The sequence below is a fragment of the Anolis sagrei genome, chromosome 2, assembly GCF_037176765.1.
Source record: "Anolis sagrei isolate rAnoSag1 chromosome 2, rAnoSag1.mat, whole genome shotgun sequence".
Lineage (NCBI taxonomy): Eukaryota > Metazoa > Chordata > Lepidosauria > Squamata > Dactyloidae > Anolis > Anolis sagrei.
The window spans coordinates 175,279,634-175,348,377 of NC_090022.1; the positions used below are offsets into that span (position 1 = coordinate 175,279,634).

At 42.6% G+C, this 68,744-nt stretch overlaps 3 protein-coding genes across 3 annotated transcripts; 2 read left to right on the top strand and 1 right to left on the bottom strand.

Moving 5' to 3' along the window:
• Window positions 1–3,492: 3,492 nt before the first annotated feature.
• Window positions 3,493–10,419, top strand: LOC132765473 (uncharacterized). The gene is made up of 7 exons (XM_060759754.2): window positions 3,493–3,623; window positions 3,918–3,989; window positions 6,211–6,307; window positions 6,384–6,510; window positions 8,501–8,579; window positions 10,110–10,272; window positions 10,406–10,419. The coding sequence occupies exons 1-7, from the start codon at window positions 3,504–3,506 to the stop codon at window positions 10,417–10,419; spliced, it is 672 nt and encodes a 223-aa protein (XP_060615737.2). The 5' UTR covers window positions 3,493–3,503.
• Window positions 10,420–11,924: 1,505 nt separating this feature from the next.
• On the top strand, window positions 11,925–17,912 carry FOXP3 (forkhead box P3). Its single transcript, XM_067465563.1, has 3 exons — window positions 11,925–12,107; window positions 13,578–13,679; window positions 17,484–17,912. The coding sequence occupies exons 1-3, from the start codon at window positions 12,045–12,047 to the stop codon at window positions 17,754–17,756; spliced, it is 438 nt and encodes a 145-aa protein (XP_067321664.1). The 5' UTR covers window positions 11,925–12,044; the 3' UTR covers window positions 17,757–17,912.
• Window positions 17,913–19,187: 1,275 nt separating this feature from the next.
• On the bottom strand, window positions 19,188–53,459 carry CCDC22 (coiled-coil domain containing 22). Its single transcript, XM_060763225.2, has 18 exons — window positions 53,297–53,459; window positions 48,057–48,137; window positions 41,547–41,724; window positions 40,434–40,566; window positions 40,234–40,340; window positions 39,967–40,051; window positions 35,352–35,521; window positions 32,984–33,193; window positions 32,746–32,802; window positions 30,791–30,910; window positions 28,574–28,693; window positions 27,497–27,613; window positions 27,311–27,412; window positions 24,680–24,787; window positions 22,709–22,804; window positions 22,534–22,593; window positions 20,672–20,746; window positions 19,188–19,659 (listed from the first exon to the last, which is right to left on the bottom strand). Exons 2-18 carry the CDS (start codon window positions 48,104–48,106, stop codon window positions 19,546–19,548), a joined length of 1,902 nt encoding a protein of 633 aa, XP_060619208.2. The 5' UTR covers window positions 48,107–48,137; window positions 53,297–53,459; the 3' UTR covers window positions 19,188–19,545.
• Window positions 53,460–68,744: the final 15,285 nt, after the last annotated feature.

Consider the following 68,744-nt stretch of genomic DNA (forward strand, 5'->3'; position numbering starts at 1 on the left):
CAATAACTGCCTGGAAATATGCCCTGTGTTATTAAGTAAAAGTGTCCTCTTTAGGAGAAGGGGGTGAGGTTGTTTTCTGCTGGTCTGGAGATTAGGATATATAGCAACCAATTCAAGTTGCATGAAAAGAGATTTCACCTAAATAGCAGGAAGAACTTCCTGACCGTAAGAGCTGCTCCGCGGTGGAACTCTCTTGCTGTCCTGGAGTGTGGTGGAAGCAGGGCCAACCCTAGGTAATTTTCAAGTGTAAGCAGGGGCGCCTCAAGAGTGCCCCTTGGGGAGTCACGCTATATGCAAATGCGCATCTTGCCTATTGCTTCAGCCACCCCTGAGTGGAGGCTCCTTCTCTAGAGGCTTTTAAACAGAGGCTGGATGATCATTTGGTGAGGATGCTTTGGCTGTGCTTTTTGTGCATGGCAGGTGGTTACACTGGATAGCCCTTGTGGTCTCTTCCAACTCTATGATTCTATGATTAACTTGATCCGGATGCTATACAATAGTCATTGTGCAGTGTATGGCAAATGTTGGACGAAGAATCATAGAATCATAGAATCAAAGAGCTGGAAGAGACCTCATGGGCCATCCAGTCCAACCCCCTCCCAAGAAGCAGGAATATTGCATTCAAATCACCCCTGACAGATGGCTATCTAGCCTCTGTTTAAAAGCTTCCAAAAAGGAGCCTCCACCACACTCCGGGGCAGGGAGTTCCACTGCTGAACGGCTCTCACAGTCAGGAAGTTCTTCCTCATGTTCAGATGGAATCTCCTTTCCTGAAGTTTGAAACCATTGTTCCATTGTGTCCTAGTCTCCAGGGCAGCAGAAAACAAGCTTGCTCCCTCCTCCCTGTGACTTCCTCTCACATATTTATGCATGGCTATCATATCTCCTCTCAGCCTTCTCTTCTTCAGGCTAAACATGCCCAGCTCCTTAAGCCGCTCCTCATAGGGCTTGTTCTCCAGACCCTTGATCATTTTAGTCGCCCTCCTCTGGACACATTCCAGATTGTCACTATCTCTCTTCAATTGTGGTGCCCACAATTGGACACAATATTTCAGGTGTAGTCTAACCAAAGCAGAATAAAGGGGTAGCATGACTTACCTGGATCTAGACACTAGGCTCCTATTGATGCAGGCCAAAATCCCATTGGCTTTTTTTGCCGCCACATCACATTGTTGGCTCATGTTCTCTTTTCTCTTTCCATATAATCCCGAAATAAGTGCCAGTCAGTCTTTTTGCTTGGTTTTCTGTTATGTCTCTTTAGAAGTTGGGCTAATTCAGGTTGGAAGTATAATACTTTTTCCCTCTTTTTTTCTTTCCCTTTTCTTCCTTTTCTTGGTCAATTCTTTCTTATTAATACTTAAAAAAATTATTAGTACAATTTTTAAAAAATTATCTTTCTAATGGTGTTTATTTGGAAATGTTAATAAAAACAATAGAATGCCAAGTTTTCAAATCTTGTGGGTTTTTGTTGTTGTTGTTTGCATTTTAAATACATTGCAACTGTACCCTTGGTTTGCTCCTGATACGATAAATAAATACCTTTGCCTGTCTGTTGTGTGATACGACTCATAATCCTGGTCAATCGGGATAATGTGTTTGACTACTGCATTGAGAACACTAATGTGGAAAAACAGCAAAACAATTAGAATAAAATTAAAAGAGTACTAAGGGCATAAGGGACAGGTGTTGAATGTTTGCACATGAAAAGAAAGCCAACTCTAAACCTCGTCTGTGCGACCGAAAGGTGGCAGTAGATCCTTTAACAACACTGTTCTCACCAGTCAGCCATGACGTCACCTGGGAAATTGCAAGCTTGTCTGGCCATAAGACATAAGAAAAAGACATTCTGGATGCTAGACCAGGATGATACTGTTCTCTTTCTATAGACAAGGAAAACTTTAGGATTTTAAAGGAAGGAGAGATCTTTGTTGACATATTTTGTGGCTTTGACATTGTCCTAGTTTGAGAATTACACCAGATTTTGGATTTTTAATGGATTTTTGGCATCCTTCCTCACCCTCATTTGAGCTGTCACGCAAATGTGGATCAGACTCGAACTACAATTCCTAGCATGCCTTGCATAGTTTCCTGTGCCACCCGCTGTCATTTCCCTTGGGAGGATTGCCTACAACTCCCAGACAGCCTTTCCAGATTGAGCTTCGATGTCTCCTTTAACCCTCTATATACCAATTCATTATTTGGATGTACAGCACTGTCACTGGCAAAGTTACAACATTACAGCTCCTTTTCCCAGAAACTCAATGCAGTAACCTAATATAATTTTAATGATGATCGTGCCATTACCGCTCAAGCAGGGAGCTTTGAGATGGTTGAACAGAAGCTCTCCAAAGCTCTAGGTGCTCTTACCGCCTATTACAGGGAAAACCAGCTGATCCCCAATCCATCTAAAAGACAGACATGTGCCTTTCACCTTAAGAACAGACAAGCATCCCGAGCTCTGAGGATTACCTGGGAAGGAATCCCACTGGATCATTGCAGCACACCCAAATACCTAGGAGTCACCCTGGACCGTTCTCTGACCTACAAGAAGTACTGCATGAATATCAAGCAAAAAGTGGGTGCTAGAAACAATATCATACGAAAGCTGACTGGGACAACCTGGAGATCACAACCAGACACAGTGAAGACATCTGCCCTTGCGCTATGCTACTCTGCTGCTGAGTATGCATGCCCAGTGTGGAACACATCTCACCATGCTAAAACACCACGCAGACAAGCAGACAAATGCCAGCGTGCTGAAAGAAGCAAAGACCACCAACATTGAAGCGATGATCCTTTGCCATCAACTTCGCTGGACCTGCCACGTTGTCCAGATGCCCAACGACCATCTCCCAAAGCAGTTGCTCTACTCTGAACTCAAGAAAGAAAATGGAATGTTGGAGGGCAGGAAAAGAGATTTAAAGACGGGCTCAAAGCCAACCTTAAAAACTGCGGCATAGACACTGAGAACTGGGAAGCCCTGGCCCTTGAGCACTCCAGCTGGAAGTCAGCTGTGACCAGCAGTGCTGTAGAATTCGAAGAGATATGAATGGAGGGCGAAAGAGAGAAACGTGCCAAGAGGAAGGTGTGTCAAGCCAACGCTGACCGGGACCGCCTTCCACCTGAAAACTGATGCCCTCACTGCGAGAGAAGATGCAGATCAGGAATAGGGCTCCACAGTCACCAACAGACCCACCGACAGTACACTGGTTTTGGAAGACTATCCTACTCGGACAACGAGGGATCGCCTAAGTAAGTAAGTAAGTTATTGTGAACATGAGAGTCAGACAGATGTGTAAAACTTATGCACACTTAGTGGGTAAATGGGGCATGATTAGGATTGGAATTTTGGGGAATTTCAGAGTGGGGGTAGGGAGCCGGGATACCTTTCAAGGTCATCTGGTTGTGACTCTGTTTTGGGTGGGGTAGAATAACAGACCTGAGAAGTATAAAATTTTAATTTAGTTTGATAACATTTTATTCCAGACATCCCCACTTTCTCGATGCCTGGTTCCAAGCCACCCTCTTCTCCAGTTTCCAAGAACATACTGCATTCCTCCCCGAGAAGAGGTACCCAGAACCGCCCATCCGTCCTGATATGTGCTGGGCCGTGCAAGGAGCAAGTAAGTCCCAAGGCATGACATTTGATGGGGGGGGGGGGGGGGCACCCTTGACAAATGTCAAATGCCTGTTAGGGTCAGGCAATGAGACCAAACAGCCTTCTAAACCCCCAAATCCTGTTCTCTGCCCTCCTTCTCTGCTTCTCTTTTGGCCTTGATTCCAGATCAGATTTTCTATCCCCTTGTATCAATACCTACCCAATATTTAGGAGGACCAGGATACCCAAAGGCCTATAAAATGATGGATCCAGCTATGTTGTTTCAAAATAATTGCTTTGCTCTTTTCCTGTTTTCCAGATGACTCTGAGCCAACCAAGGACCATCAGTTCTTCTCAAAACAAACAGAACCAAGTAATGCCAACTCAACAGGTATTCCCAGGAACCAAAATACGCCAAGAATTTAAGGAAGTGTATAAATAATTATGTATAAATAATCAAAGCACAGAGTTGGAAGAGAACCTAAGGGCCATCCAGTCCAAACCCCTGACATGCAGAAACAAGTTTATATATTACTACCAAAATTTGGAATTCCAAGGTTTTAGTTAGGAATCTATAATTTATTTTAAATTTTCTAAGCCACTTCTTTAGTAGCCATCATCTCTCAGTTCTTAAAATAATTAAAATAATATAAAGGAAAAGCTATGGCATGGATCATAAAATACAGGTTGAGTATTTCTCCTGCAGATGTTTGAAATGCTCCAAAATTTCAATTTGTCTTCATGTGGGGCTGAGAAACTGACACCTTTATTTTCTGATAGTTTAGTGTATGCAAACTTTATTCATGCACAATGCTTTAAAACAGGGGTCCTCAAACTTTTTAAACAGAAGGCCTAGTCACAGTCCGTCAAACTGTTGGAGGGCCGGATTATAATTTGAAAAATAATGAATGAATTCCTATGCACACTGCACATATCTTATTTGTAGTGCAAAAACCACTTTAAAAATACAGTAATTAAAATGAAGAACAATTTTAACACACTGCACATATCTTATTTGTGGTGCAAAAAACACTTTAAAACAATTTTAACAAATATAATCTTATTAGTATTTCAGTGGGAAGTGTGGACTTGCTTTTGGCTGATGAGGTAGGATTGTTGTTGTTGTGTGCTTTCAAGTCATTTCAGACTTAGGTTGACCCTGAATAAGGGCCAGGTAAATGACCTTTGAGGGTCGTATCCAGCCCCTGGGCCTTAGTTCAAGGACCCCTGCAATACACACTGAGTAATTCTTATCCAAAGTGCTTGGACCAAATATGTGTGGGATTTTGGATTTTATTAAAATTCTGAGATATCTGCATATATTTAATGAGAGATCTTGGAGATGGGACTCAAATCTAAATCACTCTCTTTGTCTAATTCTATTACCATGTTATCATTTGTTTTTATTATGTTTTTTTATTTTATTTTACTATGTTTTCACTAAGCATTTTATTTGATGTCATTGTCTTGTTTATATGTATTTTGCTCCATTGTAATTCGTTTGGGCTTGGCCTCATGTTAGCCACCCCGAGTCCCTTCAGGGAGATGGTGGTGGGGTATAAATAAAGTTTTATTATTTATTATTATGTGTTTATTATTTATTTATTTATTTGCGACATTTATATGCCGCCCTTCTCACCTCGAAGGGGACTCAAAGCGGCTTACAAGGTATATATACCATACAATATATTATTAGCATAGTACAATATCAATTTTAAGTATTGCTATATTGTACTATATCAATTATACTGTAATATTATTAGTAATATTACATTATATTATAATATATAATTATAATACCATATTATTATTATTACTATTACATTGCATTACATTATAATATTATAAATATTATATGTATATACAATATATATTATATTATATTATATTATATTATTAGAATAGCACAGGAGACAAGGCGGAACTGTCCCCTGCCCCCCCCCCCTTCACTTTGGCCCAGAGAGGCAGTTAGTGCTGGGGGGGAGGGGTCCCCAAGTGATGGCATATGCAGGAGACATATGTTTCATGCATACCTTAAGAAAATGGCCTGAAGATAATTTTTAAAGCAGGGGTCCTCAAATTAAGGCCCAGGGGCCGGATACGGCCCTCCAAGGTCATTTACCTGGCCCTCGCTCAGGGTCAACCTAAGTCTGAAACCACTTGAAAGCACACATCATCAACAACAACAACAACAATCCTATCTCATCAGCCAAAAGCAGGTCTACACTTTCCACTGAAATACTAATGAGATTATATTTGTTAAAATGGATTTAAAGTGTTTTTTGCACCACAAATAAGATATGTGCAGTGTGCATAGGAATTCATTCATGTTTTTTAAAAATTATAATCTGGCCCTCGAACAGTTTGAGGGACTGTGACCTGGCCCTCTGTTCAAAAAGTTTGAGGACCCCTGCTGTATAGGATACATGGGTCCCATTTACTCATATAATATAAGCTGAAAAAGGTATAATTGTATACTTTGGCTCTAAATAGAACTTTTGCATTGTGCGTCTCCTCGAGTAAATAATATAACAACCTTCCTGTAAACAATTTGTTTAGCCTGAATTAAAGAGTCAGCAGATGAAAATCACTTTCCCCTTTATTCCTCTTAGATCATCTTCACAGGCGGATGTCAACAAATACCTCTTCGTTCCGAGCCATTACCACAGGAGGTCCCACCAGCAAACTCAGGCTTTACACCATCCTCCTGTAAGTAAAAACAGGGGAGAAAAGGTGACATTGGTCAGCATGGCTGCTTACCCATCATGACCTGGCTTTTTTGCAGGGATCAATACTGAAAAATGGGAACGGACTCACCAAGACAGTCTCCCTGCAGCCTACTCCAAAGAGAGGTCACCTGGGAAGCAGTTAGTTGTGGACACCACCCCTTACCTCCATAGTAATGTGGAAAGGTGAGCAGACAGACCTCCTTCTCTATTTCCCTGCTTAAATTGGGCTCTCTTGTAACAAAGGCTCCAGCTGCCTTTCAAAAGTACCCAAACTTTTCAGTAAGGGACTGCATAACCTACTGCTCTTTGTTTCATTACTGTAGCTGTTCTCAGGAGTTTTCATAAGATTTTCTAGAAGTTCTCTAGCATTTATTTTTGAGTTGTTTACAAACAAAGTTATTTTATTGATATTTGAATCTGGATCCCAGGCTAATTCTACCATTAGGCAGAGAAAGGCAGCAGATGCCAGGGGCCATAGGAGGAAAATAAATAAATTTGATGGATATTTTGATCCCTAAAGTTTGGAGCCCCCGGTGGCACAGTGGATTAAACCGCTGAGTTGCTGAACTTGCTGACCGAAAAGTCACCGGTTCAAATTTGGGGAGTGGGGCGAGCTCCCGCTATTAGCCTCAGCTTCTGCTAACCTAGCAGTTCGAAAACATGCAAATGTGAGTAGATCAATAGGTACTGCTCCGGCGGGAAGATAACGGCGCTCCATGCAGTCATGCCAGCCACATGACCTTGGAAGTGTCTATGGACAACGCTGTCTCTTCGGCTTAGAAATGGAGATGAGCACCAACCCCCAGAGTTGGACACGACTAGACTTAATGTCAGGGGAAACCTTTACCTTTAAAGTTTGGATCTAGATCTAGAAGAATGAAAGACTGAGGACAGAATAGAATGAAACAATTGAAAATATTTAACCTGCAAGGGAGAGGGAAAACAAATAAAGCTAGGTTAAATAATTATGACTGTCTCATTGTACTTTGTGTATGTGTATGTACCGGGATTGTGGCACAGCTGGCTGAGTGTCAGCTGCATTAAGATCGCTCTGACCAAAAGGTCATGAGTTTGAAGCCAGCCCGGGTTGGAGTGGGTTTCCAACCAATTGTGTAGCCTGTTGTTGACCTTTGCAACCTGAAAGACAGTTGCATCTGTCAAGTAGGAAAATTAGGTACCACCTTAAAGTGTGGGGAGGCTAAATTAACTAATTTATGAGGCCATTAAAAAAAAGACTCCAGCAAGCACTCCAGCAAAAACCATGTGGGGAATGCAGAAGTACTTCATCAGTGTCGCAGATGGACGATGAAAGCGACAGCTCCCCTGGCGGCCAGAAAAAGTTAAATAGCCTCTGTCTATGTCTGTATATGTTGTATGTCAAAATTGGCATTGAATGTTTGCCATATATGTTTACACTGTAATCCACCCTGAGTCTCCTGCGGGGTGAGAAGGGCGGAATATAAAAGCTGTAAATAAATAAATAAAATATGTACTCAGAGGGGTTTTTCCCAGTTCTTTCCTCTGAAATATACATAGTTACAGCAGTTGGTATTAGTTGGTAGTCTCTCATCCAGGTTCTGACCAGGATTGAACCTGCATAGTTTCCAAGATCAGACAGGATTTTGTCCGATCTTGGCAACTAAGCAGAACTTTATAGAATCATAAAATTGGAAGGCACCACTAAGGCCATCCAACTAACCCCCACCACACTGGAATATATAACCAAAGCACACCCAACAGAAGTGGAAATAAAACTTCTTTGAAGGAAGACAGTCAATTTCAGTTTCATGTGAACATCAAAAAAGCTTTGTTAAGTCAGACTGAAGTCATATTTAGTCCAACATTTTGTCATCAAAATGACCAACTAGGTGCCTCTGTGAACTTTACTCACAGGACATGAGTACAGCTGTATTTTACCTCTCTCCTTCTCCCTATCTGACTGATATAAAGAAGCATGCTGCTTCTGAAAATGCATGTGATAACAGTATATAACCATCTCGACCAGTAGACGTTGTTGGTGTCATTGTTCCAAGCTGGTTGATACAATTACATTATGTGCCTAATGGGAAGATTCAAGTTCTTTGTGTCTTACACAAGGTGGCAACTGCTGAGGGACCATGTTTGCAAACAGGTACTTGGGATTTTCCCAACCAACCCCTGGCTTTTCTTGCAGATCTACTGGCAGGGAGCGCAGAAGTGGCCATGTTGAATGGCAGATGCAAGAGGAGCTGGTGCGCAAGTTAGAGGATCAGGTAAGGACAACTTCACCTGGGGAAGAAGAAAGGAATACCAAGGAAAAAGCCGTGCAAGGTATTCTGATATCAGGTCCAAATGGTCTCATGGCAGTAACTAAAATGGCAAAGGCCATTTACCAGAAGGGGAGGGATTGAGGAATGGGAAGAGGGAAGGAAGGAGAAGGCCTGTCCCAACGGAGGGGTGGGGGCTTGGCGAGGCAAGCCCCGGCAGCAGCTGGAGCCACCACAGCGACTCCATGAGGCCCACGTGGCTACCAGGCAACTCTTCCCCAAGACTAGAGGATTGCAAGACAAGCCTGACTGCAGGAGCAGCCGCACCCCCCCCCCCATTGGGTGAAGGGAGGATACGAACCATGAGAAGGCCAGTAACTCTCCCACTTGGGCTCCACATCTCCCCTTTCATCACCCCCCAAAAAACCCTTAAAAACCCTTACACACTGTCCTGGAGGAAGGAGAGGAAAGAAAGGGAAAGGAGAGAAGAAAGGAAGAAAAGGATTGGTGAAGAGAAGATTATGAATGGAAGGAAAGGTAGAAGGAAGGAAAGAGGAAGAAAGGGAAAGGAGGTGGGGATGGGAGAGGAAAGGAAGGGAAGAGGCAGGGAAGGAAGGAAGAAAGAAAGAAAGAAAGAAAGAAAGAAAGAAAGAAAGAAAGAGGGAAACTGGTGAAGGGAAGAGAAGAATATAGAATTGGAGAGTCCTAGAGTTGGGAGACACCTGGTGGGTCATCCAGGCCAACCCCATTCTGTGAAGAAGCAGGAAAATCACATTCAAAGCACCCCCAACAGATGGCCACCCAGCCTCTGTTTCAAAGAGAGCTTTTTGAGTGTTTTGGCCAGCATGAATATAACTGAAGAGCCTTGCAGCTTCAATGGTTGCTTCTCATTACTTTATTTTCCATACCACCTTGCACCTTAACAGCCTGGCTTCTTCTAGCCAGCAGGAAACCTTTGGTGGGAGGAGTTCCCTAGGCAAGATTGCTTCATGTCTGCAAATCCTCTGTTTTCTGATGGCCACAGCTACGCGTGGCTGGGTACAGCTAGTATCAGTATAAAAAGAGATGTTGTGATAACTTTGAGACTGAGAGAAGAGACTGTAGCATCAGCTTTCATAGACTTGAGTCTACTAACTATCTGAGGTGAAAGCTTATGTTCCAACTTCTTTCTCTTAGTCTCAAATGTGTTTTGCAACGTGGTGGTACATTTAGATCAAGCATCAAGAACTTCAGAGTCTCAGGCCCAAGCCTGAGCAGAAAATCACATTCTCTTTCACAATAACAGCCTCATTTGGCAATTTCTTCCCAGCCTTTGAAGGTTTCTCTATCCTTAAAATGTTTCTTCTAAAGCTTAGTTTCTGGTGATAAGAACTCTAACATAAGTTGGCATTTTTGGCAACACATCAGTGGAAAGCACTGAAAGCAACCCTTGACAATTCCCCTGAAATTAAATTTCCCCATTGAGAAGAAAGTGGTTCCATAACCTAGATTTTAGAACCTGTATTGTATTCTTCTGTCTTCATCTCCATGATCTAGCTGACACAAGAGAAGCAGAGACTGAGTGTTATGCGAGCCGAACTAGCATCCAGTTCCCACTCGCAGCATCTGTGTGCACCAGGACTAATTCTTCCGCATCAAAGCAAGGACCCAAGGAATGAGATTTACTTTTCTAATCACCATGAAAACCACAATAGTGCAGGTAAGTGATTCACTAAATAAAGATAAAAAAATATATAATGGAATGCTTGTGAGAATACAACAAATACATAGAGGAATTTTCAAAAAGGATAATATTTTTCTGCTTGCAGAGAATTGTTTGTTCTCCCTTCCAGGAACAAGCAATTGAATGCAACACATCCCACTCACTGATAGACATTAGTGATTGGAATTCTGTTTGCTCTGGAAATCGATTGGTGAATGCAAGATGCAAGGTTACCCAGTCCGGGGCAGAAGCCAATAAATACGGGCATGTGAAGTTCATAAGAGAGTTGCCTGCTTTTGAGAGAAAAGGGGAAATACAGGAAAAATTCAGTCCATACAGACAGGAAACCTCCAGGTCCATATGTCAGGCCCTACATACAGTGCGACTTTGGCATCTGCTGGGTTTGGTTTCATCCCTCACTCCCAGTTATCAATATCCTTGGGTACTCAAGGATATTGAGTACAGGGACCTAACAAAATGGTGTCCCTTATATAAAATGACAAAATCAAAGTCTGCTCTTTGGATTTTTTTTCCAAACAAGAAATGGGTTGTTGAATCTGTGGGTGCAGATCTCATGGATAAAGATGATATATTGTCATGTATTCTTAACTGATAATACGGGATAAATATCCCATCATGGTAAATTGCAGTGACACGTGTTTTGATGTCCTTATGTGCCTTCAACTTAGGAAGACGCCCTCATAGGGTTTTCTTGACAAGGTTATGGGAGACGTTTGCCATTGTCTCTTTCTTTGATAGAGAATGTGATTTGTCCAAGGTCAACTACTGAGTTCCTATAGCTAGGCACTGATTTAGACTCTTACATCCCAGACCCCTAGTCCAAAATTCAGACTACTTCATGGCATTCACTTTGTTCTGTATGAGTGTGTCGTTGTGTGTAGTTTCTGACTTACGGAAATCCTATGACAGGGTTTTCTTGATAAGGTTTGTTTCTCAACAACAACAACAAAAACAACAACAATTTTTATTGATTAGCCAGTTGGCCTTATCAAAAACAGACAGTGCAAACACAACATACAACATATAACATACGTCTGGTCCTATTAAAATAGAATACAAATAAATAGGAATTTGTCAACTTAAAACCAATGTAGCTAAGCCGTAGATATATGCATCAACTATCCTCGTCTCCCCTACACTGCACCCCAATCTGATCTATGTACTCTGATCTCCTTTTAGCAGATAAGGTTTGTTTCTCAGAGGATGAGAGAATGTAACTTGCCATTGTGGGTTTCCATACTGAGTGTGGATTTCAACCCTGGTTTCCAGAGACATAGTCCAATGTTCAAACCACTATATCACACTGGCTCATAGTGGTGTATGATACCTTTCCTCATTATTAGAGGTATGCTAGATATTCTTAAAGACTTGGACAATATTAAGCCTAAATGTGAGGAAAAGGTGGGATATAAATTTAACAAATAAATAAGTTAACTTCAGAGGTACCATAAGATCTACCTAGATTCTAAATGGCTCTGTCTTCACTAATAAAGAAAATCTTCTTGAATATACAAAGTTAGTTCTATTTTGCTACTAAATTCATTTGCAAATAAGGAGCCCCCGGTGGCGCAGTGGGTTAAACCCTTGTGCCGGCAGGATTGAAGTCTGACAAATCGCAGGTTCGAATCTGGGAAGAGCGCGGATGAGCTCCCCGGCAAGACAAGGGACAGCCGAGCTCAAATGAAGAAAAACTGCACTTACTAACACATCCATTCTCTTTTTTCCTCATCCCAGAAAGGAACTCCAGCATGGTATATTACAGATGCACTACTGCTCGCCCACCTTTCACATATGCTGCCCTCATTGGTTGGGTAAGTTCTTGCAAAAAAGGGAATAGCAAACTCCAAGTCAATAGCACACACAACTATATTTGCATCATCCTACTGTATTATTGATACTGTAAAGCACCGCCTCCTTCTGAGAAAAATGTATAATATCACAAAGGACTACCACCTCACCAGCCTCATAGGAAACCTGCTACAAAACAGGAGCTTTTTTGTTGAGTTCCAGGGCCAGAGAAGCAGATGGCGGAAACAGAAGAACGGCCTGCCTCAGGGGAGCGTGCTTGCTCCACGAATGTTCAGCATTTACACAAAAGACCAGCCACTGCCAGAAGGGACAGATAATTTCATCTAAGCTGATGATCGTGCCATTACCGCTCAAGCAGGGAGCTTTTGGGTGGTTGCACAGAAGCTCTCCGAAGCTCTAGTGCTCTTATTGCCTATTACAGGGGAAACCAGCTGATCCCTAATCCATCTAAAGCACAGACATATCCTTTTCATCTTAAAAACAGACAAGCATCCCGAGCTCTGAGGATTACCTGGGAAGGAATCCCACTGGAGCATTGCAGCACACCCAAATACCTGGGAGTCACTCTGGACCGTGCTCTTACCTACAAGAAGCACTGCCTGAACATCAAACAAAAAGTGGGTGCTAGAAACAATATCATACGAAAGCTGACTGGCACAACCTGGGGATCACAACCAGATACAGTGAAGACATCTGCCCTTGCGCTGTGCTACCCTGCTGCTGAGTATGCATGCCCAGTGTGGAACACATCTCACCACACTAAAACAGTGGATGAGACATAATGAGACATGCCGCATTATCACGGGGTGTCTGCGCCCTACACCACTGGAGAAATTACACTGCTTAGCCGGTATTGCACCACCTGACATCCGCCGGGAAGTAGCAGCCAATAGTGAAAGGACCAAGGCAGAGACATCTCCAGCTCATCCCGTTTGGGTATCAGCCAGCACGTCAACGACTTAAATCTAGAAATAGTTTCCTAAGATCTACAGAGACACTCACTGGAACACCTCAGCAAGTGAGAGTCAAAAAGTGGCAGGCTCAAACCCAGAACCTCAATCCATGGCTGATACCAAATGAGAAACTCCCCCCTGGGTACACAGAAAACTGGGCACTTGGAAGGCACTGAACAGACTGCGCTCTGGCACCACGAGATGCAGAGCCAACCTCAAGAAATGGGGCCATAAAGTGAAATCCTCGACATGCGAGTGCGGAGAGGAGCAAACCACAGACCACCTGCTGCAATGCAACCTGAGCTGAGCCACATGCACAATGGAGGACCTTCTTGAAGCAACACCGGAAGCACTCCAAGTGGCCAGTTACTGGTCAAAAGACATTTAATCAACTACCAAACTCACAAATTTTGTATTTTGTCTGTTTGTTTGCTTTGTTCTGTTAGAAATGTAATATAATTGACTGGTTGCCCTGACACGACAAATAAACAAACAAACACTATTATTTATGATATTCAGGCCATCCTAGAATCCCCCAAGAAACAGCTCAGCCTGAATGAAATTTATCGCTGGTTCAACAACAACTTTGGCTACTTCAGGCATCACATCCCAACCTGGAAGGTAAGAGAGTTTTGTATGGAGGAGGGGAATGGGGAATGATGGGAGGAGGGAAAGTCATCTTAAAGTAGGAGACAGAGATAATAATAGTAGAGACAAGGCATTGGGGAGGAGGGATAACTCTTGCTGAGTGAAAAGTCTCTGCTTGAAATTGGGAGCCTGGATCCTCCAGTTCAGCCGTTAAACAGAGCCCTATGTATTTTACATACATGGAAACAAAACTTTTTAAACACCAAAGTGGAGAAGCAAGATTGGGAGTGAGAGAGGATAGAGCGATACCATGGAAAGTGTGGGAAATAATAATAATAATAATAATAATCTTTATTTATACCCTGGAGCCCCTGGTGGCGCAGTGGGTTAAACCCCTGTGCTGGCAGGACTGAAGACCGACAGGTCGCAGGTTCGAATCCGGGGAGAGGCGGATGAGCTTCTTCTATCAGCTCCAGCTCCTCATGCGGGGACATGAGAGATGATAAAACATCAAATCATCTGGGTGTCCCCTGGGCAACGTCCTTGCAGACGGCCAATTCTCTCACAACAGAAGCGACTTGCAGTTTCTCAAGTCGCTCCTGACACGACTATATATATATATATATATATATATATATATATATACACCATGCCCCCTCTCCCCAAAGGGACCGGTGAAGAGTTATACACATGTGTAAAGGTGAATATTCATAAGTGTTTAGATTTTCTTTTGCTCAAGACACAATTTGAAATGCCAACAATTCAGTGTTAAAGATCTTTATAGTTATCAAGCAGACGGTCCTTTGCTAAATGAGCATACCTATGAGACCTACAACAACCCATACCTATGAGAGTTTTTTCTCCTGGTCTGAAGAGCTACTGTCAATCAGAGTAGATCTTACTGGACTTAGCTGACAAATACAAAGCAAGTCTTTTATATTCTGCTTCCTGGAACACAGGTAGTGGTCACTAAGCATGTTCCTATTTGTATCTACAGCAAATCTGCTATATGCTTATATGTTTAGACCTTGTCGAAAGAAGTTAAGGGCAACATTTCAGAAGATGATATAAGGGGACTGAAGGCCAGGCTTGTTCAGAACAGGAGGAAGGAAGGAGACATAGGCATGACAAGTAGACTTAAGGCTCAAGTCTGAGCCAGGCTAGATGTGTGTTTTAAGGAACTTCACTCATAAAAACACTGAAAAACACAGCAGAAGAGATGTAAAAAGCCCCAAAAAGCTAAATGATGAAAAGATAGATGACAATACAGAAAAAAAGGGAAGAAAGAGGGAGGGAAGGGGAGAAAAAAAAGAAAGAAAGAAAGAAAGAAAGAAAGAAAGAAAAGAAAGATGGAGGGAAAGAAAGAATAATAGAATCATAGAATCAAAGAGTTGGAAGAGATCTCATGGGCCATCCAGTCCAACCCCCTGCCAAGAAGCAGGAATATTGCATTCAAATCACCCCTGACAGATGGCCATCCAGCCTCTGCTTAAAAGCTTCCAAAGAAGGAGCCTCCACCAGACTCCGGGGCAGAGAGTTCCACTGCTGAACGGCTCTCACAGTCAGGAAGTTCTTCCTAATGTTCAGATGGAATCTCCTCTCTTGTAGTTTGAAGCCATTGTTCCGCGTCCTAGTCTCCAAGGAAGCAGAAAACAAGCTTGCTCCCTCCTCCCTGTGGCTTCCTCTCACATATTTATACATGGCTATCATATCTCCTCTCAGCCTTCTCTTCTTCAGGCTAAACATGCCCAGCTCCTTAAGCCGCTCCTCATAGGGCTTGTTCTCCAGACCCTTGATCATTTTAGTCGCCCTAAAAAGGAAAGGAAGAAGGAAAGGAAGAAGGAAGCATGGAAGCAAAGAGAGAAGGAAGGAAAGAGCTAGCAAAGGAAGAAAGAAAGGAGAGAAAGAGGGAGGAAAAGAAAAAGGAGGAAGGAAGGAAAGTTAGAGAAGGAAGGAAGGAGAGAAGGAAAGAAAAAGGGAAAGAAGGAAGGAAAGTGGGAGTGAAGGAAGGGGGGAAGATGTAGAGAAAGAGGGAAGGAAGGAAAGAGAGAAGGAAGAAAAGAGACAGCAGAAGAGAAAGAAAAAGGGGGGAGGAAGGAAAGAGATAGAGAAGGAAGAAGAGAAGGAAAGACAGGAAGGAAGTAAGGAAAGAGGGAGTGAAGGAAGGAGGGAAAGAAGGAGAGAAAGAGGGAAGGTTGGCCACAGCAAAGCATGGCGGGTATAGCTAGTAATATAATAATAATAAAACTTTATTTCTACCCCGCCACCATCTCCCCAAGGGACTCGGAGCGGCTTACATGAGGCCAAGCCTAATAACACATCAATAAAACAAAGCAATAAACAAAAACATTAAATACAATACAATTGATATAAATCAGATATAACCAATAACCAATAAACAATACACACAAGGATTTAAAAACCTATGTAATAATTTAAAATTTAAAAAATAAACGCTGGGCATGAACAAGGTAGGATATGTCTGGTATAGGGTTTTAAAAGAAATGAGGGAGCACAGTCAACCTAAACCAATAGTAAAGTGCATTCTGAGGACATATTGCTGGGAATTTTTCCTTATTCTGGGAAGGCACACTGGAACAGCCACGTTTTCAAGCTCCTCCTAAAGACTGCCAATGTTGGGGCATGCCTGATGTCCTTGGGATGTGAGTTCCAAAGTTGGGGGGCCACCACCGAGAAGGCCCTCTCCCTCGTCCCCACCAATTGCGCCTGTGAAGAAGGCGGGAGCGAGAGCAGTGCCTCTCCAGATAATCAAAAAGATCATGTGGGTTTGTACACAGAAATGCAGTCACGCAGGTAGGTGGGTCCCAAACCGTTCATGGCTTTGTAGGTAAGAACCTGCACCTTGAATTGGGACCGGAAAATGAACCGCAGCCAATGGAGCTCCTTAAACAGGGGGGTTATCGGCTCCCTGTAAGTCGCACCAGTTAGTAACCTGGCTGCCGCCCGTTGTACCAACTGAAATTTCCGGGCCGTTTTCAAGGGCAGCCCCATGTAGAGTGCATTACAGTAATCCAATCTGGAGGTGACTAAGGCATGGACCACCCTCATGGTGGTTTACAGAACGACTCATAGCGGTTTACAGAATGGCACAATTCGATGCCCGTAACAATATAAAAATAGCTAAAACATTTAAACATACATAAAAATTCACTACATAATAACATCAATAAAAACATCATAAAACAATAAATCCTCCGCATTTCATTACCAAATTATTATCCAGTCGCGTTGTCCAGCCATTCCGAGATCAGAGTTTCTCTGCTACACTGCATTTGGGAAAGCCTGCTCAAATAGCCAGGTTTTGACTCTTTTACGAAACGTTCAGAAGGTGGGGGGCGATCTAATGTCCCTGGGGAGGGCATTCCACAGCCGAGGGGCCACCACTGAGAAGGCCCCGTCTCTCGTCCCTGAAGATGGCAGGACCAAGAGCAGGGCCTCCACAGAAGATCTTCTACAGCCCAGAAAACTCACTCCCCAGAAGATCTTAAAATCCAATTGTAAGGAGAGATACATTTGGACCCGATAGGCAGGGCCAGAATAGTTTAGGGCAGTGGTTCTCAAGCTGGGGTCCCCAGATGTTTTTGGCCTACAACTCCCAGAAATCCCAGCCAGTTAACCAGCTGTTAGGATTTCTGGGAGTTGAAGGCCAAAAACATCTGGGACACCAGGTTGAGAAGCACTGGTTTAGGGCTTTATAGGCTAAATCCAGCACTTTGAATTGTGCTCAGTTGGAAAAAGTAACCTTTTCCAAGCTGTAATACAGGGGGAGGCAGTCTTACCAATAGTCCTCTTTCTCAGATTCTCCTTAACCCACAGAATGCCATTCGACACAACCTCAGCTTGCACAAATGCTTTGTGCGTGTGGAGAACATGAAGGGAGCCGTGTGGACAGTGGATGAGTTTGAGTATCAGAAGAGAAGGAGCCAGCGCTGTTCCACTTACCCACATCCATTTCTGGGGAGCCATGCAGCAGCGGTGCTTTTTGGACAGCCGTGGGAGAGGACAGCCCAGCTGAGAACAGAAAGGAGCAACCATTACAGGCCAGAGCACACCATCCCCTCTTCTGTTTCCGCAGGGACTGTGAGCTAAATAGCTGAAACTCTTGAAGCAGAGTTCAGAGGGTTTGTAAGGGTCTATGTGCTTAATGTATTGTCAAAGGCTTTCATGGCCGGAATCACTGGGTTGTTGTAGGTTTTTTTCGGGCTATATGGCCATGTTCTAGAGACATTCTCTCCTGACGTTTCGCCTTCATCTTTGGCAAGCATCCTCAGAGGTTGTGAGGTCTGTTGGAACTAGGAAAATGTGTTCATGTAAAATTACAACAGCAAAACAACAGAGAGTAAACAATCAGAAACATCTAATCAGCTCTCAACAAAAGTTTGCTCTAGGCACTGCCAGGCCATTATATGCTAATCAAGGTGGTCAGTTGAAACATTCACACCTAGCTCCAGCAAACAAGAGTCCTTTGTCCCACCCTGGTCATTCCACAGATATATAAACCCTTTTTGGGTTGTTGTAGGTTTTTTCGGGCTATATTGCCATGGTCTAGAGGCATTCTCTCCTGACGTTTCGCCTGCATCTATGGCAAGCATCCTCAGAGGTAGTGAGGTCTGTTGGAAGTAGGAAAAAGGGTTTATATATCTGTGGAATGACCAGGGTGAGACAAAGGACTCTTGTCTGCTGGAGCTAGTTGTGAATGTTTCAACTGACCACCTTGATTAGCATATAATGGCCTGGCAGTGCCTAGAGTAAACTTTTGTTGAGAGGTGATTAGAGGAAGAAACCATGAAAATGAACAAAATCTGGCTACCAGTATTAAAAAACTCTAAAATTACAACAGCACAACAACAGAGAGGAAACTAACAAGGACGTCTAATCACCTCTCAACAAAAGTTTGCTCTAGGCACTGTCAGGCCATCAAATGCTAATCAAGGTGGTCCGTTGAAACATTCACACCTAGCTCCAGCAGACAAGAGTCCTTTGTCCCACCCTGGTCATTCCACAGATATATAAACCCCTTTTCCTAGTTCCAACATATCTCACTACCTCTGAGGATGCTTGCCATAGAAGCAGGCGAAACGTCAGGAGAGAATGCCTCTAGAACATGGTCATATAGCCCGAAAAAACCTACAACAACCCAGTCTATGTGTTTGTTTTCAGATGGCTCGCCAATATTACAAAGAAGCTGTAGCAGTGCTGAACTCATCACAAACATAAAACCAGAGCTTGAAAGTATTACCCCTTTGGACAATACCTCTCTGAATTCCTTACGGAGTAAGGTCGCTATCCATGCTAACTGGGAAATGCTGGGAATTGTACTCCCCCAAAACCAATTTTTCTGAGCTCAGCACACAACCTGCCATGCTTGTTTCGGAAACAGAAGTACTGGAAGGATATCGAATTTGGAGAAAGGGGATTTGGGAACCAAGATAGCCTGAAACTGTTCATCTACTTCAGATTTATGTTATTCCAATGCCAATTAGCTCTAATAGTATGCAAAAATAAAAACAAAAACTCAGGAACAAGAAAAGAAAAGTGATTTTATTGTTGAATCCCAAGGAGAGGAAAAGAAACTGGGAGTTTGCTTGAAATGTTAGTGGAGGAAGCAGCACCTTGTGCCCTGGCATCTGCTTCTCCAATATACAATCTGTTTCATAAGAATAGCACAAGGGATCCACTCCCCCCCCCCCCCCAAAGTGCCACACTTTGGCTCAGTTTTAGGCAACTCGTAATGCCCAGAGTGCCCAGAGGAAGGAACACAGTACTCTTTCCCCATGCTCTTTCTTGTTAAGAGGCACAGCCGAGTGGGGATGAAGGGAGAGAGAGAGAGGCCAGGCCCCCAGAAGCACCATGTGGCTGCACATTGGGACACAGATCTTCACGTCTCGTGGGATCGGCTGAGCAGTATTGCGTTCTCCTGTTTCACGGCCTGGTAATCGCCCAGGATCCTCTCATAATTGCTCAACGTTTTCTTGCTTGTTTCACTCTCAATCTGGAAAGGACAGAAAGACAACAGAGTTGTATTGTCAAAGGCTTTCAATCACTAGGTGGTTGTAGGTTTTTTCGGACATATGACCATGTTCTAGAGGCATTCTCTCCTGACGTTTCACCTGCCTCACTACCTCTGAGGATACTTGTCATAGATGCAGGCGAAACATCAGGAGAGAATGCCTCTAGAACAGTGGTTCTCAACCTGGGGGTCGCGATCCCCAGGGGGGTCGTTGGGCCATTTTTGGGGGGTCGTGAAGCTGGCTTGGTTGGCCCTGCCCCCTCCAAAATGGCTTCCCCCCTAGGGCCTTGCAGCTCAGGAAGCCTTTTCTGCCCGCCCCCCGCCTCCTTCCGACCTTGGGCATATTGAGTATTTGTGCCAAATTTGGTCCAAATGCAGTCATTTCGGTTCACAGTGCTCTCCGTATGAAGGTGAACTATATCTTCCATAAATCACTGTCAATTCCATCCAGCCCCCTCCAGTATTTTTCTGTTGGGCATTCGGGTTCTGTGTGCCAAGTTGTGGATGTCTCAGTGGTATGTGGAAGTCAGAGCTGAATCAGTTGAAGGTACTGCAAATCCCATCATCCACTGCCCATACTCCCCAAACATTGTTTTTTTGGGATCAATCACTATGCTTTAATTATGTTCAATCTGTAATAATGAAAATGCATCATTTCAATTATGCTTCATAAGAGTAGCAACATTACCATTATGAAGTAACAATGAAAATGTGGTTGGGGGTTACCAGAACATGAGGAACTTTATTTAGGGGTCATGGCATTAGAAAGGTTGAGAACCACTGCTCTAGAACATGGCCATATAGCCCGAAAAAACCTACAAGAGGAAAATTATAGTAAAGCAGAAGAGGCAGGCATTTTTCTTTTACAGAGCAGATTCCTAGAATTTGCAAAAAGAATCTGATTTTTATTGTCATCTGCATGATTGATAGCACTACCCATAGATTTAAGAACCACAATAATTCCTTGTGGCCCATCCTTTGAGGTGAGTCTGACCTGCTCCTCGAGGTCTCGGATTTCCCGTAGGATGGTCCCTGTGTCTTCAATAGTCTGGATCAGCTGGCTGCAATTCTATGAGAGAGAGAAGAAGTAGCATCGACTGAGAGGCTTGTAAGTGGGGAAGGTGTGCATGGTAGTGGGGCTGGTTGACGTCATTATAATTGGTCCTTCACATTTGCGGGCTTATTTTATTTATACCCCACTTTTCACTCTGACTCAGACTCAAGCTGGCTTCAACAAACAACAAGTTGAAAAAATTACCATATAATCTAAAAGCAAAATCATATAATACATTTTAAAATAAATTAAAAACATACAAATGTTGATATCTATATAAATAAAAATGTAATGTTCATTTGTGGGATTAACAGAACTCAAAAACCACTGGACGAATTGACACCAAATTTGGACACAAAACACCTAACAACCCAATGTATGTCCTTCACTCAAAAAAATTGATTTTGTCATTTGGGAGTTGTAGTTCCTGGGATTTATAGTTCACCTACAATCACAGAGTATTCTGAACCCCACCAACAATAGAATTGGGCCAAACCTCCCACACAGAACCCCCATGTGGGCCACAGCTATGCATGGCAGGGGACGGCTAGTCTATATAAATAAAAATGTAATGTTTGTTTGTGGGATTAACAGAACTTAAAAACCACTGGATGAATTGACTCGAAATTTGGACATAATACACCTAACAGTCTGACGACTGTCCATCACCCATAAACACACGCGCACACACAAAACTCCAGCGGAACAGACTTAAAAAGCCTAAAAATACACCATATATACATATACACATTCACTCACATACATATGCACATATTCATACACACACGTATACATATGCATAAACACACACAAATATATATACATACACACATATATACATATACACATGCACATATACATACACACACACATGCACAATATACATGTACGCATATGAACACACAAATACACAAATATACACATATATACACACACAAAACACAGACTGGGCCACAGCAACGCGTGGCAAGGGACGGCTAGTATATATATAAAACATGCCCCATAACAAAGCCACCCCAACTTGTACTTTAAAAGGTTGTCTAAATAAAAAAGGTCTTGTCTTTACCCGCTGTTGAAAAGGACAGAAGGAAGGGGGCCAGTCTAACCTCCAGCAGAAGAGAATTTCAGAAGGTTGGAGCAGCCACCGAGAAGGCCCTCTGTCACGTCCTCACCAAACCAGGCTGCAATTGTGGCGGGATTCAGAGTGCCTTCCCCTGAAAATCTCAAGGTTCTGGAGGGCTGGTATAGGGGCATATGGTGTTTCATATCATCTGGACGTTTGCAGACTTGGTTATTCACAGATTTGATTGAAATACTCTCTCTAGGTCCATCAATGTGACGTTGTAGTCAACTTTTGTGGAAGTTGACTACAGAGTCATGCTGGAGGGCCTAGAAATTCCCAGAGAGGTATACCCTCAGGTCAGCCCGTAGCCAGGATTTTGATTTGGGAGGGGGGGGGGGGCTGAGTTTGATTTGGGGGGGGGGGGGGCGGCTGAGTCTAAGTGAAAGAGGGTCTACCCTAGCAAACCTTTTGTATCGTTACCCCAATACCCCCATGCATGCGGGATATATTGATCATGGTGATCAGATCATGATATGAATAAACATAACAGTTTAGTAATGTACCAGTAAGGCCTTCTCGTGGACCACCCTGAGAATTTCAGGGGGGTCTGAAGCCGCTCAAGCCCCCCCCCCCCCCCCCCCCCCCCGGCTACATGCCTGCCTCAGGTATAAAATTCCTCATTTTTCATTATGTCTCTAACGCCAGAGGGCTGACTGTATTGCCTTAGGAAAACTCTCACCTCATGTAAGGCTGCTAAATACTTATATGCCTTCCGCACAGCCTCATCGCGTTTGGCATCCTGCAGAAAGTAATGAGGAAAAGACACACAGGGAAAGTTAAGGACTAAAAGGCCAACTAATGTGAATCTCCAGGACCCCTTTAATCTCATTAAGTTTGGTTTTCAGACTTCACACCTTGAAGATCAGCTCATCAGTGACAGCAAAGGTCCTGTCAAGCTTCCCGGTGAGGCTGTTAATCTCCTTCTGGAGCTCCTTTGTATCAGATAGGATCTGGCAAAGCAAAGAAAACAAAGTTCTAGGAATGGATAAGCAAATTGCTTCAATGAAAGAGACCTTTGAAAAAACTTCCTAATAACAAAAGCAGCTGTAAAACATCCAATGACCAGCGTTCCAGGTTTTGGACAAGTATTTGGTGGTCAGCATGGCCAGGCACTTTGAGGGGCCCACAAGACAGTTGAGCATAATAATAATAATAATAATAATAATAATAATCTTTATTTATACCCCGCCACCATCTCCCCAAGGAACTCGGAGCAGCTTACATGAGGCCAAGCCCAACAACACATCAATAAAAACAAGAAATAAACAAATAAACAATACAATTAATATAACTCACATATAGACAAAACACATAGAGATTTAAAAACCTATGGCCGGGCCAAATGTAGTAGTTAAAACTTTAAAAATAAATGCTGGACATGAACAGAGGTAGGATGTATCTAGTAGGAGGGTTTTAAATGAGAAGTATCTTCACTTGGTGATTAATAATAATAATAATAATAATAATCTTTATTTATACCCCGCCACCATCTCCCTAGTGGGGACTCAGAGCGGCTTACATGAGGCCAAGCCCGAACAACAAATTACAATAAAAATAAAACCAAAACACAACCGAAAACGCAAACAGTAAACAGTAATATCATAATAAAATAAAACATACGAGAATTTAACATGGCTTCAATATTTACAAATAAAAGACATATACAAACAAGATAATATGAATGGCTTTAATGATAAAGAGGACTTATGGGAACAATTGATAAAAACAGATAAAAAAATATAACAAAAATATATGATAAACTTCTAGACTGGGCAACCGAAACCGAAAGTATTAAAAGCTGTATGATAAATTGGGCTAAAAATATTGGCAGACAAATAAAACTAAAAGAATGGCAACAAATCTGGACGAAAAAGCTAAAATATACCTATTCATCATATCTCAAAGAAAATTGGATGAAGATATTCCATAGGTGGTATATCTCCCTGCAGAAAATCAGCATAATGTACAAAAATTGCCAGAATAATTGCTGGAAGTGTCATTCACATACAGGAAGTTTCTACTATATGTGGTGGACCTGTACTGAAGCCACCAAATGCTGGCGAATAATCCAGGAAGAAATACAAAAGATCTTAAAAAGAAAATTCCCAATGAAGCCAGAATATTTTCTACTCGGACTAACAGATAAGGACTTTAAATTAGACAGAAACAAGGACATTCTTTTTACATATATGACCAAAGCGGCATGTATAATATATGCAAGATTCTGGAAATCAGACCTAATTCCAAAAAAAGAGCAATGGCTAGAAAAACTTGACAATGGCAATGGGCGGGCTGCATGTAATGATTAAAAGAGAGACTAATTAAAACTAATTTAAAACTTGGGCGAGATAAAAAGAGACCAACGCTGCTTGGTGCCACCCTCTTTGTGATGCCTTGGTGACCAGACATTTACATAAGCATAAAAGAATCTAAAGACTGAGGCTCTACTGTCCTCTTACAACTATTTTTGAGATAACCACCATTTGTCACTCATACCTCTTGGACAGATGAATTCTAATGGCCCCCTTCACAGTTAACATTGCATTTCATTTGGGAGGTTCAAATACAGTATGATTCCTGCATCCTCATGGCATACGCTCCCGAACTTATGATGGAAATAAGAAGCTGTGGATAATAGCAATCCTTTTGAACTGAAAGATTTCCACTGGGCATTAACACGGATTAATCGAGGAGGACATAGAAAATGTATAGAGATGTATCCTCTTTGGAAATATGCTAGATAGAGAGTGAGAGCTCAAAGAGTAATGTCCACTCCACACACAATCTTTCAAGAAAGAACTGCTCGGGTGTCTTGGGTTTCCTACCTTTGTTATCTCCTCCTTCTGCTTCCGAATGTTACTGACAATCTCCAAGATGCGCTGGGTGTAGGCAGAGCGGGAAACATCCTTGGGAAGCGATTCCATCTCCACAAGCTACAGACAGAATGAAAATCAGAATGGGACTGGCCAAAATAAAGAAACAGGTAAAAATACTAGGACTTCTTCAGAAGACACAGGATTTAATTCTAGCTCACTGTGTACAGAGAAACTCAGAAGCTTATTCCTCACCTGGGCACTAAATTTCCACCTATTATTTATTTGCTCACTTCATTTCTATCCCGCTCTTCTCACCCCTCAGAGGACTCAGAGCAGTGTACAACATACATCTAAGCAAAAATTCAATGCCTCATTATACAAATTATATAAAACATAACATAAAATCACTAGAAACAATAAGCAAATAAATAACATGTAAAACCATTAAACATATTAAACCATAATAACCCCATACACAAATAACACATTGGACCAATCCTTTAAGCACTCTACCAGGGCCTCCCCCTTCCCCTCTCATGATCCTAAGGCAGTGCCTCCCTATTTGTGGGACCCCAGATGCACCGGCCCCCAACTCCCAAAAATCGAAATAGATTGGCAGGGATTTCTGGGAGCTGCAGGCCAAAACACCTTTGGACCCACAGGCCGAGAACCAATGACCCAAGGTCTTCTTGGCTATCTTGGATGGTGCTGTATGACTGGTCCTCTGCTGGCATCCTCCTTTTATGGCCCAGCCTCAGGAGGCAACAGGTGTTTCTGCTGGGCCTTGCCTCAGCCAGGCAGTCAGGGCCCGAGTCTGCAAGGAGCCAGTCACCAGTGCTTCTCAACCTGGGGCAATGAGTTCCTGGGGGTCGGAACCCCTGGGGGGTCTTGAGGGGGATGTCAGAAGGGTTGGCAAAAACCATCAGAAAACACAGTATTTTCTGTTGTTCATGGGGGCTCTGTGTGGAAGGTCTGGCCCAACTCTATCGTTAGTAGGGTTCAGAATACTCTTTGATTGTAGGTGAACTATAAATCCCAGCAACTACAACTCTCAAATGTCAAGGTCTATTTCCCCCAAACTCCACCAGTGTTCACATTTTGGTATGTTGAGTATTCATGCCAAGTTTGGTCCAGATCCATCATTGTTTAAGTCCACAGTGCTTTCTGGATACAACTCCAAAACTACTCCAAGTTTGGTTCAATTTCATCATTGGTGGAGTTCAGAATGCTCTTTGATTGTAGGTGAACTATAAATGCTCTTTGATTGTAGGTGAACTATAAATCCCAGCAACTACAACTCCCAAATGACAAAATCAATCCCTCCCCCAACTCCACCAGTATTCAAATTTGGGCGTATTGAGTATTTGTGCCTAATTTGTTCCAATGAATGAAATCCTGCATATCAGATATTTACATTACGATTTAAAACAATAGAAAATTACAGTTATGGAGTAGCAAGGAAAGTCATTTATTGTTAGGGGTCACCACAACATGAGAAACTGTGTTAAGGAGTTGCAGCATTAGGAAGGGTGAGAAACACTGATCTAGGCCATACCATTTCAGACAGGTTACTTGAATAGTCTCTCAGGAACACATGAGATTTATTTTTAAAAGAAGGAACATTCCATGAAAGTGCATAAGATAATTTTTTTTTTCATGTCAGGAGCGACTTGAAAAACTGCAAGTTGCTTCTGGTATGAGAGAATTGGCCATCTGCAAGGACGTTGCCCAGGGGACGCCCAGATGATTTTTGATGTTTTTATCATCCTTGTGGGAGGCTTCTCTCATGTCCCTGCATGAGGAGCTAGAGCTGATAGAGGGAGCTCACCTGCCCCTCCCTGGATTTAAACCTGTGACCTGTCGGTCTTCAGTCCTGCCGGCACAGGGGTTTAACCCACTGCTCCACCGCGAGCTCCTATAAACTAGATGGAGGCCGGCTATGATATTGGACAATTTTATGTATAATTTAAAGCCAAGATGTAATTACTCATGAAAATAGGACTGAGCCTGACCAAATACCATATTTCCCATTTTCTTTAATCTAACCAAGTTTTATTCCATTATCAAGGAAAATTAGTTTGCCGTTAACATTTGAACCTGTACACTTATAGAAATTGCGCTGAAGTGGGCAAAACAAGCTAAGATTTGTCGTTAGCTTGTTTTGAACCTGGGCAGGGTTTGTTTTAAGACGTGGTTCTAATGGAAAGTAAAGTAAATTATGTCAGGATCCTTCTGGTTCTAAAGGAACAGTAGGTCTAAGTGAATATGCAATATCAAGGCTTTCCATGGGTCAGTTTGTGCACAGAACACTGAAGCTTGACTCAGCCCACTAAGCACACTAGGACAAAAGAAACCCCAAACAAACGTGGGTCAAATGCAAGGAATATTTAAATCCTATGAATCTGCAACAAGCAAAAGTATCTAGACCTTATTCTACCTAATAAAGGAGCATTTATTTAATATCTCATCCAAGCCATGTTAGCTAGGCATTAGAAAGAGTAAAAGAATATTAAAATTGAGAAAGAAATATTCTGATAGCCCTCTATAAAACCACAATAATGGGGACAGGGAATATGGTAGCCATCTTGTGCATGCTGAACTGTGCCTTGCATGCATGGGCACCCAACACAAATCACCAACCAGCTGCTTGTAGACATCATCCTTGCGTTTAGCTTCCTCAGCAGCTGACCGGATCCGTTCGTGCAGCTCCCTGATCTCAGAAAGGCGCCGGGAGGATTCCAGCTGCAAAGAGAAGCAAAGAACAGAGGGGATCAAGCCTGTCCCATCTGGAAGAGGACATCTCATCACATTTTTACTCATTGTCACCTCTTTGGAATCATGGAGAGCCTTGAGGTCCCGAAATTCCTGGATCAGAGGCACCCGGTGCTTCTCCCATTGGGCAGCCAGCTGGATAACTCGTTGGGCACTGCTCTCAACTACCACCTGAAAGGGATAGAGAGACACTCAGACCCAAACCCATGTATTCTGCCCCCACTTGCAGGGCTTTTTTTCTACATAAGTACTCCACTTTCTGTCAATGTAGTACAGAAAAGAGAAGAAGAGACTATCTATCCTGTACACCAGTAGGACATCTCCAGTCTTCTGGATCATACTGAAGTCAGAACTTGGAACTGGAAACATATTATTATTAGGTAGGTAAAGGCTTTCCCCTGACATATTTTCGAAGAGAAGCTGGGGCTAACAGCGGGAGCTCATGCCACTCCTCGGATTCGAACCGGTGACCTTTTGGTCAGCAAATTTGTAAACAAACAGGGAGTTTTCTGTCGTAAATAAGCAGGGAGTTTTTTGTCGTAAACAAATGGAGTTTTCTGTCGCTCCTCTTCATTGTAGGAGTATGACAAGTTTTGTTTTTTAAAAAAAACAACAACAGAAACCTGCGAACGCCAAGGCACCAATTTTATATCATGCAATAGTTGCAACCCCCCTTTTCCAACAAAAAGGGATAAATCATGTAACCATTATGCAATGAAATATAAAAGGTAAAGGTAGTCCCCTGACATTAAGTCCAGTCATGTCTGACTTTGGGGTGTGGTGCTCATCTCCATTTCTAAGCCAAAGAGCCAGCGCTGTCCGTAGACACCTCCAAGGTCATGTGGCCGGCATGACTGCATGGAGCGCCGTTTACCTTCCTGCCGGAGTGGTACCTATTGATCTACTTACATTTGCATGTGTTTGAACTGCTAGGTTGGCAGAAGCTAGGGCTGACAGCGGAAGCTCACGCCGCTCCCCGGAATCGAACCTGCGACCTTTCGATCAACAAGCTCAGCAGCTTAGTGCTTTAACCCACTGCGCCACCGGGGGCTCACCACTATGAATAGAAAGCAAGCCTTCCCTTTTCAAGCCCATTCCCTTTCCCAGTTCTTTCTCCCCTCTCTGTTTTACCTGCAGCTTAGCCATGTTGTTTTCTGCATCAGGGAGAAGCTCCACAGTCTGTCCCTTGACACGCAGGGTCTGCTCTCGCTCTGTCACTCCTAACTGATGCTGCCGCACTTCTCCTTCCACCTGATAAAGAAATTGATAGGGATGGATCCATGCACAGATGCACAGACATATCCCCATTGGAATGAATGAAGAGCAAGATTAAATGACATTATCACTGGTTAACTTGGCAACATGCTCTGTCAGGAAAAAGTACCCCACATAAACTGCACTGATATCAAAAAGAGGTCCCAAATATTGTGTTCTTGCTTAGTCCCGGTTAGTTTCAAAAGGGACTTTCTTGAGAACCTCTGATGGGTCATGTCCTTTGGGTTTATGTTGTCTTTCTGCCACCCTTCAAGCCTCTTAAAATGACCTCACATGGGGCACCCAGAATCCTTCTGTCAGTCTACACTTGATCTTAGCCAAAAGGCCAGTCATTCCTCTCCCTAAAGTGTCATGCTGCCTCAAGTAAGGCAGGGATAGCCAATACTCCAGAAGACAGGAGCAGAACTCAAAATGATATTAACAGATTTGAGAGATGGGCCAAAATAACAAAATGAAGTTCAACAGTGACAAATGCAAGATACTCCACTTAGGCAGAAAAAAAATGAAAGGCAAAGATACAGAATGGGGGACGATGCCTGGCTTGAGAGCAGTACATGTGAAAAAGGTCTTGAAGTCCTCGTGGGCAATAAGTTAAACACGAGTCAACAATGTGATGCGGTGGCAAAAAAAGCCAATGGGATTTTGACCTGCATCAATAGGAGCATAGTGTCTAGATCTAGGGAAGTAATGCTACCCCTCTATTCTGCTTTGGTTAGACCACACCTGGAATATTGTGTCCAATTCTGGGCACCACAATTCAAGAGAGATATTGACAAGCTGGAATGTGTCCAGAGGAGGGCGACTAAAATGATCAAGGATCTGGAGAACAAGCCCCATGAGGAGTGGCTTAAAGAGCTGGGCATGTTTAGCCTGAAGAAGAGAAGGCTGACAGAAGACATCATTACTGTTGGATAACGCTTTTAACTAGGAGACTCAAATTGATATGTTTTTATTGATATTGATTGGTTTTATATTTAAATTTATTGCTTTTAAATTGTATTGATATTGACTGTAAACCGCTCCGAGTCGCCTGTGGGCTGAGAGGGGCAGTATATAAATGTAGTAAATAAATAAATAATAAATAATCATAGCCATGTATAAATATGTGAGAGGAAGTCACAGGGAGAAGGGAGCAAACTTGTTTTCTGCTTCCCTGGAGACTAGGACGCGGAGCAATGGCTTCAAACCACAAGAAAGGAGATTCCATCTGAACATTAGGAAGAACTTCCTGACTGTGAGAGCCGTTCAGCAGTGGAACTCTCTGTCTCGGAGTGTGGTAGAGACTCCATCTTTGGAGGCTTTTAAACAGGCGCTGGATGGCCATCTGTCAGGGGTGCTTTGAATGCAATTTTCCTGCTTTTTGGCAGGGGGGTTGGACTGGATGGCCTGTGAGGTCTCTTCCAACTCTATGATTCTACTCTGATGGTGAGACAAGGTATCAGTCAAGAGCCAGCATGACATATTGGTTTGAGTGCTGGACTAGGATTCTGGGAGAGCAGGGATCGAATCTTTCCACAACCATGGAGAGATTAAGGTGATTTAGTAAAGTCACATCCTCTCTACCTCACACCGAGGCAATGACAATCCTCTTCTGAGTGAACCTTGCCATGAAAATCTGGCGATAATATATTCCTGTATGGGTTGCCATAAGTAAAAAAAAAAAATGACTTGAAGCCACACAAGAACAAAAATGGGACATAAATTACACTGTGTAACACAATTTTTGTTCCTGGGTTATAAATGTGATTTCCTAATTGGTTCAATCATATAAACATGGAAAAAATGTATTAAAAAGGTTTCTCAGGACATCCAGTAGAATATTTTGCTATAGTTTTCAATAAATATCTTATAGAGTCGTGGCAGCCATGAAAACAAATTTTCTGGAACATATCTTTCAAATAAACACGAAATAACACTTTCAAATCAGGAACAGATCCCCCCCCCCCCCCCAAATTTTGTTACATAGTGTTATACACACAGGGACAATACAGAGAAGGAGAAGGAGATTTCCCCTCTGAGATGGCATGGTTATGTCGGATAGCAAGAGTACGTCATTCCCCGTTCTATTCTCACCTGCGTCAAGGTCAGCCCCAGTGTCGACATTTGACCCTCAATCTCTGTGATCTGCCCCACGAGGTGGCCCAGTTCAGTCTCTAGGGCTTCCAGTTCTGCTGCCTGGTGTTCCCGTAACTCCTGGAAAAGGCGGAAGAGAAAGAAGAAATTGGGAGGAGGAACAGGCTTGTTTCCTTCTTCCCTAGAGACTAGGACACTGAACAATGGCTTCAAACTTCAGGAAAGGAGATTCTACATGAACATTAGGAAGACCTTCCTAACTATGAGAGCTGTTCAGAAGTGGAACTCTCTGCCCCAGAGTGTGGTGGAGGCTCCTTCTTAGGAAGCTTTTAAACAGAGGCTGGATAGCCATCTGCCAGGGATGCTTTTAATGCAATTTTCCTGCTTCTTGGCAGGGGGTTGGACTGGATGGCCCACAAGGTCTCTTCCAAGTCTATGAGTCTATGATTTTGTTGGACAAATGTGGAATTAACAATTTGGATTGAACTACCAAAATAAAAATATGGAACACAACTAATTGTACTATACAGAGTACAGACTATATTCCAAATGGTATCCTCAGTAATGATTCCAAAAGGTTTCAGGAGACAGAGAAGGAACGTGCGAGAGCCAGGCGGTAAAATATATTGGTTTAAAAATTTGGCTAGGACCCCAGAAGACCTGGTTTCTGATCCCTAAGCAATCATGTAACTTCTCTGAGAGACTTTAGGCAACTCACGTTCTCTCAACCTTAGAGGAAGGCCATGGCAAATCTCCTCTGAACAAATTCTGCCAAGAAACCCCTGTAATGGGTTCCCTTTAGGGCTGTCATAAGTCAGAACTGTCAGCCACACAATTTACATGTAAGTCAACCTTAAAACTTGAAGTCACACAACAGCAACAGCACATACGAGGGTTGAATGAAAAGTAATGCCTCCACCTTCGTTATTTGGGTTTGGATGAGAATATTTTATTAAATCAAATGCAGAAATAATCCTTGGAATGTGCTCTTTAACTACTACTATTCACTTTTCCACATAATCACCAGACAATCGGATACATTTCTGCCAAGAATGAACAAGTTTTCTGAAGCCATCATGGAAGAAATCGAATCTCTGTTTCTGCAACCCATCTTGCACAGCCAAGCAAAGCAATAATGTGACCCACACATTCTTGTGAAACGCCAATTATGTTTGAAATTTCTCTCTGAGTGATACGACGATCATCCTGAATCAATCGCCCAAGGGCTGAGAAAAGCGGTATATAAATGAAGTAAATAAATAAATATGTCAACCTTTTGCTTGTGAAACTCAGTGGTTGCTGTCACAGGACATCCAACTCTTTGTTTGTCATGCAAGTCAGATGTTCCCACCTCAACATCTATAAACTTACTCACTCAACGACGCACAGTACTCACAACAACACAATCACCATAAACAGCTCTGATGAATCTCCTTTGAGATGATACCTTCCGCTGTCAAGAATTCAATGACTGCACATTGCTTAAGTTGCATTGACTGACCGTCTGTGCAGGATTACATACTTCGCACTTTAACAACACAACCATTCAATGCTAAAGCTTCCCGCCAAAATGGAATTGTAGAGGAGAGTCTACTGAAGAAGCCAGTACCTGCCGCATACCAGTACTGCCATCTGTCGAGGAGTTATGAAGGTGGAGGCATTACTTTTCATTCAACCCTCATATGTAAGCTGTACCAAGATCTTGTTTGGCCACAGAGCAGGATAAAATAGACATAAATAAGTAAATAGTATGAATGAGCATTGGATGAATGAACACTCCAAAGGTCAGAGTGGGTGCCTGTGTTTGAACTCTCATTATTGTTAACTGAAATCCTCTAAACACAACACCCAATCTCCTATCTATATTTCTGTAGGAAATAGACCCAAGAGAAATAGTTTTCCACTCCAATATGCCACCAGCATCTTAAGTCCTGCTCCCAGTGTTGTTGTTTTACCTGTTCGGATGAACGGGAGATGGGCAACACTTGCACTTGAACTGGAGGCTCTTCTTCCTGGTGGGAAACCAAAGGGAGGGTCAACATAAGGCCCTGACATCTTTTCCCCAATCCCATTTGCCCCATAACATATTTCTACCCAGCTGGTATAGCCAGAATGACTTTGGAGCAACAGCAAATTCAATCTTTTTCAAGATGTTCACCAACCTGGTGCTTGCTCCCTCATGCTGCTTCATACCTGCTTACAGGCCAAATGCTGGGAATGGGTGAAGCGAGACCCCTTGGCCAGAGCTCCAGCATGCTCACGGCCCATGCCAAAAGTACCCAAGAGCTGGATTAGGTCACGGGAGGTTGTTCCTGGGTGGGTTGAAGCAGCACGAGAAGCCCCTTGCCGGAGCTGGTCCAGGAGACGGCGCTGCAACCGCTGCTGCTTCCACTGGTGGTATTCCTGAGTGAAAAAGAAAGGAGAAGAGAGAGCGTCACTACAGACTGGTGAGAGAAAAGGAGGCTAAGCAAAGATTCTTGAGAAGAACAGCCTGCCAAACTAAGGTGGGCGGGCGTGGAGATCCTATTCCTTCTTGTTGATGCTTAGGAACTCAGGGGAGAGCCCAAGTTTTGGGGACTTGGTGAATGTAAAGAGGGAACCAATCCAGGAATCTAGTCAGGCACCATGAATGTTCTGTGGGAGTTTGCTAAGAGACTCATAGAAAAGCTTAACTGCAGTGCAGTGAGAAGAGATTTCAGGGCCAAAGCACCGGGACTTTTTAAATGTGCATATAGGCTTTCCTCTCCTATTATGTTAGAGTACATTAGATTTGTTTAATGGTCTTATTGGCTTTAATTATGTATCCTTAATATTTCTATGTTTAATACTTTTTTAATGTTCCTATTTGTCATGTTTTAATTCATACATTGTTATGAGTTTTAATGTTAGCTGTTTTGAGTCTCCTTTGGCAGAGAAAAAGCAGAGTATAAATATGTCTGTGTGTGTGTGTGTATACTAGCTGTACCTGCCATGCGCTGCTATGCCCAACCTTCCCTCCCTCCCTCCTTCCCTCCCTCTTTCTTTCCTTTTTTATTTCTCTTCTTCTTTCTTCCGCCTCTACCTGTTTCTTTCCTCCCTTTTTTGTTGATTACATCCTTCCTTCTCTCTTTCCTTCCCACTCTCCTTCTGTCTTAAGTTCCTTCTCTCCTTCCTTCTCTCTCTCCTTTCACTTTTTATTTTCTTCTCTCCTTCCTTCCTTCTCTCCTGCCTTCTTTCCTTCCTTCATTCCTTCCTTCTTTCCCTCCTTCTCTCGTTACTTCTCGACTATCCCTTCCAACTCTATTCTATGAGTCTATTTAACCTGTATTATATAGTAATATACAATAGTAACATATTATATAGTAATATATATATAACAGTAATATATAAAATATTGTAATTATATCTTATTATATATATACTAACCATCCCCTGCCACGTGTTGCTGTGGCCCACATGGGGGTTCTGTGTGGGAGGCTTAGCCCAATTTTATCGTTGGTGGGGTTCAGAATGCTCTGTAATTGTAGGTGAACTATAAATTCCAGCAACTACAACTCCCAAATGTCAAGATTCTATTTTCCCCAAACTCCACCAGTGTTCATATTTGGGCATATTGAGTATTGACTTTGGGTGCATCTACACTGTAGATTTTATGGAGGGAGGAGGATGAGGTCGGGGAGGGGAGGAGAAAAAGGCTTGAAGAAGGGAAGAAGCCAGTGCGGGGAGAAGGAAGAGGCATGGAGAAGCGGAGGAGGAGGAGGCCACCTTCCTGCTATAGCAGGGAAAGAAAAGCCTGCAATGACCATCTACTCCAACCTCGCCAACTCGGTCGGCCAGTGCGGGGAGGAGGCAGAGGCCTGGGGAAGGAGAGGAGAAAGAAGCCACCCTCTCACCATTGCGGTGTGCCTCTGATCTCAGGACGACTACTCCAGTAGCCAGTGGGGGGGGGGGGAGGTGGAGGAGGATGAGACCTGTGGGGGAGGAGGAAGAGGCATGGAGAAGCAGAGGAGGAGGAGACCACCCTCCTGACACAGCAGGGAAAGAGAAGGGCCTCCATGCAGCAAGCCTCCACCTCCACTCACATAGTGCCCAGTCTCGCTGGTGTGTGTGTGTGTGTGTGGCCATGCATGCGCACCTGGCTCCTAATGCTTTAACAGCCAGCTGATTCCCTGTGCTGAGGAGGGGGCGTGGCCGTGGGTGTCTTTGTGGACATGTGCTGTTTCTCCCTGTAGGAATTTTGGATGTATAAGTCCTTTCTGCTTTTTTGTTGTTGATTTTTTGAGTGAAGGACATACATTGGGTTGTTAGGTGTATGTTGCCCAAATTTGGTGTCAATTCATCCAGTGGTTTTTGAGTTATGTTAATCCCACAAATGAACATTACATTTATATATATATATACACACACACACAGAATGCATATCCATGGATAGATTAATGTATTACAAACAGCCAAGGGAAACTGGAGAGCATGGTTGTGTAGTAACTGTCATGATGTACATCATCACTTCTGAATTCATTCCCACATTACTGTACAACACTAAATCAAGAGAGCCAGATTCACTTCCATCTGTGATGCTCACCTCTGGAGTCATGCGTGATCCAAGGCCCTGGCTCTTCCACTCATTCTCCCAGTCTTGGGCTGCACTGAGTTCAGCCATGTTGAGTTCAAACAGAGAGGGCACCAAGGATGTCGGTTGGGGCAGCTGGGCTGAAACTGGGGGCAGGAACTTGACAAAAAACTCTTTTCTCTCTAGAGAGAAAAGGAAGAAATCAGTCTCATTAACCTCACTTGCTGGAGTATACTTTGGGTTGACCATATATAGGCCAAATGTTAGGAGAGCAGCTTTCACCTCCAACTGTAGAGCTTAAAATTCCTTTCCTGACATCAGTGGGATTTACTCTCCATGAAAATGACATCTGAACAGACTAAAGGTCTACATGATCGAAGAAAAACATTTGAGTCTAATTTTCAACTGACCATAGAACCAGAGCATACAACCAGGCAAAGCAAACCACACAAACCAGGATTACATTCCTTTGCTTTTTACACATGCACACATACTCACAAACTTTGATTCAATAAATTTCATCAAGTGTATACTCTTAGACTACCATGTTCAATACAGCTGTGAATCTACATTGATCATCTCTACTTGAAAGAGAAATAAAAAAGGGTGAGTTTTACAGTCTTTTCTACTTGGGAGTCTGGAGCTAAGGCCATGTAATATGAACACTGTTTTTAAAATTCTAAAAATGTCATTTAATTTCAAAAAGAGAGTTTGGGAAGAGGAAAAAAGGGTTAGATTTACGGCAAGACTATTGTGTTTATATATACATACACACTGGAAAAGAGGTGTGCTATAGGGAGTAGCAGAGATACTTGCATTTTTTTCTGATACTTGATGACAAAGGAGGCCTTGACATAGAGGCATTCCTTCAAGATAACTGTAACAGAAAACTGGTGCAGGTCCTGAAATATTTCAGGCTTTCCTGGGACAAAAATCTGAGGTCTTTTGGTTTGTAGGCTTTCACAAACAAACAAAAAAACCCCAACTTTGTGAAAATCATCATAAATTAGTGAAACTATTTATATCTTGCCCATCGGCAGGGCAGGAAATATTCACAATGATTCATTTTTGTTTGTAAGATCCATATCCCTATTGGGCAAAGGCCAAGGACCCGTCTGAGTAAAGAAATCCCACTTCCTGAGTTGCTCACTCTCTGAAGAGGGACTATGAAACATGTAGTCAGGTTATTTTCTGCAGAGATTGCTCCAGTCTATTTTATGCAGTGCCTACAGCAAAATGAATTTCTAAGATCCTAAAATTAGTATGAGATAATTTGTTGAACAATTTATGAGATACTGTATATACTCGAGTATAAGCCTAGTTTTTCAGCCCCTTTTTTAGGCTGAAAAAGCTCCCCTCGGCTTATACTCAAGTCAAGGTTATTTATTATTTTATTCTGTTATTAGTATTATTTTTATTTCATGTATTTTACTTTCTTTATTATTATTACATTTACAATATTTTACCTTATTATTATTATTATTATTATTATTATTATTATTATTACATTTATTATACTTTATTACTATTGCATTTATTATTTTACTCTATTATTACATTTATTTTATTCTCTTTATTATTGTTGGAAGGATGTGTAAGTATATTTACATTGAAGAAGGTTAAAATAATGATTTAATCAGAGTTTGGCAGTCTTATCTCAAATTACACTTTTATGTAAATATTCAAAAACATTTCACCTCCTGGTGCCTCAATTAATGTAATTTTATTGGTATCTATTTTTATTTTGAAATTTACCCGTAGCGGCTGCATTTCCCACCCTCGGCTTATACTCGAGTCGATATATTTTCCCAATTTTTGTGGTAAAATTAGGTGCCTCGGTTTATATTCGGGTTGGCTTATACCCAGTATATACAGTAATTTGTTGAACAAAGTACCATCTTCCCTTACATCAGCAGTTCCCAACCTTTCTTGACCAGGGATCACACTCCAACATTAGTACCAAAGGAGTTACAAATTAGTTTATGGTCAACTTTAGATTCGGTTTGGGGTGCTGCTTCAGAAAATTGAATTGGATACACCACATCAGCTATGATACAGAACATATACCATGGTCAGCACCAGGGAAGGAGTGCCCGGTGGCATGAAAGAAGCAGAAATAAAATAAAATAAAGAGGAAGGAGGCTCTCGGACCAGATTTTCGTTCTCATGGACCACTGCTGGTCTGAGGCCCACAGGTTAAGAACCACTGCCTTACATACTTCAGTATTTGTTTGCATTGTAGTCTTCTTTATATTGATTCAGTAGAGGATGCCTCATGAATCAGGGATCTTTCTGACATTCTTTGCAACACACACACACATAATTATACATACAAACTAGCACCACATTGACTCTACTGTGGATGCAGGAAGGTCATTAGATTCAGAAAACTGGAGCTTGTATGAAATGAGAGCCTGCAGAAACTTTGAGACTGAGACAAAGACATTAAGTTTTCACAGACTTAATCTGTTTCCTCATTAGGTGCATAGAGTTAACTCATTCATAGGAATGAACCTATGAATTCATGAGTAGCCACATAAATGCAAAACTTGTGGGTATGGTGAGGATTGAGGAATAATGATTCCTGAGGGACAACCATAGTTAAGACTGAATGTGCCCCTCATTGCCACAGCTATTGTATTTCTATGGCTATTCATACAGTCAGCTCATAAAGATCCATTCTTATGCATTGGCTTACTCTATTCATAAGGAAATAGACATCAGTTCTAGTCAAGAAAAGGTGGCGAGACTATACAGAAGATCTGTATAGGAAGGATAATAATATCGAGGATAATTTTGACTGTGTGGTAAGTGAATTAGAAGCAGACATCCTGAGGAGTGAGGTTGAGTGGGCCTTAAGTAGCATTGCTAACAACAAGGCAGCAGGAGACGACGGGATCCCAGCTGAACTGTTTAAAATCTTGGAAGATGATGCTGTCAAGGTGATGCATGCCATATGCCAGCAAATATGGAAAACACAAGAATGGCCATTAGACTGGAAAAAAATCAACTTATATCTCCATACCAAAAAAGGGAAATGCGAAAGACTGTTCAAACTTCCGCACAGTGGCCCTTATTTCTCATGCCAGTAAAGTAAAGCTCAAGATCCCTCAAGGAAGACTGCAGCAATACATAGAGAGAGAGTTGCCAGATATACATACTGGGTTTAGAAAAGGCAGAGGAACAAGAGACCAAATTGCCAATATCTGCTAGATAATGGAGAAAGGCAGGGAGTTTCAGAAAAAACATCTAGTTCTGTTTTATTGACTATTCTAAAGCCTTTGGCTGTATGGATCATAATAAATTATGGCAAGTTCTTGGTGGTATGGGCATACCAAGCCACCTTGTCTCTCTCCTGAGAAATCTGTATAAGGACCAAGTAGCAAGAGTAAGAACTGACCACGGAACAACAGACTGGTTCAAGATTGGGAAAGGCGTACGGCATGACTATATACTCTCATCCGACCTATTCCACTTGTATGCAGAACACATCATGCGATATACAGAGCTTGACAAATACAAGGCTGGGGTGAAAATTGCTGGAAGAAACATTAACAACCTTAGATATGCAGATGACACCACTTTGATGGCCGAAAGCGAGGAGGAGCTGAGGAGCCTTCTAATCAAGGTGAAAGAAGAAAGTGCAAAAGCTGGGTTGCAATTAAACATCAAGAAAACCAAGATTATGGCAACAAGAATGATTGACAACTGGGAAATAGAGGGAGAAAACGTGGAGGCAGTGACAGACTTTGTATTTCTAGGTGCAAAGATTACTGCAGACGCAGACTGCAGCCAGGAAATCAGGAGATGCTTACTTCTTGGGAGGAGAGCAATGACAAATCTCGATAAAATAGTGAAGAGTAGAGACATCACACTGGCAACAAAGATCCGCTTAGTTAAAGCAAAGGTATTCCCCATAGTCACCTACGGATGTGAGAGCTGGACCACAGGGAAGGCTTAGCGAAGGAAGATAGATGCTTTTGAACTGTGGTGTTGGAGGAAAGTTCTGAGAGTGTCTTGGACCATAAAAAGATCCAACCAGTCCATACTTCAGGAAATAAAGCCTGACTGGTCATTGGAGGGAAGGATAGTAGAGACAAAGTTGAAGTACTTTGGCCACATCATGAGAAGAAAGGAAAGCTTAGAGAAGACAATGATGCCGGGGAAAATGGAAGGAAAAAGGAAGAGGGGCCGACCAAGGGCAAGATAGATGGATGGTACCCTTGAAGTGACTGGATTGACCTTGAAGGAGCTGGGGGTGGTGACGACCGACAGGAAGCTCTGGCGTGGGCTGGTCCATGAGGTCACGAAGAGTCGGAAATGACTGAACGAATGAACAACAACAACTAGTTTGATTCATGTATCTGGGGAAGTAGACTCAAAAAGCTTACATAACAACTTCTTTGTCTCATTAGTCTCAAAGGTGTTACAGCATTCCTTCATTTATGTCTTGAAACCTGGAGGCTGGAAAAGCCTCTTGTTTTGGACTGTTTTTCTCCAAATCCTAGGCTAGCATGTGGACTCTTCAAAGTTTTGCAGCAAAGTAAATAGTAAAGTCCATCCCAAGAGCAGTTTACTAGCTTCCCTTGTATGTCTTTTCCCCAGGAGTCTTGTGAGCAGAACTCACCTTGGGGTACCTTTCCAAGGAAGGGGTCTGACTCCCGATGTAGGACCAAAGGTTGAGCCTGGAATCGCTTCAATAGGCAGGAACCCTAGCAGGTGAAAAGGGAGAAAAGAGAGGCTGAGAAAAATAGTCACATACTCAGAAAGAAATATACACTGAGTGAGCCTCTACCTCAAGGTTATTATTATTATCATTATTATATTAGGAGAACAGTGGAAAATAAATAAATTATGTAGTGGCCAGCCTGATCAGAGCAATAAGGAAGCATACCTGTAAAAGTTGCAAGCGAGGGGTACGGCAGGAGGGGGGCACCCATGGAATGGCCAGTTGCTCCTTGACGGCAGCAGCAATGGCTTTGTGAAGTGTGGCCGACTTTCCTGCAAAGACACAGCAATTTAGATAGATCCCCATAGCACAAGACCCAGTCCTCCTGGTGCCCTGAATCTCTTTCTGCCCAGTGCCCTCCATACCCACAGGCTGGTCAGCATCTTCTGAGGCATCCCGTGGGAGTTTCTCCACCAAGAAGAGGAGGAGGCGTCGGATTTCAGGTTCGCTGCTGTACAAGAAGGTCTGGTAGCCCACCTCTCCTTGATAGCCTAAGTCCTGGATGATAGAAAATATGGTGTAAACTCAGAAACTGAGGTAAGAGTAGCATGGTGGCCATGGGCCCTCAAGACATCCAGTGACTTTGGCTCCAAGCATCCCTATGCTAGGTGAGGTTTAAGGAAGTCAGAGCAAATGGTCGCTCCATGTCAGAAGGCTCCTTTCCAGGTTTCAGTCTAATTTTTAAAGTTGCTGAACTCTATCCCCAGAATACATTTGGTATTTTGGATAGCTCTTCTAATGCAATCCAAAATCCAGAGTAAATTCACAATCCCACAATCTGGGCTCTAACTGCTGCTACTGCGGCGGAAAGAAGGAACTAGAGCGGCAGACCCTCCTACTGGCTATATATACTATCGGGGGGGGGGATGGGGGGGGGTTCCGCCAAAAAAAATCCTTTTAAGATTCTAGAGAGTTCTGAAACTGTCTCCGCAGGTGCAGAAAACCCATATGTGTGCATTTCACAGGACCACGCAGAGGAAAGAACTGAATACAGTGATTCTGTCACACATGAGCATGCCTACTGCTCGGCCACAAAAGACACACAAACCTACAATGCTCCCAATGGGGTTTTCCCCACTGACATTTCTATTCCCTCTAATTTCTAACTGCCTTCTCTGTTTTTTTCTGTCCCATTTTTCCATTTGCTGTCCTTCCTACTCCTCAAAATGGTAGCCCAAGAAGTCCTTCGCCTTTCACTTTGTTTGGCTTGAAATTACACAATTCAAGCTTACAAAACAACATTGTCTTTCTTTTCCAAGACGTTTTTGGGCAAGAGAAAGGGCCATGGGTCAGGTAGGCTTCAGGTAGAAGCTGTGAAGATTGTAGAAGAGGTCTTAGTGTGGAAGGAATAGGGGTTACCCAGGTGGGCGGTTGCGCCCACAGTCAGTACGTTGCTGGCTTCCAAATCACCATCCTGAAGTATGAACCTTCTGAGCCCTCACTCAGTGCATCATGTCCCAGAGCTTAGTTATACTCACCTGGCAAGCCTGTGCCAAGCTCATGCCTATCCGGAAGCGAGCTGACATGCCAGGAGGCAGGATGTGGCTGAGGCCTGCCCCCACTGAAGGACTGATGACACGGAGGCATCGCACCACAGACTCAATAATCAGCTCAGTGGTGAATTCACGGATACTTTGGACTTCATCCGGGATGTCCCTGAGGAGAAAAAGGGAAAGTCTAGAGATGATAGGTCCTCTGCAAAGTGCTGCCGCCGCTTCAGTCAACCTGACAGGTGGGGCACTTGTTGCCTTTCAGAAGTTGACCAGCAACTGCTCCTATCATCATCCATCATGACTGAAACTGGCTAGGACGGATGGGCACTGGAGCCCAACAACATTTTGAAGGGTTTCTCAGTCCAGCCCTGCAGTTTTCATTCCATCTACTTAGAACAATAGGCAAAAGTACAGCCTCTGGAGCTACACACAACTCTAGAACTCTTATTTTCTTTTTTCTTTTTTTTTTTTTGCTCCTGCAAACCACCCAAGGAGCTACCCTAATTTACACAAACATTGTCATGATTTCAGGCAATTTTGGTCCCAAGCCAGGCAAAAACCACCCAGTGCATAAAAAACACATAAACACAACCCAATTTCATCCCATATCTCAAAATGCCGTATATCTCAAAATGCCGTATATCTCAAAATGAAAAGTATTTAGGTTTGTTGTGAGGAGTGGTCCACAAAGAAATGTTGGTGGGAAATTGGCTGCTGGTCTAGACATAGCTGCCAAGACAGGCCATGGCAGACAGCACAAAATGATTGCCTAAAATGTGAATTCAATTTAAGAAAAACATAATAATAATAATAATAACAATAATAATAATAATAATAATAAACTTTATTTATTACTGCACTTGCCCTATAAGCCTTATATCCCACCTGTCACATCAGCACTTTTAATCCTGTACCCATTACTCTGGCCAGGCCCAGTTTCATTGTGTCTTAGTGTATTGTTTATTGCTTATTGTTATATTGCTTTAATTGTTTTTAATTTGCCTTGGGTTTTGTATTGTTATGTTGTGTGTTGAGGCCTTGGCCTTTGTAAGCCACATCGAGTCCTTCGGGAGATGCTAGCGGGGTACAAATAAAGTTTAATAATAATAATAATAATAATAATAATAATATTGAATACCCCGCCACCATCTCCCCAATGGGGACTTGGGGTGGCTTACATGAGGCCAAGCCCAACAGCATATTACAATAAAGTAAAACCAAAACACAATAACAACACAGTAAAATACATACAACATATCGGTACAAAAACGATAAGCAAAATCATACACAGTAAAATAAAATAACATAACAATGAGTGGACCGCATGTGCAAGATAAAAACTAAAATACTAAAAATACTAAAATCAGGATGAGAAGCAGCATATGGGAATGAATTGCCCGCTGCTCCATCCTTTCGCAAGGTTTGTCCGATGTGAAACACTGCTCTGTTACTGAACTACCTATCTCAGCTGCCAACTTGCGGAAATATAGTGCCCTCCCATCTTCCAACAAAGGAAATGAAGATCTATTCTGCCATGCTATGCTACTTCTATGGGAATCAGTCACACTGACTTGCTTGCAAGTAAACATGCATGAGATTTAAGCATGGCCGTAGCCAGAAAAAAAAATTCAGGGAGGGTTGAACATTTCGGGGGGGGGGGGGGGTTTAAACCTGCCTCCTAGCTCACACTGAAGCAAATGGCACAGTAGGGGGCAGAGCAGCCTTCAATAGCCTGCAGCTCCGCTCCTGTCAACCACCTCCACCAAGTCTGGCCTCCTTAATGAGAGCATTCAACACCCCCCCCCCACCCCAAGTTGGTTGATTCACTACATCAGCTATTGCTGCAAGTAACGACAGTGTGAATAAATTGCCAATATTTGCTTGAGATAGTGCTTGCAGTTCTGGAGGGACTCTTAATTATTTGCTTCTCATAGACTTAGCATGGGGATTGGGTTAACCAGTTAAAATTCATGAGTAAACCAGGTTTTTTTTTAACCTGAAAAATTTCGAGAGGGGGTTTGAACCCCTAACCCCCCCCCTCCCCCATGGCTACAGGCCTGGATTTAAGTACACAAGCGTGGGCAAAGATGCGCATTGTTCAAATCTGACTTCACCAAGGGAATCTGTTGTTACCTCAGCACAGACCTTCATTTGCAGCATAGAGATACTGGTATCTCTTATATCATTGTCATAGAATCATAGAGTTGGAAAAGACCTCATGGGACATCCAGTCCAACCCCCTGCCAAGAAGCAGGAAAATTGCCTTCAAAGCACCCCCGACAGATAGCCATCCAGCCTCTGTTTAAAAACTTTCAAAGAGGCAGAGAGTTCCACTGCTGAATGGCTCTCATAGTCAGGAAGTTTTTCCTAATGTTCAGATGGAATCTCCTTTCTTGTAGTTGGAAGCCACTGCTCCACGTCCTAGTCTCCAGGGAAGCAGAAAACAAGCTTGCTCCCTCCTCCCTATGACTTCTTCTCACATATTTATACATGGCTCTGGCCCTGTCTGAACGTATCTCTCCTTATGAACCATCTAGGAATTTAAGATCTTCTGGAGAGGCCCTTCTTCACAGGTTCGGCTGGCGGGGACGAGAGATATGGCCTTTTCAGTGGTGGCCCCTTGGCTATGGAACGCCCTCCCCAGAGATATTAGATCGGCTCCCACTCTCCTAACATTCCAAAAAAAAAAAAAAAAAAGTCAAAATCTGGCTTTGTGAGCAGGCTTTCTCAAATGCAATGTAGTAAATAATTACTTGACCTCGGAACGGCTTGTTAAGCGCAATTGGATAAAGATTCTGGTAATTAGATACAGAGGATTTATGTTTTATTGATTTTATTGTTTATGGAATTTTATGGATGTTTATATGCTTTTAACTGTTCATATTATTGTGGCATCGAATTGTGCCAGTTTTGTAAACCGCCCTGAGTTGCCCTTGGGCTGTGAAGGACGGTATAGAAATACAGTAAATAAATTAAATAAATAAATAATCATGTCTCCTCTTAGCCTTCTCTTCTTTGGGCTAAAGAAGAGCCTGAATACTGCTATGATGTATTGTCAGGGATGGATAATGTGTTAAATTAACATTTCCCACCATCCTTAACTTGAGGGTGTCCTGTTTAAAGCAGAGAGATTAACTGCAGCTCAGGAATATTTCAATGATCAGTCCTCACCCACCCGAGACATGTATAAAATGTTTTTAGAATCATAGAATCAAAGAGTTGGAAGAGACCTCATGAGCCATCCAGTCCAACTCCCTGCCAAGAAGCAGGAATATTGCATTCAAATCACCCCTGACAGATGGCCATCCAGCCTCTGTTTAAAAGCTTCCAAAGAAGGAGCCTCCACTACACTCCGGGGCAGAGAGTTCCACTGCTGAACGGCTCTCACAGTCAGGAAGTTCTTCCTCATGTTCAGATGGAATCTCCTCTCTTGTAGCTTGAAGCCATTGTTCTGCATCCTAGTCTCCAAGGAAGCAGAAAACAAGCTTGCTCCCTCTTCCCTGTGGCTTCCTCTCACATATTTATACATGGCTATCATATCTCCTCTCAGCCTTCTCTTCTTCAGGCTAAACATGCTCAGCTCCTTAAGCCACTCCTCATAGGGCTTGTTCTAGAAGGAATGTTAGAGGTCATATAATGTGATTGTGATTGGTGGAAGTGTTTCTGAGGCTTACTGTATGTATTTTATATGTGTCAGTGACCCATTTTTGTATTTTGTTGCAGAATGATGCTCTTTGTTTGCAGATGCAAAGCATTGAGTATATTGAGCATGCTGCTTGAGCTGTGAGTCATCAAGGCATCATGGGCCTGCCAGTCATGTACAGCAGCCCAGGAGCAGCTCCATAAGCCTCCTCTTTTTGCTGCCTACTCCGTTTTACAAGATCAAGAATGTTGTTGTGTTGCACTTGGTGATCCAACACCTAGGACTGTGGGGGTGGATGCAGGTGGTTGCATTTCGCTTGGCGGGTGAAACATTTGGCAAGTTTGCTCTAAGAGGGCTTACATAAACACTGGTTATTGCTGCTCTTCAAAGGAAGTCACAGAACCACCAAGATGGTTCTGGCGTCCAGTGATTAATCCAAGCCTGGTTGCTAAGCAATGGCTTCCTCCCACACAACCCCAGGAAACAGCCAAAGGCTTGGCGGAAGTGAACGCAGACGATCAGCAGGAAAGCAGAGCTTTCAATGGAAAAACAGTGGGGAGAGCAAGAAGAGGGGGAGCTGTCAAGAAACAGCAAAAGCCACATATATGTGACCCCAATTAAGTCCTTGTTCGGACTCAGAGAAAAACCTGGCATAAAGGATGTGGATCAATTAGCTCCCCAGGGAAGTATTTCAGCCTGTTCTCCGTGTGATGAGATCTGCTTTATTACAGCACATGGCAGGGCGAGTTGTCTGGGTTTTGAAAGACCTCCTGCAGGATGTTTATATCCTCTGACCAGAGCTTGAAAAAAAAATCACATTTTGTTTTTGACAACTTAAAATCTCTCAGCCAGCATGCACACTTTTTTCCAAGCTCAACAAATAACAAGCCATAACAAAAGACTCCCCTATGGAAGGAGAAGAGTAGCAGCTAAGGGCACGTCCATCACACTTAAACCTAGCTACTGATGCAGGTGAGAGAAAGACCATTTTTCAGTGCCCTCGAATCCTGGGATTTGCAGTTGTGACATCTAGAATTCTCACTCAAAGATTTCTAGTGTCTCAATAAATTATATACCAAGGATATTAGGTTCCACAAGGTTCCATGCTTTTTAACATCTACATGATACCGCTGGGAGAGGTCATCCGGAGTTTTGGAGTTGGGTGCCATCTCTATGTAGATGACGCCCAACTCTACTACTCTTTTTCACCCAATTCCAAGGAAGCCCCATGGGTACTGGATGAGTCCCTGGCTGCTGCGGCTGTCTGGATGAGGATGTATAAGCTGAGGATCAATCCTGACAAGACAAAAGTCCTCCTCGTCGATTGTAAGCCGGATCAGGGTATAGGGTGGCAACCTGTGCTTGATGGGGTTGCATTCCCCCTGAAGTCACAGGTCCGCAGCTTGGGTGTCCTCCTGGACTCATAGCTAACGCTTGAAGCCCAGGTGTCGGCGGTGGCTGGGAGGCCTCTGCACAATTAAAACTCGTGCACCAGCTGCGACCGTACCTTAAGAAGTCGGACCTGGCCATGGTGGTCCGCACCTTAGTCACCTCCAGATTGGATTACTGTAATGCACTCTACATGGGGCTGCCCTTGAAGACAGCTCAGAAATTTGAATTGGTACAACGGGTGGCAGCCAGGTTACTAACTGGAGCGACTTACATGGAGCGGTCAACCCCTCTGTTTAAGGAGCTCCATTGGCTGCTGTTCATTTTCTGATCCCAATTCAAGGTGCAGGTTCTTACCTACTAAGCCCTGAATGGTTTGGGGCTCTCCTACCTGGGTGACCACATTTCTGTGTACGAACCCACGTGATCTCTTTGATCATCTGGAGAGGCTCTGCTCTCGCTCCTGCCCCTTCGCAGGTGCGATTGGTGGGGACGAGGGAAAGGGCCTTCTCTATGGTGGCCCCCCGACTCTGGAACTCACTCCCCAAGGATATCAGACTAGCCCCCACATTGGCAGTCTGGTCTCTGATTTGGAGGGGCTACAATGTTCTTTGGGAAATGAATCAGGTGAAGGTACTGCAAATCTCATCATTTTTGGCCCATCCTGACCTAAACCGCACCAGGTTTTAAAGTGGGCCATTTGGCCTCTGTGTGCCAAGTTTGGTCCTCATCCATCATTGGTGTGGGCCACAGTGCTCTAAAGTAGTGAGTTAAAGTACTGCAAGTCCCATCATCCATGGTCCATGTTTCCTCAAACTACACCAGGATGTAGAGTGGGTCTTGGGGGGGGGGGGGTCTGTGTGCCAAGTTTGGTCTTGTTCTGTCATTGTTGGGGGCCACAAGTTGTTTTGGACTTCAACTCCAACCATTCCTGGCAGCCTCAGGCCTTTAGCTCTCCTCTCTGTGTCACCTCAGAATGTTGGAATGAGGCTGGCCAATCAGAGAGCATATGCAAATTGTACCACAGTGGCAGCCAATCAGAACGCTGCCACATACACCTCCCTCCACATATAAACACTGACTTTTATTATGTACATAGAAGATAGATTATTCAGTCTGCTCTACCCACTCAAACAATATAAGCAGCAACCTTAATTCCCCCTCCATCCCTTTTTTGTTGTGAGTCATGTCTTAAATTTAGACGATAAGCCCCACAAAGGGCCATTATACTACTTATCTTATACGCTCTTTCTAGTAGCCTTTTTGACTAAAGAGTGAAGTATAAGGGCTATCAACAAATAAGTAAATATTACGTCCTTCAGTGCAGCAGTGTTTAAGATTCTTCCCAACCCGCCCCTACGTCCAGCAAACTCCGATCTACTTTTAGCCACACAACACTACTTCACAGCTCCCTCCCAACTTGCAATCTGTGAGAAAAAACAATATCACAAAGATGGCCTTACGTCCCAGAGAGGCGGAGGGAATGTATGAGGATCTTGTCCACCTCCTCCATGAGGCCGGAACATTCAGGGACAGGGGGACCTCTGTAGAAAAAAATAAGAAGAAAAGTGAAGCAGCAATGAGGGAGTCAACTATTTCAATGACTACAGAAGCAATGCTTACATAAGAATCCCATAAGCAGAAAGCTGATCTAGGTTGTTGAAACAAGTCTCCCCTACACCACTTGTGTAGCCATAGCTGACAGTGAAAACCCCTTCTCTCCAACCAGCACTACTTCTGGGGGGGGGGGGGGGTGTTCTACACTGATATATTATCTGCTTTGAACTAGATTATGTGCCAGTGCAGACTCATATAATCCAGTTCAAAGCAGATAATCTGGATTATATGGCAGTGTAGAAGGGGCCTGGGAGAGTGTGATTTACCCTTTGGGTTTCCCTGATTTGAGCGTGGACTTGAACTCTTGTCTCTGTTCTTGTAGCCCAACACTCAAACCACTACATCACACAGACTCTCAATTTCTGAAAGTTACTAATCTATTAATAATTTTGAATTGCCTGCTTGCTGACATGTGCTGAAAGAAATTTCTCCTGGTGCCCAATGGCACTTGACTAAACTGTAGAATTTATCACTACGCTGGGTTGTTGTCGGTTTTTTGGGCTATATGGCCATGTTCTAGAAGCATTCTCTCCTGACATTTTGCCTGCATCTGTGGCAAGCTGGTAGCCATGTAGTGGATGGCTTTCACGGCGTTCAACCTTATTTCTCTCACATTTAGCAGCAACTTCCCCTCGCACATCAGGGGGGACAATGCCAACTAGCTTGTAGAATTTATCAACAGATGTAGGTTTAAGACATCCTGTGATTATTCCACATGTCTCATTCAATGCTATGTTCACCTGCTTTGCATGGGCAGACCTATGCCAAACAGGGCAGGCATACGCGGCAGTTGATAAGACAAGACTAGGGCTGATGTTCATACTAATTTTGGGTCTGCACTCCATGTGCTGCCAGTAAGTTTCCGCAGGATGTTACTGCGTTCAGCTACATTGTGCTTGGTGTTCAAGCAGTGTTTCCTATATGCTAGTATTCAATCTAAGGTGACACTGAGATATTTAGGATGGAAACAATGTTCAAGCTCTTGACCTTCCCAGGTGACTTTCAAATTCCTGTTGGCTTCATGGTTGCATAGGTGAAAAGCACGCACTTGTATCCATAACACGAGTATTAGGTATTGTTATACTCAAGTCCTGCTTAAGGGGTTTCCAGGTCAGTGGTTTGGCACCGTGGGATCAGAATGCTATATGACAGTGGGTCATATAGCATTCTCAACCTGTGGGTCCCTAAGTGTTTTGGCTTGCAACTCCCAGTAATCCCAGCCAGCTTACCAACTGTTAGGATTTCTGGGAGCTGAAGGCCAAAACATCTGGGGACCCACAGGTTGTGAACCACTGCTATATGAGAAATAGCTTTGCTCTCATCCTATTAGTTGCCATTCTTTTTCTAAGCCAATGCATATGCCATCGCCTTTCCCAGTGGTTTTGTGAAGGGCCAAAGCTCAGGGAGACAGATCTAAAGAGGAAGAGGGAAGGGTTTACGGAATTTGAATTAGCAGAGTGTAGAAATGAATCTATATAAATAAAAATGTAATGTTTGTTTGTGGGATTAACATAACTCAAAAACCACTGGATGAATTACCCCAAAATTTGGCCAAAAGGCACCTACTAACCCAAGGAGTGACCACCACCCAAATAAATTGATTTTGTCATTTGGGAGTTATAGTTGCTGGGATAGTTTACCTACAATCAAAGTGCATTCTGAACTCCACCAATGATAGAATTGAACCAAAGAGCCATCCAGTCATAGATATAGATAGATATATTTGATTCACACACACACATGGATATAGTATCATAGATTTGAAAGGGACCCCTATAGAAGGACAATTATATACTGCATGTTCCAGAGTAGGCAAACCAGACACTCTCCGTATCAACACTGACAAAGAAACAGCAAGAAATACTGTTCCCACAAGCATAAAGAAATTACATATATTAGAAATCAACACTTTCTCAGTACTTTATTTTCCAGATCACCAGACTGGGCCACAGCAATGCAAGGCAGGGGACGGCTAGTAGTTTACTAAATAAGCAGCCATTGTGAATAATACGTTGTGTGTGAATAATATACAAACACTATGTTCTGAGTAAAAACTCCTCAAGAGTCTATAGTTCCTCAAATGACAGAAGGAGAGAACCTTGGAGAAAAGAAAACCTTGGACTGCCAGTTAGCTGTGCTAATTCTACTTTCCACCATATGTATTATTCAAGGCTTAGCTTGAAATAGTGTTTCTTTCTGGTACGGTTGTGCCTCATACACTCTTCAAGCCACCTCCGATCCCTCATATTAAAGGGGGGAAATCAATTCTGCCTCCAACACAGTTGATTTATCCAAAAAATTACCCCTCAAAACAATTCGCATGTGCCAAGCTGTGCGTGCAACACGTTTGTGTCAGCTGCAGTGTCTAGATGTGTCATACAAACATAACGTGAAACTTCTGAGTTGATGTGAAATAAGCAATAAATCATACATTTTTTTGAAAAGGTTTTCATGACACATGATGTGTCCCTGTATATTTCATTATTACAATTTATGTAAGTGTCTGGAATTGGTTTAATTTCTGCTTTGCTTGTTGTTGTTCATTCATTCAGTCATTTCCGACTCTTCGTGACCTCATGGACCAGCCCACGCCAAAGCTCCCTGTCGGCCGTCACCACCCCCAGCTCCTTCAAGGTCAGTCCAGTCACTTCAAGGATGCCATCCATCTTGCCCTTGGTCGGCCCCTCTTCCTTTTTCCTTCCATTTTCCCCAGTATCATTGTCTTCTCTAAGTTTTCCTTTCTTCTCATGATGTGGCCAAAGTACTTCATCTTTGCCTCTACTATCCTTCCTTCCAATGACCAGTCGGGCTTTATTTCCTGAAGTATGGACTGGTTGGATCTTCTTATGGTCCAAGGCACTCTCAGAACTTTCCTCCAACACCACAGTTCAAAAGCATCTATCTTCCTTCGCTCAGCCTTCCCTAAGGTCCAGCTCTCACATCCGTAGGTGACTATGGGGAATACCATTGCTTTGACTATCCAGATCTTCGTTGCCAGTGTAATGTCTCTAAAAGGTAAAGGTTGTCCCCTGACATTAAGTCCAGCCATGTCTGACTCTGGGGTGTGATGCTCATCTCCATTTCTAAGCCGAAGAGCCAGCGTTGTCCATAGACACCTCCAAGGTCATGTGGCCGGCATGACTGCATGGAGCGCCATTACCTTCCTGCCGGAGCGGTACCTATTGATCTACTCACATTTGCATGTTTTCGAACTGCTAGGTTGGCAGGAGCTGGGGCTGACAGCGGAAGCTCACGCCGCTCCCTGGAATCGAACCTGCGACCTTTTGGTCAACAAGCTCAGCAGCTCAGTGCTTTAACCCTTCTGCGCCACTGTCTCTACTCTTCACTATTTTATCGAGATTGGACATTGCTCTCTTCCCAAGAAGTTCCCAAATATGTTACAGAGTAGGCAAACCAGATACTCCCCACATCAACACTGACAAAGAAACAGCTTTGTTTACCCACAAGCAGAAAGACATTATGTATATTAGGTAGCAACACTTTCTCATTAGGTTCTTGTAGGTTTTTTCAGGCTATAGGGCCATGTTCTAGAGGCATTTCTCCTGACGTTTCGCCTGCATCTATGGCAAGCATCCTCAGAGGTAGTGAGGTCTGTTGGAAATAGGAAAATGGGTTTATATATCTGTGGAATGACCAGGTTGAGACAAAGAGCTCTCTGCTGAAGCTGGGTGTGAATGTTTCAGCTGACCACCTTCATTAGCATTTGAAGGCTTGGCTGAGTCTGGGAAAATGTTCTGTTGAGAGGTGTTAAGATGTGCCTGGTTGTTTCCTCTCTGCTGTTTTGCTGTAGTAATTTTAGAGTTTTTTAATACTAGAGTTTTTTAATAGCAGAGCACCTGATGAACCAGCCTGGACACAACATATTATTTGAGAACACAGAAATGCTGGACCACTCTCACAACCACCATTTCAGACTACACAGAGAAGCCACTGAAATCCACAAGCATGTGGACAATTTCAACAGAAAGGAGGAAACCATGAAAATGAACAAAATCTGGCTACCAGTATTAAAAAACTCTAAAATTACTACAGCAAAACAGCAGAAAGGAAACAACCAGGCACATCTTAACACCTCTCAACAGAACATTTTCCCAGGCTCAGCCAGGCCTTCAAATGCTAATGAAGGTGGTCAGCTGAAACATTCACACCTAGCTTCAGCAGAGAGCTCTTTGCCCCACCCCAGTCATTCCACAGATATATAAACCCATTTTCCTATTTCCAAGAGACCTCACTACCTCTGAGGATGCTTGTTTGAGGTTCTTGTGGGTTTTTTCGGGCTTTAGGGCCATGTTCTAGAGGCATTTCTCCTGACGTTTCGCCTGCATCTATGGCAAGCATCCTCAGAGGTAGTGAGGTCTGTTGGAAGTAGGAAAGTTGGTTTATATTTCTGTGGAAAGACCAGGGTGGGACAAAGGACTCTTGTCTGCTGGAGCTAGATGTGAATGTTTCAACTGACCACCTTGATTAGCATTTGATGGCTTGGAAGTGCCTGGAGCAATCTTTTGTTGAGAGGGACATCTAATCACCTCTCAACAAAAGATTGCTCCAGGCACCTCACTACCTCTGAGGATGCTTGCCATAGATGCAGGCGAAACGTCAGGAGAAATACCTCTAGAACATGGCCCTATAGCCCGAAAAAACCTACAAGAACCTAGTGATTCCAGCCATGAAAGCCTTCGACAATACTTTCTCATTACTTAATAATAATAATAAATAATAATAATGTTTTCCAGATCACCAGACTGGGCCACAGCAATGCGTGGCAGGGGACAGCTAGTAATAATAATAATAATAATAATAATATACAAAAATATAAACAGAACAAAATGTCTGAGAACAGGAATAATAGAAGTGTCATGACAAGGAAAGGTCTCTAAGCCCTGTGCAAGGGGAAGGAAGTGGGGTCCCTCTGCAGTGGGGGGGCGTGATGGGGGGTGGGCAGAGCCTGCTGCAGCTCCCAAGGACAAACGGGGGAGAGCCTGGCTTTGGGGCGGCCAGGAGGGCCAAAGGGAGAGGCTGCCTCTCCTTTGCAGGGCAAGGCAGGCAGGCAGGCAATGGTACTCACCGCTCCCTCCGCTCTGAGCTGGGCCAGGCGCTCAGTCACGGGACTCGCCCCGAAGCACCATGGGAAGTGTAGTGCAGAAGCCCTACTGGGTGGCCCTGACGCGCTTAGCGCCTTGCATGATGGGATGAGCGCAAGTCAAGTTAGATTCACATCAGTGCAGAATCTCTGAGTTGGTGATGAATCTCTCAAAGCGTCCTACTATGCATCTACACTGAAGAATTAATGTAGTTTGACACCGGTATAATTCCTACCGCTCTGTGCTATGGGATCCTGGGAGTTTAGCTCAATATTGACACTGTAGATGAATGCCAAGGGAATTCTGAGAGTTCTGGTTTGGAGAAACAGCGATACTCTTCGGCAGAGAAGGCAAACTACAACTCCCAGGATGCCGTTTGCATTCGGCCATGGCATTTATTCTATAGTGTAGATGCACCCTAAAGTCCCAATGGTCTTATTGAGATAAACCAGCCAATCTTTAAAAATGCCAGTGGGCTTCCCTTGCTTTTCATGTCATTGATGCCAGCTGGCCGCCCAGCGAGAACAGAGAGCATCACGGGAAGTGTAGTCCCGGCGCGTCGCGGAAGAGGCCGCGGAGAGGTGGGGCTCTGGCTGTGGCGCGTGCTGCGGCGCGCGCAAGGAGGAGCCACTGTCTCCTAGCAACCGAAGCGCGGCCTTTTTATTTTTGTGCAAGGGGGGGGGGGGGCTGACTGGTTTGTCTTGATATAATAAACCTGGAGAAAGGCAGGGAGTTTCAGAAAAACATCTATTTCTGCTTTATTGACTATTCTAAAGCCTCTGACTGTGTGGAACATCATAAATTGTGGCAAGTTCTTGGTGGGATGGGCATCCCAAGCCACCTTGTCTCTCTCCTGAGGAATCTGTACAAGGACCAAGTAGCAACAGTCAGAACTGACCACGGAACAACAGACTGGTTCAAGATTGGGAAAGGTGTATGTTGTTGTTCATTCGTTCAGTCGTCTCCGACTCTTCCTGACCTCATGGACCAGCCCACGCCAGAGCTCCCTGTTGGCTGTCACCACCCCCAGCTCCTTCAAGGTCAGTCCAGTCACTTCAAGGATGCCATCCATCCATCTTGCCCTTGGTCGGCCCCTCTTCCTTTTTCCTTCCGCTTTCCCCAGCATAATTCTCTTCTCTAGGTGTTGCTGTCTCCTCATGATGTGGCCAAAGTACTTCAACTTTGTCTCTAGTATCCTTCCCTCCAGTGAGCAGCCGGGCTTTATTTCCTGGAGGATGGACTGGTTGGATCTTCTCGCAGTCCAAGGCACTCTCAGCACTTTCCTCCAACACCACAGTTCAAAAGCATCTCTTCCTTCGCTCAGCCCTCCCCAAGGTCCAGCTCTCACATCCGTAGGTTACTACAGGGAATACCATGGCTTTGACTAGGCGGATCTTTGTTGCCAGTGTGATGTCTCTACTCTTTACTATTTTATCGAGATTGGACATTGCTCTCCTCCCAAGAAGTAAGCGTCTTCTGATTTCCTGGCCACAGTCTGCATCTGCAGTCATCTTTGCGCCTAGAAATACAAAGTCTGTCACGGCCTCCACGTTTTCTCCCTCTATTTCCCAGTTGTCAATCATTCCTGTTGCCATAATCTTGGTTTTTTTGATGTTTAGCTGCAACCCGCCTTTTGCGCTTTCTTCTTTCACCTTGATTAGAAGGCTCCTCACCTCCTCCTCGCTTTCGGCCATCAGAGTGGTGTCATCTGCATATCTGAGGTTGTTAATATTTCTTCCAGCAATTTTCACCCCAGCTTTGCATTCATCAAGCCCCACACATCACATGATGTGTTCTGCATACAAGTTAAAAAGGTTGGGTGAGAGTATGCAGCCTTGCCGTACGCCTTTCCCAATCTTGAACCAGTCTGTTGTTCCGTGGTCAGTTCTGACTGTTGCTACTTGGTCCTTGTACAGATTCCTCAGGAGAGAGGCAAGGTGGCTTGGGATGCCCATCCCACCAAGAACTTGCCACAATTTATTATGATCCACACAGTCAAAGGCTTTAGAGTAGTCAATGAAGCAGAAGTAGATGTTTTTCTGAAACTCCCTGCCTTTCTCCATTATCCAGCGGATATTGGCAATCTGGTCTCTCGTTCCTCTGCCTTTTCTAAACCCCGCTTGAACATCTGGCAACTCTCGCTCCATGTATTGCTGGAGTCTTCCTTGCAGGATCTTGAGCATTACCTTACTGGCATGAGAAATAAGGGCCACTGTATGGAAGTTGGAGCAGTCTTTCGCATTTCCCTTTTTTGGTATGGGGATATAAGTTGATTTTTTCCAGTCTGATGGCCATTCTTGTGTTTTCCATATTTGCTGGCATATGGCATGCATCACCTTGACAGCATCATCTTTTAAGATTTTAAATATACTCTCCCCCAACCTATTCAACTTGTATGCAGAACACATCATGCGATGTGCGCGGCTTGAGGAATGCAAGGCTTGGGTGAAAATTGCTGGAAGGAACATTAACATAGGCAGATGATACCACTTTGATGGCCAAAAGCGAGGAGGAGCTGAGGAGCCTTCTAATCAAGGTGAAAGAAGAAAGTGCAAAAGCTGGGTTGCAGCTAAACATAAAAAACCCCAAGATTATGGCAACAAGAATTATTGACAACTGGCAATAGAGGGAGAAAACGTGGAGGCAGTGACAGACCTTGTATTTCTAGGTGCAAAGATTACTGCAGACGCAGACTGCAGCCAGGAAATCAGAAGACGCTTACTTCTCGGGAGGAGAGCAATGACCAATCGCGATAAAATAGTGAAGACTAGAGACATCACACTGGCAACGAAGATCCGCATAGTCAAAGCAATGATATTTCCCATAGTCACCTACGGTTGCGAGGGCTGGACCATAGGGAAGGCTGAGCGAAGGAAGATAGATGCTTTTGAGCTGTTGTGCTGGAGGAAAGTGCTGAGAGTACCTTGGACTGCGAGAAGATCCAACCAGTCCATCCTCCAGGAAATAAAGCCCGACTGCTCATTGGAAGGAAGGATATTTTGCACAGGAGGAACAAACTATCACAATTCAATAGGAACTTTAGAAGGGTCTACCCCAGGAGGAGAGACCCTGCGGCCCCACCAAAGAGGGATTGCTACATTGGTGAGCAAAGAGAAGCCTAATTTTATGTAATTTATTTTCCCTAAGTTCCCAAAAAGCATCTCACCAAAGTTGAAGAAAGCGTCACCGAAATGTTTTATTAGCGATTCAGCTGAAAAGGATGCAATCATTCGCCAAGCTAAGCATACATGTACACAAATAAATGCCATTTTAATAGAAAAAACAGAATGTGGGGTTTGAATGACCAACAGAAAATACTTAAGGCCATCCAGTCCAACTCCCTTCACCAAGGCAAGAAAACATAATCAAAGCCCTCCTGACAAAGAGCCATCCAGCCATAGATATAGATAGATATGATTCACACACATAGAGATATAGTATCATAGATTTGAAAGGGACCCCTAAAGAAGGACAATTATATGTTACATGTTTCAGAGTAGGCAAACCAGATACTCTCCATATCAACACTGACAAAGAAACAGCAAGAAATACTGTTTACCCACAAGCATAAAGAAATTACATACATTACAAACCAACACTTTCTTATTACTTTATTTTCCAGATCAGCAGACTGGGCCACAGCAACCCGTGGCAGGGGACGGCTAGTATAACCTATATAATAATAATAATAATAATAATAATAATAATAATAATAATAATGTATCTAATAATGATAATAATAGCAATGATACTGGTCTATATAATAATGATCAGTAAGTTTTGGAGAAACCCTTTCCTACACTCCTATCTATCTCTCCCTTCCTACCATTCAATCCTTTCTTCCTTCTGAGCCAGGCAGGCTCAGTGGGGGGTGACCAGGCTGCAGATCCCAAATGGTGGCTCCGACTGGATCCAGAGGCAGGGGCAGGGTGGAGGCAACCGGGGATGGAGGCCACGAAGAGGAGAACCAAACACTGAGCATGAATGGCTTTAAGGAGAGCCAAGCCCACCACTAATTCTTTTCTTCCTTCTGAACCTCCAGTCTTCCTGGAGGTATTGGCATGAGGCGGTGCCAGGCTAGGCTACGCAGGGCGTGAGGCTATGGGAACCCAGGACTTGAGTCGGGTCTACCTCCTTGCCTGCATCCTTCCCTCCCTCCCCTGGGCCTGTGGCCCATAGCCCAACCCTCTCCCCAGCCTGGATTTCCCTATCTGCTGTTTTTCTGCTCTTTTTCTCCCATCTCTGCTCCAGAGGGAGCAGGCAGGCAGGCTCAGTGGGGGGTGATCAGGCTGCAAATACCAAATGATGGTTCCGGCCCTTACAGGGTCGCTTTGCAATGTGTTGCTTGGACATTATTATTATTATTATTATTATTATTATTATTACTTTATTTGTACCCCGCTAGCATCTCCCGAAGGATTCGATGCAGCTCACAATAGGCCGAACATCAGGCAGGTGGCGCTATTTTTCATGCCAAGCATGTTTTTACCTGTCACAGGTGTGACAGCTATATAATGGTAGGTTTGTAAATACATAAAAACATTCACCTGTTCAAATGCGATGTTGTGTCCAAATATCGAAGCAAACTGTGAAGTATTTTGGGAGTTTTGAGGTCATTCACAAATGGACATTTACATTTTTTTTTAATAATTTTTATTGTGAGTTTTCCATATATACATACAAACAAGAGGTATTTGGGGGAGGGGGGTAAAAAGGAGGGGGGAGATTGGGAAAAGGGATGGGGGAAGGGTAGTATGGGGGGTGGATGGGTGGGGGGGTGCAGATGTACAGTCTTCTAAAGTTGCACCTATGTCTGGTCCAGTGCCTGGTCCTGACGCCACGAGTGATGCCCCTCCACCTTTCCGACACAGTCTTAAAATAGTTTGAACTTCCCAAAGTCTACTAAGGATTGGAGAAAGAGATGAAACTATCTTTCTCGGTTGTGTGAAGTTCGTCCAGGTCTTCTCGAATTCGCGTTGAATTTTGATTTCAGAGGGTGGACAAGTCTATTAGAAATGGAATTTTCCTCTCATTGATGAAATCTCTGAAGCCTGAACAGTCGGTTTTTTCTCGAGCATTGTTCAGTCTCTGTGTTAGGCTGTCCATTTGTATTGTGTCAAAAGCTTTAATTGTCCAGTCGTCTACAGTCGGTGTCTCTTCTTGTTTCCACATTTTTGCGATTTGAAGTCTTGCTGTTGTAGTGAGCAGGAATAGCATTTTGTCTTGGTTTTTGGATAAATTTGCATCTGATATACCTAATAAATAGGTTTCTGGTTTTAGGGGGAATTTAGTTTTTAAGATTTTTTGGCATCTTTTGTGAATTTCATTCCAGTATTGTTTGATTTGTTTACAGGTCCACCATGTGTGTATAAAAGTTCCTATTTCTTTCTTGCATTTCCAGCATAGATTCGTTATCCCTCTATTGAATTTAGATAATTTTTCGGGGGTATAATACCACCGGTGGAACATCTTGTACCAGTTCTCTTTTATATCATTTGCCGCTGTGTATTTTAGTTTTTTATTCCAGATTGTTTCCCACTGTTCCGAGGAAATGCTGTGACCTATGTCCTTTGCCCACTGGACTTGGCAGTTCTTGACTTGTTCGTCTTCCGTGAACCATCCTGACAGTTTTTTGTATATAATTTTAATCAGCTTTTTCTCTTTCTGTAGTATTGAGTCCCAGAAATTTTCTTCTTGGCAGAAGCCAGGTTTATTGTCTTCCCTAAAGTTTTGTTGATATTGTATTGAAGCCATGTTAAATTCTTATCCATGAGCTTGATTTCTTCAAAAGATTTTAGGGTGAGCTCTCCTCTTGTAGATTTTTTGAGTAGTTGCTTATAATTCAACCAAGTTCTTTCTCCCATATCTCTTTTGTATCTGGCTTCCATTGGCGATAGCCACATTGGGGTTTTGTTGTAGAGCCTGGGCTTGTATTTTTCCCAGGTCTTGAGTAGGGCTGTTCTAATAAAATGATTGTTGAAGTTTTTTTCAATTTTGGATTTATTAAGCCAAAGATAACCGTGCCACCCCGTTCTCAGATCATGTCCTTCCAAAGTCAATAACATTTTGTTTTTTAAGGTGACCCAGTCTTTTATTCCAATCAAATTGCACGCCTCATAGTATAATTTGAAGTTAGGAAGGCCTAGACCACCTCTGGATTTATCATCTGTTAGTATTTTGTAATTTATTCTTGGTTTTCCGTTGCGCCATACGAATTTGGTAATTTCTTTATTCCATTTTTTAAATAAATGATCTGTTCTGATTATAGGTAACGTTTGAAAAAGAAACAGCAGCTTGGGGAGAACATTCATTTTTATTATGGCTATCCGCCCTAACAGTGATATATTTTCGTATTTCCATTTTTCTAAGTCCTTATGAATTTTGTTCCATAATTGTTCGTAGTTATTTTTTAGTAACTTGGTATTATTTTGTGCTAATACTACTCCAAGGTATCTAATTTTGTTCTCGATCTGGACATTTACATTTTTATTGATATACCCAGGGTCATGAAAAAATAGGGTGAAAGGGTTCATAAATGGACAAGTTTAAGAACTCCTACTGTATATAGACTGGCAAATTTTTCAATTTAACTAAATCTCACTTTAACTCATTGTAAAAGTTGAAAAGCCACATTTTAATTATGTTTCAGTTCCATGACTCAGCCTAAAGTTAAACTGCATTCTATAACTGCATAATATGGCAGTGAAGCCCCAGTCTGCAAAGGAAAGCAAAGGCATATCCCCGCTGATCAAATCATGCCAAGAAAACTCTGTGATAGTGTCGCCGTGAGTCAGAGTCAACTTGAAAGTGCACAACAACAAATATAATGATTGAAATTATTGAGTATGGGAAGAAATCCATGGTGAGTCTGATTCCCAGTTTGCTGCCCTTGAAATTCTCTGGGATCCACCAAGCTGGCAAAAGAAAAGTCTGTTTTTTTAAATGGTGTGTGTGTGTATGCAACCTGTGTGAAAGGTTGCATACACGTCAATTCCTGGAAGATTTAGGAAAGACTATTCACCACCACTCCTTTAACTCAAAAAAGCACTGCTTGGAAGAGTCTTAGGGCCCTTCCACATAGCCATGTACCCCAGAATATCAAGGCAAAAAATTCCACAATATCTGCTTTGAACTGGGTTATCTGAGTCCACAGTGTCATATATTCCAGTTCAAAGTAGAAACTGGGGAATTTTATTCAGCTGTGTAGAAGGGGCCTCAAAGAGCAGAAACAGGCTTGAATGCAACCCTCTTCTGATATAGAAGTTTAATCCACAGTATTTGATTGTTATTGTGTTTAATCCATAGTATTTGATTGTGTTTTGGTTTTACTTTATTGTAATATGTTGTCGGGCTTGGCCTCATGTAAGCCGCCCCGAGTCCCCATTGGGCAGATGGTGGCGGAGTATTAAATAAAGATTATTATTATTATTATAGGGGAAGAGAGGACAATAAGAGTGTGCCTTGTGTCATAAGTTGGAGTTAAAGGGGTGGAGTGAGCAACCAGAGTGAAAAGGTTTTATACTGCAGTTTTAAATTATTCGTTTTCCGGGATCTCTTCACAGATACTGGCATATAAATGTCATTTATAATAATAATAGTAGTAGTAGTAGTAGTAGTAGTAGTAGTAGTAGTACTGGATAGTCAAATACCAGTTCCATATCACTTCAAGTGTCATTATTCCATCCTATAGACTTATCCTGGTTTAGTGATGTACTTAGAACTCTCTATCAACAAACACTAGAATTCTCTAACCACAAAGTAAACATAGCTTACTAAACTACAAATATCAAGACAGCCTAGAACTGAAGGTGGCATGAAACTGATATCCTTGTATAAGGCAGATGTGAACCACATCAGATAACACCATCAGAGGAGGAGACACCAAAATGATTCTATAAATTTGTTGTGTAATGTTTCTTTTGTTAAGATGTTGTTGTAGTTAGATACAACCACAAAAGTATTTTCTTCAGTCCCAGGTTACATACTGTATCAATACACCTACAAGGATAAAACTATATGAATATACTTTTGATCTGTCTAATGTGCATTTGCTCCAATCAGATGTTATTATTACTCAGTTATAGGGCCCTTGATATCTATCCACTCGTTCCAGGTTCACAAGGATACCAAAATCAAGTCCTATAACACTATGTAACAAAATTTGACAAAAATTATGTTCCTGGTTAGAAAGTGTTATTCCTGTGCCGTGCTTACTTTGAAAGTAGCTGTTATACCCCAGAAACTTTGTTTTTGTGGCTGCCACAAACTATGTTGAACTGGTTGAGACTCGATTAGATATTAATTGAAAAACTATAGCAAAATGTGCTGAAAGATGTCTCACAAAAACAAAGTTTTTGCACTTTTTTGATGTTTTTATGATTGAACCAATGAAGAAATGACATTTACAACCCAGGAACAAAAGTCATGTTACATAGGGCCCTTCCACACCGCTCTATATCCCAGAATATCAAGGCAGAAAATCCCACAATATCTGCCTTGAACTGGGTTATCTGAGTCCACACTCAGATAATGTGGGATTTTCTGTCATGAATGACTTTTCAATAACTTTGAAGCATAGGTTCTTTTTATTGCAGTTTCCAGTGTGAGAGGGTATATCAGATTACAGAAAGACATTTAGACAAAGAATGACATTGGACATACAGACATACAGATTCTATGCAACTACATTGGATTTACAATTACATTGGTTAACAAACAAACAAAGGGGAATTAAATTTTCACTCAACATTCACATACATGTACACACATTCATCCACATGTTACCATATCATTTTCTCCCTCCTTGGAGAAGCACCTGTTAGGCCAGTCCCTGCTTTCCTGGAGCCTGCCAAACACATAGTTCCATAACTTCCATAACGCCATAACTTCAAAACGCCGAAATGCCAAAACTTCTTTCCTAAGAATAATGCCAAGGACCAGATCTCTGTTTTCCATACAGCAGAACCTGACTCCCTGCACAAAATCCAAGACTCCAAAAGCACACTTCTTCCTCTTCCCTTGAGAAAGAAGCCCCAAAGTGACCAGACTGCTCCCGTGCAGATCTGCCACTCTCCGAATACACCATCTCTTTCCTTTCCATGGAGCAGAGCATGGTGGGTGAACAGTGTCCCTGTCTGTCACAATTTAAGCATTATTAGACTTCGTCTTTTATAGGAATATTCTGTTGATGTAGTTCCAAAGTTGTAAATTAGTGATAGACGTCTTCCATCCTGGATCCATCTCAATGTTGATCTTCTTGATTGGTGTTAACAAACACAAGGCTTGTGCTGACTTCCTTCTTAACATAAGGAAGGTTGCAAACATTTCCTTTAGCACTGTCCCGTTCTTATCAGGGTTTCTCATTCAGTTCTCATTAACAGGTTTTAATCACAAAGCAGCAAACAGGTAGATAGTCATTGCAAGCCTTAATATTATATTGGTGTTTCCTAAATTATTAACTCCATTCATACATCCACCTTCCATTCTTCCATTCATTCCCACACATCATATTAAATTCACATTTATCAAATTTGCACATTAAATTTCTTATTACATTTCTGCCTTGATATTCTGGGCTGTGTGGAAGGGCCCATAGTGTAATCCATAGAGGGAAAAGTAGTGTAGCTTCCTGGAGGCAAAAGACAGGCATTGTTTCTCAAATAAAATATTTGCTTTCAACAATTACATTTTACTTAAGTCCCCAAATTTCTAGCATTGAAATCATCTGGACATGTATTTTAGGCATCTGAAAAAAGAGGTGGGCAAAGTGACCAAAGGAATGCAAACAGCACAGAAAATAGAAAAGTTCTATGTGAGAGTGATTTAAATGCCCCATGCTTTAGAATGCTGTTGGAAAAAACAGCATTCTCACCCCCCACCCCACCCCCCAAATAACTATAGCCGTGGAAGGGACGCTGATCAAAATGAAGATTTACCTCTTGAGAATACAAAGAAAATACTATCAAGATAATGAATTGTCATGTGATGAATTGTGTGGATTAAATAATCTGAAAGTTATACTTTACAAATGAAATAAAAAGTTGCCACGTAAGAAAACCCTGCCAGTTAAATAGTAATTTTCTTCCATTCTATTACCACCATGGGCCAATGCTACAGAATAATAGGATTTGTAGTTTTGTGAGGTGTTTAGCTTTCTCTGTCTAAGATTACTAGCGTCTCACCCAGCTACAACTCCCAGGATTCCATAGCATAGAGCCATAGGAATTAAAGTGGTGTCAAACTACATTTGGTGAGTAGGTATACAATTTCACATTATTGCACAGCCTCAATGTTCTGTCATTGGAGTATACATCTGCTACCTTGGCAGCCACCTCTCCACCAAAGTCAACATCGACACCGAAATACAACACCGCCTGAGCTCTGCAAGCGCAGCGTTTTTCCGAATGAAGCAGAGAGTGTTTGAGGACCGGGACATCCATAGGGATACCAAGGTGCTTGTTTATAGAGCTATTGTCCTCCAAACCCTGCTCTATGCCTGTGAGACATGGACTGTCTACAGACATCACATGCAACTCCTGGAACGATTCCATCAGCTCTGCCTCCGGAAAATCCTGCAAATCTCTTGGGAAGACAGGCAGACAAACGTCAGCGTGCTGGAAGAAGCAAAGACCACCAGCATTGATGTGATGGTCCTCCGCCATCAACTCCGCTGGACCGGTCACATTGTCCGGATGCCCGACCACCGTCTCCCAAAGCAGTTGCTCTACTCCAAACTCAAGAATGGAAAGCTCCACTCTTAGGAGCACATTATTCTAAATAAAAACAATTTTTAAAAAAAGAAAAGAATGGAAAACGGAATTTTGGTGGGCAGGAAAAGAGATTTAAAGATGGGCTCAAAGCCAACCTTAAAATTTCTGGCATAGACACTGAGAACTGGGAAGCCCTGGCCCTTGACCGCTCCAGCTGGAGGTCAGCTGTGACCAGCAGCGCTGCAGAATTTGAAGAGGCATGAATGGAGGGCGAAAGAGAGAAGCGTGCCAAGAGGAAGGCGCGTCAAGCCAACCCCGACCGAGACCGCCTTCCACCTGGAAACCAATGCCCTTACTGCGGAAGAAGATGGAGATCAAGAATAGGGCTCCACAGCCACATACGGACCCACAAGAACACTGGAAGACAATCCTCCTCGGAAAACGACGGATCGCCTAAGTAAGTACGCCCCCCCCCCCTCGTGGGAAAGCCTGATTCCACAACCCCTGCTATAATGAGCCCTACTCCGCTAATAACCTGCTTCTCTTTTATCTTGCCCGAGTTTTTAATTAGTTTTAATCAGTTTGTCTTTTAATCATTACATGTAGCCGCCCATTGTCATTGTACTTATTGTAATTTTTACATTGTTATGTATTCACATGTTTTATGTAACTATGATGTTGTTGTTATTGTTTGCGTTTTTGGTTTTTCTTTATTGTAATTGTTGTTTGGGCTTGGCTTCATGTGAGCTGCTCCGAGTCCCCATCGGGGAGATGGTGGTGGGGTATAAATAAAGATTATTATTATTATTATTATTAATAATAATAATAATAATAATTCTCCAGTGTAGATGCACCTTAGGACTCCTGAAGACCAAGGTTTGAACCCACAACTCAGTCATGGAAACTGTTGTGTGGGCTGCTTTGATAGTGCGTTTCCTGCATGTCAGGGGGTTGGGCTAGTTAGCCCATTTGGTCTCTTCCAATTCGATACTTCTTTGATTGTATGAATGAAGACATCAAGCCAACTGTATCTCCCTAACCCCACCCACTTGCCACCTTCCCATTGAGCACCGGGATGGGACTGCTCAACCCACTAGATATTTCTGAATTGTACTTGTCTGTTCTAGTGGTTCTGTCTTGGACCCTCCAGATGTTTGAGGCTTCAACTAAAAAGAATAGATGACAGGATGGACAGGTTTCAGGAGCAAATCCATTGTGTCTTTCTGCATGTCAGAAGGTGGGTGGACTAGATGGGTCTTGTGGTGTTTTCCAAATCTAAGATTCGATAATATTTTTAGTCTATTAATTTCTTCAAGAGAGCTAAATTTCACTGTCCATTTTTCCAACTCATTAAAGAGAATTCATTAGTGCCTTTCCAAGCTTACAGATAGACAACAAAAATAATTAAATTCCTTTTCTGTATGAATTGTTCATTATAGCCATTATATAAAGACGCTAAAGCTAATTCTGGATTGGGGATTATGAGCAGACGGGTAGCCTTCAAATTCTTCGAATTTCATCCTCCAAAACATGTTGCGTTTACTGTAAATGCCAATAGGAGCCTAGAGATACAAGTTTTCCCAGCATTTATGTGACATTTAATTAGTAATAGAACTTAATTTAAACAGGATTAAATACCACCAATTAATTACTTCATAATTAAGTTTTTAACTTCATCTGCTTCTATAGAAGGTCTTGATGTTTGGAGGGATACACATGAGAAAAGTTGTTTTTTCAAGTAAAGAAGCATATATTTGAGATGATCCAGTAGTAGCCTGAGCCGGGAATGACTTCTTCCACCACTCCATAATAATCTATATAAATAAAAATGTAATGTTCGTTTGTGGGATTAACAGAACTCAAAAACCACTGGACGAATTGACACCAAATTTGGACACAATACACATATCAAGCCAACAAGTGACCATCAGTCATAAAAACACTGAAAAACACAGCAGAAGAGACTTTAAAAGCCAAAAATTAAAAAATACATTACAACACATGTTCAAAACCAAAACCACACACACACACACACACACATATATATGCAAACACATATATATACACACATACACACACACAAAACACATATACACAGACTGTGCAAAACCACATATATATATCCAAACACACACATATACGCATATACACAAATATATACACACATATACACACACAAAACACATATACACAGACTGGGCCACAGCAACGTGTGGCAAGGGATGGCTAGTCACTCATAAAACACGGAAAAACACAGAGGAAGACACTTTAAAAACCAAAAATAAAAAAACCCTACATTATAATGCATGCGCAAAACCACATATATACACATACTAGCTGTACCTGCCACGCATTGCTGTGGCCAACCCTCCCCCTTTCTCTCTTTCTCTCCTTCCTTCCCTCTTTTCCTTTTCCTTCCTCTTTCCCTTCTTCTTTCTTCCTTCTCTACCTGTTTCTCTCTTTCACTCCTTCTCTCCTTCCTTACCTCTCTTTCCTTCCTTCTTTCACTTTTTTTATTTCTTTCTCTCCTTTCTTCCTTCTCTACCTACCTTCCCTTCCCTTCCCTTCCCTTCCCTTCCCTTCCCTTCCCTTCCCTTCCCTTCCTTCTCTCCTTCTTCCCCCCTTTCTGTGTATATGTGTTTTGTGTGTATATATATGCATATATGTGTGTGTATATTTGTATATATGTGTGTTTTTGTATATATGTGGCTTTGTGCATGTGTTGTAATGTAATTTTTGCTTTTTGGCTTTTAAAGTCTTTTTGCTGTGTTTTCCAGTGTTTTTATGAGTGATGGTCACTCATTGGCCTGATCGGTGTCTTGTGTCCAAATTTGGCGGCAATTTGTCCAGTGGTTTTTGAGTTATGTTAATCCCACAAACGAACATTACATTTTTTAAAAAATAAGTATTTTATATAGTTACAGGGAAAGAGGGGGAATATTTGCAAGAAGATAGGAAAGTAGGAAATAGTAAGGTGAAAATAAAGAGAGAGAAAAAAGTAATATATAAAGTTAAAATATATATATTCAAAAAATTAAAAAATATATGTGAAGATCCTCTGGACTTCCTGGGTATTGTGATGGAGGTGTCTTCCTTTTCCCTTTCTTCTATTTTTCTTTCTTTAAACCTTTCTCTCCTTCTATCATATGAGGTTTTATTTCAGTTGTTTTAGATTATTGTCTTATAATTTTTCCCTTTTAAATAGTCTGTTACTTTCGTCCAGTTAGTTTCTTTTATCGGAGTACCTTTGTATCTAGATAGTAGATATGTAAGTCTATCCATGTTTCTGATATCAAGTACTTTTTGTAGCCAATCTTCTATATCTGGTATTTTTTCTAGTTTCCATAATTTAACATAACAATTTCTCACCGCTATTGTTAGCAAAAACAATAATTTGTCCGTATTTTTTTCCCATTTTTGGTTTCGTCATGCCCAGCATGATTCCGGTGTTAAATGTATTTTTATATCCAACATTTTCTGTATTGTCTCATGTATTTTCTTCCAATAAACCCTTGCTTTTTCGCAAGTCTACCACAAACGAACATTACATTTTTATTACACAAATATATACACATACAAAACACATATACACAGACTGGGCTACAGCAACGCGTGGCAGGAGACGGCTAGTAAGGTATATGCAAATACATCCCTGAACACACAGTAACTTCTGGCAGGTTGAGTGGAAGTGCCAGCCAGGATGGCTTGGAAAAAGAAAAAGTAATTGCTGTTACTCTCATAAAGAATTTCGCACCTGTTCATAGGGAAGATCCATCATATAGAGGGATTTTATCATCCTTTGCGGTTTGGTTCTAGAACTACTATGAATGCCAAAATCCATGGATGCGCAAGTTCTATTATATCCAACAGCATAGTAAAAAGTGTCACTTATATAAAACTAGCTGTCTCCTGCCACACGTTGCTGTGGCCCAGTCTGGTGATCTAGCAAATAAAGTAATAAGAAAGTGTTGGTTTCTAATATATGCAATTTCTTTATGCTTGTGGTTAAACAGTATTTCTTGCTATTTCTTTGTTGGTGTTGGTGTGGAGAGTGTCTGGTTTGCCTACTTTGTAACAGGCAACATATAATTGTCCTTCTTTAAGGGTCTCTTTCAAATCTATGATACTATATCTCTGTGTGTGTGAATCATGTCTATCCATCTGTCTATCTGTCTGTCTATCTATCTATCTATCTATCTATCTATCTATATCTATCTATGGCTGGATGGCTCTTTGTCAGGACGACTTTGATTATGTGTTCTTGCCCTGATGAAGGGAGTTGGATTGGATGGACTTAAGTATTTTCTGTTGGTCATCAGGGTCTGTGTAGGAAGTTTGCCCTGATTCTGTCATTTGTGTGGTTCAGAATGCTCTTTGATTGTAGGTGAACTTTAAATCCCAGTAACTACAACTCCCAAATGTCAAGGTCTATTTTTCCCAAACTCCATCTGTGTTCATATTTGGGCGTATTGAGTGCTTGTGCCAAGTTTGGTTCAGATCCATCATTGTTTGAGTCCACAGTGCTCTCTGGATGTAGGTGAACTACAACTCCAAAACTCAAGGTCAATGCCCACCGAATCCTTCCAGTATTTTCTGTTGGTCATGGGAGTTCTGTGTGCCAAGTTTGGTTCAATTCCATCATTGATGGAGTTAAGAATGCTTTTTTGATTGTAGGTGAACTATAAATCCCAGTAACTACAACTCCCAAATGTCAAGGTCTATT

What these genes read in the sequence shown, in the direction of transcription:
- LOC132765473 (XM_060759754.2), top strand. Translation starts at nt 3,504, where the DNA reads ATGCCTGGTTCCAAGCCACCCTCTTCTCCAGTTTCCAAGAACATACTG. An exon ending in AAGTAATGCCAACTCAACAG is followed by an intron (nt 3,990 to 6,210) that starts GTATTCCCAGGA and finishes TATTCCTCTTAG; the next exon opens with ATCATCTTCACAGGCGGATG. An exon ending in AGGCTTTACACCATCCTCCT is followed by an intron (nt 6,308 to 6,383) that starts GTAAGTAAAAAC and finishes GCTTTTTTGCAG; the next exon opens with GGATCAATACTGAAAAATGG.
- FOXP3 (XM_067465563.1), top strand. Translation starts at nt 12,045, where the DNA reads ATGGTATATTACAGATGCACTACTGCTCGCCCACCTTTCACATATGCT. An exon ending in ATGCTGCCCTCATTGGTTGG is followed by an intron (nt 12,108 to 13,577) that starts GTAAGTTCTTGC and finishes TATGATATTCAG; the next exon opens with GCCATCCTAGAATCCCCCAA. An exon ending in ATCACATCCCAACCTGGAAG is followed by an intron (nt 13,680 to 17,483) that starts GTAAGAGAGTTT and finishes CTTAACCCACAG; the next exon opens with AATGCCATTCGACACAACCT.
- CCDC22 (XM_060763225.2), bottom strand. Translation starts at nt 48,106, where the DNA reads ATGGAGGAGGTGGACAAGATCCTCATACATTCCCTCCGCCTCTCTGGG. An exon ending in ACAACATGGCTAAGCTGCAG is followed by an intron (nt 27,614 to 28,573) that starts GTAAAACAGAGA and finishes TATCCCTTTCAG; the next exon opens with GTGGTAGTTGAGAGCAGTGC. An exon ending in ATTTAGCAGCCTTACATGAG is followed by an intron (nt 20,747 to 22,533) that starts GTGAGAGTTTTC and finishes TCTCTCTCATAG; the next exon opens with AATTGCAGCCAGCTGATCCA.